This window comes from Amblyomma americanum, chromosome 5 (genome assembly GCF_052857255.1).
Source record: "Amblyomma americanum isolate KBUSLIRL-KWMA chromosome 5, ASM5285725v1, whole genome shotgun sequence".
NCBI classification, from domain to species: domain Eukaryota; kingdom Metazoa; phylum Arthropoda; class Arachnida; order Ixodida; family Ixodidae; genus Amblyomma; species Amblyomma americanum.
Window position 1 is genome coordinate 152,771,176 of NC_135501.1, and position 70,542 is coordinate 152,841,717.

The 70,542-nt window shown below is 49.9% G+C and overlaps 5 protein-coding genes across 5 annotated transcripts in view; 4 read left to right on the forward strand and 1 right to left on the reverse strand.

Moving 5' to 3' along the window:
• Positions 1-838: 838 nt before the first annotated feature.
• LOC144134273 (endothelin-converting enzyme 1-like) lies at positions 839-2,689 on the forward strand. Its single transcript, XM_077667223.1, has one exon. The coding sequence runs from the start codon at positions 839-841 to the stop codon at positions 2,687-2,689; it is 1,851 nt and encodes a 616-aa protein (XP_077523349.1).
• A 1,820-nt stretch (positions 2,690-4,509) lies between these two features.
• Positions 4,510-10,010, forward strand: LOC144134274 (uncharacterized). The gene is made up of 4 exons (XM_077667224.1): positions 4,510-6,091; positions 6,497-6,764; positions 8,162-8,409; positions 9,969-10,010. The coding sequence occupies exons 1-4, from the start codon at positions 4,691-4,693 to the stop codon at positions 10,008-10,010; spliced, it is 1,959 nt and encodes a 652-aa protein (XP_077523350.1). The 5' UTR covers positions 4,510-4,690.
• A 2,569-nt stretch (positions 10,011-12,579) lies between these two features.
• LOC144134275 (uncharacterized) lies at positions 12,580-35,298 on the forward strand. Its single transcript, XM_077667225.1, has 5 exons — positions 12,580-12,661; positions 13,832-13,933; positions 14,959-15,083; positions 34,445-35,103; positions 35,193-35,298. Exons 2-5 carry the CDS (start codon positions 13,867-13,869, stop codon positions 35,296-35,298), a joined length of 957 nt encoding a protein of 318 aa, XP_077523351.1. The 5' UTR covers positions 12,580-12,661; positions 13,832-13,866.
• A 4,541-nt stretch (positions 35,299-39,839) lies between these two features.
• LOC144134277 (endothelin-converting enzyme homolog) lies at positions 39,840-58,891 on the forward strand. The gene is made up of 9 exons (XM_077667226.1): positions 39,840-39,846; positions 39,973-40,204; positions 41,286-41,427; positions 43,765-43,914; positions 46,112-46,372; positions 48,352-48,636; positions 51,182-51,469; positions 57,743-58,051; positions 58,673-58,891. Exons 1-9 carry the CDS (start codon positions 39,840-39,842, stop codon positions 58,889-58,891), a joined length of 1,893 nt encoding a protein of 630 aa, XP_077523352.1.
• A 5,855-nt stretch (positions 58,892-64,746) lies between these two features.
• LOC144135155 (endothelin-converting enzyme 2-like) overlaps positions 64,747-70,542 on the reverse strand; it is a 9,445-nt gene continuing 3,649 nt past the window's right edge. The window contains exon 2 of the mRNA XM_077667895.1: positions 64,747-67,333. Within this exon, the coding sequence (XP_077524021.1) occupies positions 65,246-67,204 (1,959 nt within the window). The 5' untranslated portion in view covers positions 67,205-67,333 and the 3' untranslated portion in view covers positions 64,747-65,245. The remainder of the gene's footprint in view (positions 67,334-70,542) is intronic.

The following is a 70,542-nucleotide window of genomic DNA, read 5'->3' on the forward strand; positions in this document are numbered from 1 at the left end:
AGGGTGTGACCCTTAAAGGGACCCTTGTTCTGATGGTCTTCTGAAGAGGTGGTCTTTGCAACCGCCCGTTCTTAGTGGGCGGTTGCTAATAAAAGGCTCGATTGAATTCCCCGCCAGCCTCTCTTTCTTTTGCCTACGGAATTGAGAAGAGTGAGCCAGCCCAAATTAGTCATGAGTCGAAATGAGCAAATCCAGTTGAATCGTGAGTCGAAATGAGTCTCTCCAGATAAGTCATGAGTCAAAAGGACTGTGCCAACCCCGATAAGCCGTGAGTAAGAATGAGAGAATGAACCTAAATAAGTCCACATGAGATGCGAGTCGAAATCAGTGAGCCAAGACGGGCCGCGATCTGAAGTGAGTTGTAACGAATAGCTGACCCCGGATAAGTCGTGAGTCGGAGTAGGTCCAAATTAGTTGTGAACCCTAATCAGTGAGTTCATGAGTGGTAGTAAGCCCTGGCTTGCGTGAGTATGAGTGAGTCCATAGATTTACCAATGCTGCGCAAGGAATTCTGAGTGAGCTAACGTGATCCTGCCAAGGTATACCACGACAACAGCCATGTATGTCGCCTCATCCACTGGACAAAATTAGGCCAGATGCATAGGCACTATAGCATTGCTTAAAGCTGACCACAAACTAAAAAGACGATGGCTTGTGGTGACCGCTGCCCGCACTATTGCTTGCATTCTCCGACCAGTTATGGCCGCATGTCTTGACGCAGGCTTCGCAAGACTCCAGTCCACGACCTCCTGCCAAAAAAAGGGACGTGACAAGGCACATCGTTTTCGGATCCCTTGCAGCGCTCCTTGGAGGGGCAGCCATCTTATTCCTCATAAAGATGGCGCTGCGTGGCGACATTTACTTTAGCGACGGGATCGTCTGCGACTCCGAGGACTGCCTGAAGCACGCCTACGACGTGGCCAGCCGCCTGAACCCGCGCTTTAAGCCCTGCGACGACTTCGCTGCCTACGTGTGCTCTGCGTGGAGGACCAAGGACGAGGCCTCGGTGAGCGTGCTGATGGATGTCGAATACGCTTACTCGAGGGATCTGCTGCAGAGGTCATCACAAGAACCGCTCGTGCCAGAAGCCGCGAGCGCCCTGAAGATGATAAACCGCTGCGTGGACCGTTCGCAGGAGGACTCGACGGACAGCCTGCACGCGTTGCGCCAGTTATTTGACTCGAACGAGGCCAAGGCGAGAGATCCCCTCGACAAACTCGTCGGCCTCGCTGTCAACTGGCACTTGCCGATTCTGTTCAACGTGGCGTTGCTGCCAGAGACGGATGCCGGGGAGCGCTTCATTTATATATTCCCCTCAGACTTGTTGGAAGTGGTGCTCGCCCTCCAGAAGGCGGTCGTCGCACATGGCCTTTACGATCTGGCCTGGCAAAACATGCCTTCAGTCACCGGGGTGCACTTCACTTACACCAAGGAAGAGATTCGTGACGCAGTTATGAGCGTGTTGCCTGACTGCCTGGATTCCACCGACGCCAGTCACGAAGACCCGGTGGTCCTATCCGTCAATGATTTGCCGCGGCTATCGTCATCTGAGGGCTGGTTGCCGTCCTTCCGCAAGGCGTTCGATGTAACTCCGGCCATGAACGAGACCGACCGGGTTGTCGTAACTCACCAAAGCCTCCTGGACGCCCTCGTTCGAGCTTTTGACTTAAGGAAAGCAGTTCTCAGTGAAGCACTTCTTTGGCTCATCAGCCAGTACGCTTGCTTCCTCGCTTGCACGGATCTTATTAAGGCTCTGCCGGGTTTCAAGGTGGCTCCGGTCGCGCACGCATTGTTGTGCGCCTTAGAGGTCGAGGCCACCCACGGCGTCCTGCTGAGAGCCGACGCGAACAAGCGACTCAAAGACGAGGAGCGCGCCAACGTTGTGGGCCAGTTTGACGACATCAAGAGGCTGGTGGTCGCGAAGATTGATTCCACGACAGTTTTGAGTCGTGATGCGAAGCTTAGTGCTGCCGAGCACATCAGAAGTGTCAGGCTTAGTTTCGGAGCAGAAGACGTCCTTCTGGACACTAAGGAACTGTCCGAACTGCTCGAGGCCCTCCCCGAAATCAGGACTGTGTTCTTCCGAACCTGGCTCGCTACTCGGGAGTCACTTAAATCCTGGAACGCAACCCTGCGCTACCAGCTTCCCGCGGTCATGCGGAGGACCCTGGCGAACACCTTAGTCTACTACGACCCGCTGACCCACTCGTTGGTCGTGTCGCCAGCGTCGCTCGTGCCACCGCTCTTCTACAAGGGTGGCACCAAGGTCATGGCGCTCGGGGGCCTTGGCTTCCTCATGGCCGCCCAGCTCGTTCGTTCGCTGGCCTACGGTGTGAGTGTGTGGTCGGGGTCTACGACACTCGACTTTCACCGCGAGATTCAAAAGAAAAGGCGCTGCGGCACCGTAGAGGAGCGACGCTGGTTTCCTGCGGCGGTGGCCATGGAGGTTCTTGCCGGCAGCCTCCACGGTGTCGGCCGTGTGATCCCCATCAAGGGCATGGAGCACTTCTCGAAGTATCAGGTCTTCTACCTCACTGCTTGTCACGTGACCTGCCGGCGCGACGGAAGTGATGTGCACTCTGAAGAGTGCAACGCTGCCGTTATTAACGCGGTATCGTTTGCCGATGCTTTCCGGTGCCAGGCCGGCTCTGAGATGAACTCGCCGAGAGAGAAGTGCGTACTGCTTTGACGTGCCACCTTCCCCCTCAGAGAATGATAATACGCTCTACCTTGGTGCTGGCAAAATGATTTTTTTGTGATAGGAAGATTTTTTAAAGGCGAAAGCCTTACTAGTCCCATTATGAGAAAACCCCGCGGTGTATGTTAGTGTGTACTACAGAAAATCCCAGCCATGGCTGAAGGCGACGTCATCAAGCAATCGTAGGGCGCACGCAGCAAGCCGCCGAGCACCGCCTGTGTATACATGTATACTTGTTCGTTCGTCTATAAAGACTCTCCACTGGCTGACCTCAATGTGGCGCCAGTTTTCCCGACTACATTCGTACAGAAATTGTGAGCGACTGTTTGTCGTACACTGTTCCGGTTGGCGTCATGCGATTTCTCGTTGCTTACATCTTACATGTGCTAGTGAAATTTCAGGCTAGCTTGGCAGTAATTCGAACTGTCGACACATTCACCTTAAATTGCATGCCTTGCCGGGCTACCTCTTCCCTTAAGTCACGGCTGAGGTGTCCATTGACATGCGAGACAGTAGCAGCACCATTTCCTTTCGTCAAAAACAAGGTTTCGTATTGAAATTGTGAAGAAACTGTTCGTCGTACACCGTTACCGGTGGTATCATACAAAATTTCGCTGCACATAGCATACGTCTCAGTCAGCTTGGAGGCTAGCTCAGACCTTGTACCTCGGACCTTTGTGGGTTCAGCGTTCGTGGCAACAACGTTCGGAGGCACGTCTTCGCGCTCACGACACACTAGTGATCTCGCCTTCACAGCGCGTAAGCATTTTAAGTGTCCTCTGAATTTTTTTTTAGCTAGAACAAAGGCTGGTTCTTAAAGATGTTGATGTGGTTACTTTTGCAGATGTTGGTGAAATTTTATTTCCTGTAGATCAAACTTGAAGTTGGCGCCATAACGGGGGACATGTGCTTCTAGAGCTCTTTCTGACAAAAATTAAAGTGTAATTTTTGTCATTCCACAATTTTAATTTCTGTGATAGTTTGCCGCTGTGTATACATTTCCTCTCTTCACTCCAACCAGCATCGTTCAGTGATGTGCCTTTGGCTTCCGTTGTACATAGCTTTGAACGGCTTGCACGTGACGTCACGTCAGCGAGATCGCTGCTACGGCGGCCATATTTTCGAACTGTTTGGCTACCCCGCGTGCTTTGAAACAAGGATAAACATTGGTGCTTTGTGCTGGGGCCGGCTCTTTCGCTCTTTTTGCGTAGAATTGCCTTTTCTGCCGTGTGCAGAGACTTTAAGCGAAAGCTGCAAACCAATTTATCGTATCAGTGCGTCTTGAGTGCGAGGAAAAGGTTTGGCATGCGTAATGCGTGCTTGCCGAAATGTCTTTGTGCTTTAAATAGCGCGTAACTGCCAGAGGTTAATTTCTTGCACGAGTAGTGGATCATCCAGGGTTCAAATTCCCAAGTATGCGTAGCTTTGTACCCACAGAGTGGGCATTCCACCCAGATGCGGCTAGCATGTCAAGGGTTTTATTTTTCGACGGGAGGCAAGAACAGTAAACATTCAGCGATAGTTGGTATTAAACCAGGCTATACCGCTCTACTCAAGTCTGTCACCGGCGAGTTCTCTGGCTTCTTGAGCTAACTGGTGTGATAATAGTACAGCCTTGTCACCCGCGCACTGTACTGTTTTTTCATGCTTAATAATAATAATTGGTTTTTGGGGAAAGGAAATGGCACAGTATCTGTCTCATACACCGTTGGACACCTGAACCGCGCTGTAAGGAAGGGATAAAGGAGGGAGTGAAAGAAGAAAGGAAGAAAGGTTACGGGAAGACGAATAAAAATGGAAGAATGTTGTGGTATACTGATAGCGCATGTTTTAAACTGCATTTTCATGTATCGCTTATCAGCCACGCAAGCAGTCGTCGGCAGATCACATGTTCATCGGCCTATAAAAAGGCACTGTCTCAATAAACGTTTGTTCAGTTCCAGCCTGGCGTCCGTCTGATACACAACAGTTGGCGACGAGGCAGCGACGGCGATGGCCGTCGGCAGGATCGGCGAGTATCGTCTCGGCACGAACGCGTCATGGGACGAATACGTCGAGCGCCTGGAAATGTTCTGCGAAGCGAACCAGATAACGAAAGAAGAGCAGAAAAGAGCAGTCCTGTTGAGCAGCTGCGGCGAAGAAGTGTACGGGCTCATCGTAACTTTGGTGAAGCCAGAAAGACCGACAGCAGCAACCTACGAAGAAATCAAGACTGCCGTTCGCAAGCACCTGCATCCAAAGCCTTCGGAGCTGTATGCAAGGTTTTTGTTCTACAGGCGAAACCAGGCTGCCGAGGAATCGGTTGCGGACTACGTCACGGCGCTTCGGAAGCTAGCCGAAGACTGCGGTTTTGGCAGCGCCCAACTCCCGTTGGACGTCATGATGCGGGATCGTTTCGTATGCGGACTCCGGAACGAAGGGGTTCAACAGCGACTTCTCGCAGAACACAGCCTTACGTTTAAGGTTGCGTATGACTTGGCCACAACTGCAGAAGCAACCGCTAAGCAACAGCGAGACATACGCAAACACGGTCGATACGAGACGGACTGCCAGGAAATGGTACAAGCAACCCGTGCGAAGCAAGACACCCCAGCGGAGGGGTCCAGCTGTTACCGGTGCAACGGTAAGCACGCTCCACATTTGTGCCGTTTTAGAAAGGCGACATGCTTCAACTGCAAAAGGGTTGGACATATAGCTAAGGCTTGTCGGTCGAAAGACGACAGTAGAACTGCTCGGAAGACAGCGTATGAGCAAAAGAAGAAAGGAGATAAGAGCAAGGGCGTGTACGAAATGAGTGCGTTGTTTTCCCTGTGCGAAGTGAATGAGCAAGAACAGAAGTTCATGGTTCAAGTAACGATTGAAGGGCAAGAAGTTCCGATGGAGGTTGATTCTGGCGCATCGTGCTCAATTGTGAGTGAAGATACGTTCAGGGTTGTTGAAAGGAATCACGGTAAAATACCACTGCAAGATTCTGGAACAACTATCGTAACCTGGTCAAAGGAGGCATTACCCGTGCTGGGTCAAGCAAGTGTCTTGGTGGAATTCAAAGGCAGGAAGGCAAAGCTACCTTTGCTCGTAGTACAGAAGCAAGGCAACAGCCTGATTGGGAGAAACTGGTTTAACCCGTTAGGTATTGGCTTGCGGGGTATACAGCAAGTAAACGTGGAGGACGTGCCTTCGCGATTTCCCGAGGTGTTTCGCAGAGACCTTCCTGGCTTCAACGGACCGCCAGTTCACATCGAACTGAAAGATGACGCCCAACCGGTGTTCCTCAAAAGTCGACCAGTTCCATTGGCCCTCAAGGACGACGTGGCCAACGAAGTGGACCGCTTGGTGCAACAAGGTGTATGGGAGCTCGTCAGCTACTCCAACTGGGCAACACCACTGGTAGTGGTAAGAAAAAAAGATGGAACTTTACGTCTTTGCGGCGACTATCGCAGTACCGTAAACAAAGCTATTAAGAGCAGTGGATACCCCTTGCCCACTACAGCGGAAATGCTCACAGCTCTAAGTTCAAGCAAGTTTTTTACCAAGTTGGATCTAGCCCAAGCTTATCAGCAGCTTACGCTAGACGACGAGACGGCTGAGGTGCTCACAGTTAACACGATAAAGGGACTGTACAAGGTTAAGCGGCTGCCGTTTGGCATTTCGGTCGCACCTTGGGTTTTTCAACGAGTCATCGACACGCTGTTAGCGGGCGTTCCCGGAGTGAAAGCTTATCTGGATGACATATTAATTTCTGGATGTAACGCCGAAGAGCACGCCGAGAGATTAGAGACTGTGCTATCGCGTCTGCAGAAGGCACAGCTACGAGTAAACAAGGACAAGTGTGAATTTAACCAGACGAGCATCGAATTCTTGGGACACAGGATTGATGACTCAGGAGTACATCCCAGCCGAAGCAAGACGGACGCCATCCAGCAAGCGCCTGCGCCCGCAAGCAAAAAGGAGCTGCAAGCCTTTTTGGGATTGCTGAATTTCTACAGCAGTTTCCTCAAGGGCAGGACGGAAGCGGCCGAACCGCTTTATCGACTGCTAGACCGTGACCACGAATGGAAGTGGACAGGTGAGCATCAGCGGGCTTTTGAGAGACTGAAAAATTTACTCAGCTCAGACGCCGTACTTGTGCCCTACGATTGCAAGCGTCCTTTAATTTTGTGCTGCGACGCATCGCCTGTGGGGGTGGGGGCAGTGCTAGCCCATCGTGCGGATGACGGGAAGGAGCAGCCCATAGCTTATGCTTCTCGCACTCTTGGCGTCAGTGAACGCAACTATGCTCAGATTGATAGAGAGGGTTTGGCTTAGGTCTTTGGCGTAAAAAAGTTCCACCAGTACCTAGCTGGGCGAGAATTTACAGTGATAACAGACCACAAGCCGTTACTCGGCCTGTTTAACACGGACAAGCGAGTGCCCGAAGTTGTGTCGCCCAGAATGCTGCGTTGGATTTTACTGTTGTCTGCGTATAACTACCACCTTGAGTACAGACGAGGCCAAGACAACTCCAACGCCGATGCACTCAGTCGTCTACCAGCCCCGGGAGACGAGGACGAGCCAAGACCGCCTGGGGACGTGCTCTTGTTGGAAGCGGTCGACTGCGCACCGCTGCAAGCGGCGGACATTGCTGCGCTGATCAAAAAGGACTCGGTTCTATCCCGGGTAAAGGAATGGCTACTCAGTGGCTGGCCGTCAACACAAGTGGACAGCAAGTTTGCTCTTTATGAGGTGAGACGGTCGGAGTTGTCATTGCATCGTGATTGCATACTGTGGGGGAATCGCGTCATAATTCCAACCGCAGCAAGAGAGAATGTGCTGCAACTCCTGCATGCAAATCATCCAGGGATGAGTGCCATGAAAGCATCAGCTAGAGGGCTCATGTGGTGGCCGAAGATGGACCACGAAATTGAGGAGTTTGTTCGGCACTGTCATCCGTGCCAGAATAACCGGCAAAGTGATGCCAAGGCTCCAGTGCATTTTTGGATCAAGCCAGATCAGCCTTGGAGTCGACTGCACATTGATTTCGCTGGCCCAGTCAAAGGAGACGTTTTCTTAGTCGTGGTAGACGCGTACAGCAATTGGGCTGAAGTCGAAATCATGCCATCCATGAAAGCTACGGCTGTCGTCAACAGCTTAAGGAAGATGTTTGCGACACATGGTGTACCGGACGTTATCGTTTCAGATAACGGCACAACTTTCACTAGCACAGAGTTGCAAATGTTTTTGAAGTGTAATGGCGTGCGTGCAATTTTCACTGCACCTTATCATCCAGCCAGCAATGGTAGGGCGGAGAGGATGGTAAGAGAAGTTAAAGAAGCATTGAAGAAGCAGAGTTAATGTTCGGACGAAGACTGAGGTCAGCGTTAGACAGACTCCATCCGGACCGGCAACACGCGCCTGAGTTACAACGACCGGAGACTAAGAGGTTTCGTGTCGGTGACGCGGTCTACGCTAAAAGCTTTTGCCCAGGTCCAAGGTGGAAGGCTGCCAGTGTTGTGGCAGTCAGAGGTCCGGTGTCGTACGTGGTACAGCTAAACAACGGCGAGCGTCCTCACAGGCACCGCAACCAGTTGAGGAGCGCCTGGACGCGGCTCGTAGTTGACCCAGTCACAAGTGAGGACTACCACGTCAGGCTTCCTCCTACAGCCAGGCAGCCACAGCCGCTGTCTGCTAGCCCAGAAGCAACCCCTGGGGCGAGTCCAGGCCAAGCCACCCAAGTACCGGTCGAGCCGCGAAGATCAACGCGTGTTCGACGGCCTGTCCTGCGTTATGGCATTAATGGCTAGCTAGTCCGTTTTGGATTGTGCAAATCTTAGGAGAAAGGAGTGTGGTATACTGATAGCGCATGTTTTAAACTGCATTTTCATGTATCGCTTATCAGCCACGCAAGCAGTCGTCGGCAGATCACATGTTCATCGGCCTATAAAAAGGCACTGTCTCAATAAACGTTTGTTCAGTTCCAGCGTCCGTCTGATACACAACAAATGTGGAAATACGGAAGATGGCAGAAGAGGCGTAACATAAGGCGGCAAGAAGAGAGCAAAGTTGATTAGGGAATACACGAGAGTAGGAAAATAATTAGGAAATGAAGAGCGGTACGTAGGACAAATAATTGTGATCCCGCATCCCGCGCGGGTCCACACGGGACGGAGAGGCAGAGACATCGCTACACTTTGTTGGAACAAAGCGGATTTATTCAAGTCGTATTACATTTTAACGCGACAGCATTAAGGGCCCTGTGTCGTAGAAAAGCTGGTGTCGGCGGCGTTGGCCGTGAGCGAAAAGTCGTCCTCCTCCTCCTCCTCCTCCTCACACCTCCTCCTCCTCGCAATGTACGCCACTGCCCCAACTGATAGCGCGCGACGGCAGCGCCTCCCGCTCGTCTCGTTCGGGCGCAGTGGGGCCGTGCGGGCACGCAGGAATCACGCGCTGAGCGGCGAACAACGCAGCGCACATCCAAAGCGCATTCACCACGAAGCTTGCGGCTTGCTGCCAGTTCGTTCGGCGCGGAAACTATGCTGGCGCTCGTGGCATCGGGTTTGTCGAGAACGATGTGCCGACGAACTACGACTGAAACTTGAGTCCCGCGCGTTTCGGCAAGGCGCCTGGCAGCGCTTCCACGTGGTTTGCCGCTCCGCGCGTCCGTTTCGCCGTACGTAGCAGAGCGATTTGTCTGACGGGCAAGGCGTCCCGCCGAACGGGCGATGCATGGTGTTCCGTGGACTCCCTGGCAGTGCTGCAACACGCTGTCGCGCCCCACTCTTAAAGGCGAAGCTTAAGCGTCCTCCAATTTTAAGTACATGACGCAGAGGCTGGGGTGCCCAAGCTTGCATGCCGCTGCGTGGGCGTTGGAAGGTGCGTTCAAGGTCTTTTCACATGGTCTGTTTATATCTGACGATGCCAGCTATTAGCGCCTTGATTTTATGAATTAAAGCTCGTCGCTGTCGTTAAGTTCCTCGCCGGCGTTAAGACGGCTGGCGTAACGGTTTACAAATGTGTTTTTCTGTTGCTGTATTCGCTGCATCAACTCTTTCGTGCACATTCTTTTTTATCTCTAGAGTCTCAGAACAAACACATCGCGCATGCTGCAAATTGATTCTAGTCTGTGCAGGATTAAAGCTCGCTGCTGTCTTTAGGTTTTTCGCCGTCGCCGAGTACCATGTACGGCTGACAGCGGTTTTAATGGCACGCATGTGTTTTTTGCGTTGCAGTATCACCTTTCGCGCATACTAATTTTGCTTTTACAGTCTTTCGTATTCTTTTTTATGTTTTGCAGGGCCGTTTGGACGAGCACGTTCGAGGAGCATTATCCTCTTGAGGACAAGAACAACAGCATTAATAATAAAAGAATTAGGCGTACCACAAGGTTCTATTCTGGGTCCCCTCTTATTTTTAATTTATATTAATACCTTACAAAAGTGCCTCGGTTCCTCCAACTGCATATTATATGCTGACGACACCACAATTTATAACTCAGATGCAAGCGTTACTAATCACGTATCAAAAATTAATCATGACCTCGACAACCTTCTATCTTGGTGCAATCAACACAGTTTGACCACCAATTCCAGTAAAACGAAGTTTGTTGTTTTCAGCTCGCCTCAGTGCCAGTCGTTTTCCATTCCTCCTGTCTCAATTGGTCAACATCTCATAGAGGCGAGCGATTTCGCATTATTTCTGGGAGTGCATTTGGACAGTAATCTTAAGTTTCATAAACACATAACCAATATAAAGAAGAAAATGGCATACGGTTTGATAATCGTTATTAAAGCCCGTCCATACTTTTCTAACAGCACATTAATATCCTTATATTACGCATTTATACACCCACACATCAGTTAAACTTTATAGTATGCTGGGGAACCACATATGCTACTCATCTTAAATCATTGCAGATTGCAGATTAAATCATTGCAAATCATTGCGTCGGAGGACCCACTCCCAGCGTTGTCGTCTCAGGGTTCCTCGTCCCCCCCCCCCCCCCCTGAGCAGCTTTCCTCGTTTTTTCCCCGTCCATTCGGGCAATCCTTCTTTCCCGGCTGGAGCGTCTCTCTCGCTCTCCTCTCAGCACCGGCGCCTGCGGCATTCCCCGTCTTCCCTCGCATTTTCCTAACGGCTTGGGTCTTTCCACAATGAAAACGGCGCGAAATACGGGGACACGAGGGAAACGAACACGACAGGACCAGCGCTTTGTTTCTCTTTTGGCCCCGTATTTCGCGCCATTTTCTTTGCGAATCGTGAACCGACTAGCCATAACCAGTGTCCTCCTTGAGTCTTTTCTCCTCCGGCTGGCGCCGCTGTCAGTCTTGCGGTGTGTGCTTGACCAGTTAAATGCCTATTGGCGTAGGAATAAAGATAGCGGCCATGCTGTTATCATTCAGACTAATAATGAGCCTTGGCCCCCGACACCCGACGATTCATGGTGCCATGCAGTTTATCGTTCGAGCGCCTCGGCGACCCACAAAGCCAAGAAGTCGCCCGAGATAGCGGCTCTCCGGAGATGCGCATGCAGCGCTCTGTCACGTAATCTTGAGAACAGATAACCGATGATCGTCCCTTACTAGGGTAACGGAGTGGATTTCTGTAGGAAGTAACGGTGGGCGGTAAAAAGTGAGGCGGGCTCTTGAGATCAGGAAGTTTGCGGGGCTAAGGTGACAGCATTAAGTTAGAGAGGCTGCTGTTCTGGAGTGAACGTAGGTGTACTGCCGCTGCTGATGATAATGATGATTACCCATGCCTTCCACCTTTGCATTGAATTGATGGGGTCAGCAATGGGCCTTCATTGCGGAATATGTGCTATTTTTCATAACGTCCTACAACTGGCCTGCAATAAACATGATTCGCTCATTATTCTTTGGTCGCTTAACTTAGAGGACCATGTGCGAAATTAAGGTAGCTGAGAGTAGGGCGCACAGCTAGTGCTCAGTGCCACTGTGAACGACATAACGTGAGAGGAAAAGATCTTTCTACACTGGTTTTCTGCACGTTTTATTACCTGATGAATTTGTGATACAGTGGCATTAGGAGGGCCATTAGGGCGGAAACTGTCCTGCGTCTGCGCCTGCTTGAACCTTCCGACCATGGCAGATGGACAGAGGGAAATTCTCCTCTCCACATCAAGGGGAGAAAAGGAAGAGGCAGGACTAGCAATGACTCAGCAACAATGAAAATGACTGTGAATAACTCAACAGAAATTAATGAAAGCAGCGATTGCGAATTGAAATGCATAAGGGGAATAGAAACAGAATTGGAATAGAATCGGAATAAATACAATCTTAATTAGAATAGGTTGGTGAGTGAAGACAATAAAATCGGGTTTGGAACCGAACAAAACTGGAATAGATTGCCGGGAAAAAAATGTTCTAACGCATTTCTTCCGAATCAATGCAGTTCCCTAAAATTTTCATACCCAACAATTCTGGGCAACAGAATTTCTGCGGGGGAAGCAATTTATGAACGCGAGTTTTTTATGTAATGGAAGATTTAACTATAACAATCAATATGTCCGCCTACCACCCGATGGCAGCCTTGATTACTTTTTTTTTTGCTGACAGCGTTTTTGCTATCGTTAGAAGCGTTCCCCTTTGGTTCTGCATGGTAGTCTTAACTGCTCGAGGCGATCTATGGAAACAAGTTAAAAGAAAGATTTTGTTACACATCAGAAGAAGGGACCATTACCTTTAGTATTTCGATAACGGTATCTTACAATTTTTCGATATTCAAAGTTTTTGTTGGAGAATGTTGGACATGTGAATGGTCCACAGCTCCGAAACAGGAACGTGGCCGCTCGCGAGGGCGCGAGAGCATGAACGAAATCAGAAGAAGAGGAATCCAGCGAGCTGGTACGCCGCGATTCTCGCGTCCTGCTTCCCAGAGAAGAATTGACTCACATCTGGTCAAGACAGTCTCCTGGCCGCAATCGCCCTCGGGAGGAACGTTCAGCCATTCCCTCCTAGAAGCGGCATTGACGTGAGCATGTCGATTCTACATAGTCAGTCAACCTTTGCATTCGCGCACCTAGTTTGCTCCTGTAGACAGTTCTGGGGTCCATTTCCTTCTCAGAGATATGCGCCTATTTGATTAAGTGTTCACAAATGTGGGATGAATGAGGAGGGCGCAGGCAAGAAGGAATAGGCGTCAGGAGTGTCCTCTTTGAAACGGGGGATAGTGAGTGCCGCCATGCTCTGTATAAAGAAGGGACTTCACGGCGCGGTCTGATGTACGTTTCTGACATTAGTCGCTGTCTGCCAGGCTTGATACAGCTTTTGAGACGTGAGGAAAATGTTGATCCATGGCGAATGACCGTGCACGATAAGGTGTTTTGAGCCTAAGGCCAATCGCAAATGCCGACAGCGTGCTGCCCAGTATGCAGTTCGTGCGCTTAGACATATGAATGTTTGCGCCTGTCGATGGCGGTTACACGATTGTGGACGCGCCGTGCGCAGAATCCCGATGCGCGGTTGGTATAAATCGCCCAATGAGCGTACCAACCCGACCGCGGCGGCTGCGTTTGGATGTAGGCGAAACTCTAAAAGGCGCCCGTGTGCTATGCGATGTGAGTGCACGTTAAAGACCCCAGGTAGTTGAAATTATTCCTGCGGCACCTCTTTCTTCCTTTCTTCTTTCACTCCCTCATTCGTCCCTTCCCTTATGGCGCGGTTCAGGTGTCCGCCGATATGTGAGACAGATACTGTGCCATTTCCTTTCCGCAGCAAATTTTCCATTTCCACTAATAGCTGACACTATAGATTGCCACCGCAGCCCATACTCAAGCTGTGGCCGAGCGGTAGTAATGTTTTCACTGGCCTAGTGCTGGGCTTTAATTGTGTGAAATGCTTTGGAAAATTAGTGTTTGGCTTTACCTCGTGCATGTAAATACAATTTAGCTATGGTGTTCTGTGGCCAAGCAGCCTTTGTGCCATTGATCTCAAATCATCATCATCATCGTATTTACTGGCCAGAAGGTAGAGTGCAAATATTCTGGTTGAGATATCCTACAACGACGACTCCGTTGGTACTGGAGAGAATCCGATGTAAAAATGGTTCTTTGAAATGTAAATAACCGCAGTCACTGGCCGGAACCTTATGAAAGAAAAATGATGTATTTGGTAATCTATGATTGCTGCTCTCACCTCACAGAGCTCAACGCCTGCTAGCAAGTCCCCAGGAACGGCATGGCGAGCCCAGATAAGCCAGCCGGGGCCAAACATCCACACAAAGACAAGCCGTCGCCGCACAAAGGTGAGGAGAGTCTCGCGCTGTCAATCAATTTTGCACGCTATAACCATCGTGGTATTGTATCTTTGCGGGACGAGCCCCATTGATTGGAAGTAAAGGTTTTCTCTGAGCGGTTTCATCACACTATGCAAGGAAAACACCTTCGGTTTGAAGCCGGTGTACAGGAAGGGATTTCACTTCTTTCGGATCTGTCACGCAACATCCCCATCCTTCGCAACGGACTCTCATTTTGCACTGATACTGTCGTCTGGTGGCTACTTGTGTCGCAGTTCTTGCTCCTTTCTTGCTCTCAACGCGCCTTCACCGATTTACTTCGCAGAAACAAGTCTCGTCGTTTTAACGCTATGCCACGCTGTGCGGTCTACAGACTGCTAAGGAAGGCTACGACGAATGAACATTGCGATGTTCATAGCTTCAACGTACGTGGCACATTTATAAGGAATAGAAATTCAGGGCTTGCAGCTCACCGCTACCTTTTTACGGAAATGCACATTTAATTTCAATTAACAGCGTATTGATTTCTTGTAGAGACTGCAACCGTTCAAGCTCATAACCGTTGAACTTAGAATATGCGGCATACACGTTGTCTTACTACATTTTACCACAATAAATAATTTTATAACTTTTTAGTAATGTTTTCTTACGCAGATTATTGAGCTGGGTCAATTGAATTTAAATTGAAGCGTCGTTGACAGTTTGGTATGTAAGTTCAGCACAAATAATTATTTAGGAATCCATTGGTTCTTATTAGGCTCTATTGTGAGTAATCTCTGCTTTCCCCCCTTCGTCACTTCACGCAGTTATTCTTGTAGCTGTTTCAGTAAAGGCAGAATGATGGAGCTTCTACACTACTACCAAGCAGTTTGATAACCAGCAACGGGCTCTACTGGAGCCAATCGGTTATGTGCAGCCTTCGGTTATAAATTAAGAGCGGTTAGGTTACGTGGCCTTAGAGATCAGGCGCGCGTAGGATTTGTAACTACACTGCTACATAGCCGCTGACAATGTCGCTTGCTCAAATTTCACAGGTACTGCGAAGAAGGCTGAACCAGGCAGCCAGAAGAGCGCGAAGCCCAGCCTCAGCGAAGCCCACAGCAAGAGCGTCGGTGCTTTCTACACTCCGCCACTAACAGCTGACAAGCCCCATGCTCAAGTACGCTTGCGGAGCTAGCGTTCGCCAGCGTAATTCGCTTTTATTTTTCAGCTAACGTCATCTGTAAGCACCGATTTTTTTTTCGCACCGACGGTACCGAATGCGTGTTGCCGAAATAGGATCTCTATGCCTCAGTACATTGTGCAGTTAGTTAACCTGAAAAAATTGTTGCCACAACGGCTAGCCCGAAAGTACTTAAACCTTACGTTAAAATTGGGACTGAAGTTGACGCCTGAAAACGGTCAACCGCTGCGGCAAGTTTACATTGGATATTAGTGCTAAATTATTACGGCCATAGCCGTAGCCAAGCCATAACATTTATTTTTTTGGAAGATACTGTCAGTGCCTAAATGGAACTGTCAGAGGTGTGGGTTGATGTACAAGTTGAATACACCAGGTAGACAATCAGAACACAAAATAAGAAAAGGCTCCTATACAAAATCAAAGGCACAATAACGAAGAAGAGAGTAAATTTTGGCTAGTAGATGGCGAAGCTATCGCGGGAATCTGCACGAACTTTTCCAGAGAAGGCTGTGAAGTGACCAGCTCACCTAGACAGTTCCGTTCGCGTATAGGTCGCGGGAAAAAAGAAGTAGCGTACATTGTTGGCATAAGTGTGCTCTTCAAGTGCATATTCGTGCTTATGGCGTGTTCCACTGGAATGTTTGAAATTGGCGTACGTAGTAGTGTTAGTGTTAAATGCTCTATGAATTACCAAGTACAAAAACTTCAGCCTGTGCAATGTTGCGCGGCTTTCTGCCGTAGCTAGGCCTGCGCGGATAAGCAGATCTGTGGGGGAATCAGTGCGCTGGTATTTATTATAGATAAAACGGACCGCTTTTCGTTGCGCTGACTCGAGCATAACTGTGTCATTTTGTGCGTAAGGAAACCAAACGATGTTCGCGTATTCCAAGTTTGGTCGGATAAGAGTTTTGTACGAGCTTAGCTTCGGAAGTAGAAAAACGTAGGACCCGTTTAAGAAAGAGAAGTCTGGTCATTGCTTTTTTTGTTATATTATGCACGTGTGCCTTTGGTCCAAGGTCTTGAGATATAACAACGCCTAGGTATTTCTTTTCCGGTACGCTTCCCAGAATGACATTACCAATGTAATAAGGGAAGTTAAGCTTTGATTTCTTTTTTGTCACTGACATCGCGACCATTTTTTCTAGGTCAATGGCCAGCGGCGCGACGTTGTTAAGGGCCGCGTTAAACATTGCTTGATCTTCTAGTTTGTTTATTTGCTGGTAGAGCACGCAATAATCTGCTTACATAGATATGTTTACATCCACGTGGCTTGCTAAGTCGTTACTGAACAAAAGAAATAGAAAAGAAGCTAGTACTGTTCCCTGCGGTACTCCGGAGACAACCGTTAGACACAACAACGCCTAGGTATTTCTTTTTCGGCACGCTTTCCGTAATCATCACATTGCACGAATTGTCGGCGTTCCGACAGGAGGTTGGCTATCCATTTGAGAACGGGTCCCTCACCGAGAATATGGTTTATGGGGGTTAAACGTCCCGAAGCGACTCAGGCTATGAGAGACGCCATAGTGAAGGACACATGAAATATCGACCACCTGGAGTTCTTTTAACGTGCACTGACATCGAACAGTAGACGGGCCTCTAGAATTTCGCCTCCATAGAAATTCGATCGCCGTGGCCGGGATCGAACCCGCGTCTTTCGGGCCAGTAGCCGAGCGCCGTAACCACTCCACCACCGCGGCGGCTGTCACCGAGATTATGGATAAGCCTAAAAAGCAATTTGACGAGTGACACACGGTGGAAGGCCTTAGAATAGTCGAGGAAAATTATGTCTGTTTGATTTTGGTCATTAGTTGCCTGAGCTAAGTCGTGCAAGAGTTCTACCAGTTGGGTGACATTAGGCGAACCTGCTCTAAAGCCGTGCTGATTGGGATGTATAATCTCTTTGGCACCAGCATGCTCTTGGAGATATTTTAATATTATGTGTTTTAGAATTTTAGAACAAGTACGTGTCAAAGAGATTGGTCTATAATTAGATGGTAGTGTGATGACCCCCATAATGCGCAGGTCCACACGGGACGGAGAGGCAAAGAGACACCGTATGGCTCAGTTTAAACAAACAGATATATTCAATAATTATACATGATTAAGATTCAGAGGCTGGGGCGTCCGAGCTTACGTGCCGACGACTTCATGGGGGCGATGGAGTGGCTCCGGAGTTGGGCTCGAGCGGTTGCTGGCAGAAGCTGCACGCCGTCGGGCTTCGGCGCTGAAGGCCCTCTTGGCGAACGATGTCGTCCTGAGCGTTTTTCTTCCGTACTGCTTGTCCATTTTTATATCCTCTTCTCCACACTCCCTAGGGTGAGGACGCCCACGCCGGAGGGGAAAGAGGGGGGGCTAGGGCTTTCACTTGGGCGCACACACATACCACCGCACTTATCGTCTCGCTCCCCTCACGTGTTGAGTCCGAGGGAAAGAAGGTTGTCTTCGCGGTAGCGCATAGCGTCGGCTGTGGTACGGCGCGCTCTGGCCCGCTGACAGTTCCCGCGGGTCACCGGCCTCCATTCTTCATCCATCAACTGACACTCGCTCCTCAAGGTAAGGCGCGCTCTGGATCGCTGACAGTTCCCTTGTCCTGGAATGTGCTCGGGAGGGCCGCCCCTGGAACCGCCACGCCAATTGGGGAGGATAAAGCCTGTTTCCCCGCGGCGGCGGCGGCGGGTCCGGTTGGGTCCGGTTGGGCTTAAACCCCTTCGTTCTGGTCGTCACTCAAAGAGCATGGCTGGGTAATTGATGATGCTGCTGTCATCTGGGTCTCTGTCTACGCCGCGCCGTCGAACGCGGAACCTCGTAGCACACACAAGGAATGTCACACTCGCTCACCCTCCAGAAGAATGTTCTCCGAACATTTGAGTCCCTGCAGCTCCCCTTGTCTTTCTGAATCGCCTCGCACAGTGCGTCCGACAAAACACTTTTCGCTGCACTCAACACCACTGCACAACACCATATGCCTCCGCTGTCATAACTGGCGTCTCCAGGGGCAGCACTGATCTTCTTTTACAGATAAACATAAAACTCAGCACCCAAGCCTCTCCTTTCTAGTCCAAACTGGACGAAATAAATTTACCACAGTTACAAAGGAGCTCCCACTTCTAGCACGATCACGGCACAGACAAAAATATAGATAACGAAAGGAAGTAGGGCAGGTTCTGCATGCGCTCCGCATGCTCTCCTGTGAAGGTGTTACTTAATGACAGAAAGGTTTAACTACTAACTCCGATAACTTAACACATGCGCATATAGCAATGTTATGAGCTGCGGCATTACACAATTCTGACCAGTTCACAACTCCGCTCTGTTTACACCATTAGTCCGACTTAGCTTTCCGATTTCGCAGCGGATATCGGCCTTCATGAGTCATACTAAGTAAGTCTGTGACCCTTTGTCTGCTTTGGGACTCGCGAGGGCTCGTGGCAGGAGCCTCTCCTGGCGTTATCTGCGCGGCAACCTCGCGCGCTTCTTCTTCTAGCAATGCATGAAGTAAATCCGGTGGCATTCCGGCCGTCACCTCTGGCGCCTGCCGAACAAATGCAGGAGAGGGCGTTTCTTGCGAACTATCTGCGCGCTCCGCTTCACTTCTGTCCCCATCAAAATCCGCGCTTTCCCTTTCCTCATTTCGTGAATACTGAACCGGTGCCGACTTGAGGCGATTTGCGTGTATCCTTATCAAGCGCCGGTTCACGTCTCGGACTCTGAAGTTTACCGGAGAAAGCTTCTCGACAACCTCGCACGGTCCTCTCCACTTCGTCTGGAACTTACGAGCTAGCCCAATCTGCCTTTGGCAGTTTTCAATGCACACGCTGTCCCCCACATTAAACGGCGCGTCTCTAGCACTGCGATCGTGCACCTCCTTCCTGCGCTTCGCCGCTTTCTTTAAGGCCTCCTTTGCGATGTCCCTGGCCACTTGCAAGCGCGATTCTAGCTCCACCTTATAGTCGTCCAGTGAAGCGTATGGGACACGACGGGGGCCCTCTGGCACTTCACTAGGCTGGTCCGGGTCTCGGCCGTAGAGAAGAAAGAATGGCGATTCGCCCGTGCTCTCGTGTGCTGCGGAATTGTAGGCAAACATTGCATACGGGAGCCACAAGTCCCAGTCCCGCTGGTCGCGCGAAACAAAATGCGACAGGAACCCGGCCACGGTTTGGTTCAGTCGCTCCACCGCGCCGTTGCAAGCCGGATGGTACGGTTTTGTCTGCTTCTTAGCGATCTTAAGCAGCTCGCAAACTCTCCTCATTAGCTGCGACACGAAGTTCGTTCCCCGATCTGTCAAGAGTTGCCTCGGGGGTCCATGTCGGAGCACGATCTGTTCGACAAATGCTCTTGCAACCGTGTCTGCCTTCTGATCTGGGAGTGCTACCGCTTCCGCGTATTTTGAAAGGTGATCGACAAATACTAAAATGTACTTGTTTCCGGAAGTGGTCGTGGGCAATGGGCCCATTATGTCCATACCTGTCCGCTCGAAGGGAGCCGAAACCTCAGGGAACGGCTGAATTGGAGCTGGTCTTCGTCCCTTGGGTGTTTTTCTTTCGAGACAGGAATGACACTTCGCACAGTAGTCTCTAACATCCTGTCGCATGCCACTCCAAAAGTACAAACGCTCCACACGCCTGCGTGTCTTCGCTACGCCAAAATGACCGGCGCATGGCGCATCGTGAAACGCGCGAAGAACCCTTTCTGTCCACGACCGAGGTATGACGACTCTCTCCCAAGCGGTTTTCTCTGGTCTCCCTTTCCTGGTTGGCCTCGTGCGCCGACACAGGGTGCCGTCTTTGCCAATGAAATAACCTAGCTGTTCGGGGTGAGACGGTGCGCCCTCTAAGCTTTCGATTATTCGCTTCAGGTCAGGATCTTTGCACTGCTCTGTGCGTAATTCGGCGGGGTCGACTACGGGGACAAACTCATCTATAGCTGCCACGGCAGCTGTGTGGCTGAGTGCATCAGCATTCAGATGCGTCTTTCCTGACTTGTGCTCAACTTCAAAGCAGTATTCCTGCAGGTGTAGATTCCATCTAGCGAGTCGCGAGCTAGGGTCCCTGACACTCATCACCCATTTCAGAGGATGGCAGTCTGTGACTAGCTTGAATTTGCGGCCGTAAAGGTAGCATCTGAAGTGCTTTACTGCCCAGACAACGGCGAGGCACTCCCTTTCAGTAGCTCCGTACTTTTGCTCTGTGGGGCTCAGCTGTCGGCTAGCAAAAGCAACGGGATGTTCTTTGCCCTCGATAACCTGAGATAGCACGGCACCAACTGCGAACTTTGACGCATCTGTGGCCATAACGAAGGGCAAATTAAAATCCGGGTGGCGCAACAGCGGTGCACTCATTAGCTTCCTTTTCAGGGCCCCAAAAGCATTCTCCGCGTTTTCGTCCCAGCGAAAGGCGACATTTTTGGCTGTTAAGGCGGTGAGCGGCTTAGCGAGCCTGGAGAACTCCTCTATGTGCCTTCGGTAGTAACCGATCAGGCCGAGAAACTGCCGGACCTGGCGGACGCTAGTCGGGGATGGAAAATCTGAGACACACCTTAGTTTCTCAGGGTCCGGTCGCACGCCGTCAGCTGAAACAACGTGCCCGAGGTATTTCACCTCGTGTTTGAGGAATTGGCACTTAGAGGGCTTCAGCTTGAGACCCGCTCCTCTTAGTCGCACCAAAACCTGCTCAATATCGCGCAAATGGTTCTTAAAACTGTCACTCTATATGATAATGTCATCCATATACACGAAGCACAGCCTCCCCAGAAGACCTGCCAGGATAACATCAGCGGTTCTCTGCCAGACAGCAGGGCTGTTGGCCAGACCCATCGGCATTCTTTTCCATTCATAGTGCCCTGAGGGCGTGTTGAATGCCGTTTTCTCGGCATCTGCCGGATCCATTGCTATCTGCCAGAATCCCGCCGCCATGTCCACTACCGTGAAGTACCTGGCAGAGCCCAGCTGAGAAAGCGTCTTCTGTATATTGGGGATGGGGTATGGATCGATGCGAGTTACGGCATTTAGTTTGCGGTAGTCCACTACCAATCGATACGAGCCATCTGGCTTTTCCACCAATAGTGCTGGTGCTCCCCAGGGTGACTTTGGGTGTTCGACAATGCCGCGATCAATCAGGTCCTGCACCTGCCGCTCCATCTCCTCACGTTGGGAGTAAGGAATCCTGTACGCACGCTGGTAAACGGGCCATGATGTGCCGGTTTCTATCCTGTGCTTTATAACGCCACAGCAGCCCAAATCCAGGTTGGACGCGGCGAATACCTCCGAGTAGTCGTTCAGCAAACCAGCCAGAGCCTCCCTCTCCCTGGATTTTACGTGAGAAAGATCGAACGACACCTTTGGAGCAGCCGAAGGACTAGCATGCTCTACAGTTGCGAGTACCGTATCGGTGGGCTCACGTTTCTCTATCGCAGAGGTGAAGAAAGCCAATGTTTTGTTCTTGGGAAGGCTCAGTGGCTGCTGGCTACAGTTAACCACCCGTAGGGGCACTCTGTGGGCATCATTAACTGTCACGAGGCACGCGGCTGCCTTCAGGCCATTGCTGAGAGAGTCGACCGGCTCAAGCACTCCCACGGCGCCGCTCTCTACATCTGAAGGCACAAACGCGTACAAAATGTGCTCCGACCAAGGAAGGACGACCGCCTCCTCGACCAGCCTGACGGCAACCCGCGAATATACCTTCTCCAATGATCCCACTGTTTGACGGGTGTCAATATCAGTAATGCGAATCTCAGCCCCTCTCCTGTTCAAAAACGGAACTTTTGAGCCGCCCGCATTCACCTCTTCCTCAGAGAATGAGACTACTACCTTCCCTTTTCTCAAAAAATCCTGCCCTAATATACCTGACACTCCGTTTGGCAGAGACACCGTGTCCGGGCATACGTAGCAGGGGTGCTCCAATGCAATTCCGCCGAGAGAGAAGTGTAACCGGTAGAGTCCACTTATGCCAAGAGGATCCCCCGTTATGCCTACAAATTTGGTTGCCATACCACCAGACGCTTCCAACACCTCGCGGTCCCCCTTCCTTCGAAGCGTGTTAAAACTGCTCTCCTTAAGCAATGTCACCTTTGACCCCGTATCTATCAACAATTCCATGCGACAACCATTTAACTTGCAACGCACAACAGGGCATGCCTCGTCGGCCACACAAATTACCACCACCTCATCATCCACTGCTCCCTCCCCACGCTCCTCAGGCTGGGGAGGACTATCTAGTTTTTTGTCTCGGTATCTGGAGCCCCGCTGTAGGCTTGCTTAGGGCGTGTCTCGCCTGCTTCTCTTTGTGGCTCCCCACGGCGCACGTTTTGGCAGAACCTGGCGATGTGTCCGCGACCCTGGCAAGCGAAGCATACGATTTCTTCAAAATCTCGCATACCGCGCCTGTAGCTTTGTGGCGGTCTCCGGTTTCCAGCGAATGGGCGCTGTTGAGCGCGCGCTTCAACCTGGCATTCTACCTGCTGAGATAGCAGCTGTTCTAAGCGATCTAACCGCTCTGTCAAGAGAGCAACCTAAGGGTTGAGCACCGCTCTCTCTATGACGCGTACTCTCGCTGCGGCTGTCGTTAACGCCTCATTTCGTTCCTCATCCAATGCGGCCTCCACGGCTTGGTCGAAATTGCTCGGCTTGCGCGAGAGCACGAACCGGCGCACGGGGTCTTGCAGACCAGCCACGAACAAAGCGGTCATTTCCTCTTTAAGTATATCCTCCGCGTATTTCTTCTTTAGCTGGTCTCCTTCCTCCTCCCTGCTTAACGTATCGCGCGCTAAGCGCTGAAGCCGCGACGCAAACGTTCGCACGTCCTCCCCTACCATCTGTCCGGCGTCACGGAACCTCTGTACCCGCACGTGACGTGGTTCAGTGTCGAAATGCTCAAACGCGAGCTTCTTAAATTCCGCAAATGATTTTGTGGATTTTACTTTTTCGTCTCGCCATGCAAAATCATGAGCAGCTCCTGCCATCTTACACCTCGCCATTCCCAGCATTTGAGCATCAGACCATCCCCCCATTTTCCCAATCTCTTCTAGCATGGAAAAGAAATCGCAGATTGGAACCCCTGTCTTATCTCCCGTAAACGTCGGAATGACGCTTCCTAATGCCAGCATGCTTGCTCCGAGCGACGGCTGTGGAGTGGGAGCTCCCTCAGATACAGACATTTTTTTTTTCTCAAGCCCTCCGGTGCCTCAAGCCTCTCAAATGGGGGTAAGAGTCCCACAATCAGTCCCGTGATTCCCTTTTGATTACAATTTTGAAGTCATGAATGTCGCAGCATTCAGAGGACATTTGCTTTGAGACCCCACTTCTGACACCAGTGTGATGACCCCCATAATGCGCAGGTCCACACGGGACGGAGAGGCAAAGAGACACCGTATGGCTCAGTTTAAACAAACAGATATATTCAATAATTATACATGATTAAGATTCAGAGGCTGGGGCGTCCGAGCTTACGTGCCGACGACTTCATGGGGGCGATGGAGTGGCTCCGGAGTTGGGCTCGAGCGGTTGCTGGCAGAAGCTGCACGCCGTCGGGCTTCGGCGCTGAAGGCCCTCTTGGCGAACGATGTCGTCCTGAGCGTTTTTCTTCCGTACTGCTTGTCCATTTTTATATCCTCTTCTCCACACTCCCTAGGGTGAGGACGCCCACGCCGGAGGGGAAAGAGGGGGGGCTAGGGCTTTCACTTGGGCGCACACACATACCACCGCACTTATCGTCTCGCTCCCCTCACGTGTTGAGTCCGAGGGAAAGAAGGTTGTCTTCGCGGTAGCGCATAGCGTCGGCTGTGGTACGGCGCGCTCTGGCCCGCTGACAGTTCCCGCGGGTCACCGGCCTCCATTCTTCATCCATCAACTGACACTCGCTCCTCAAGGTAAGGCGCGCTCTGGATCGCTGACAGTTCCCTTGTCCTGGAATGTGCTCGGGAGGGCCGCCCCTGGAACCGCCACGCCAATTGGGGAGGATAAAGCCTGTTTCCCTGCGGCGGCGGCGGCGGGTCCGGTTGGGTCCGGTTGGGCTTAAACCCCTTCGTTCTGGTCGTCACTCAAAGAGCATGGCTGGGTAATTGATGATGCTGCTGTCATCTGGGTCTCCGTCTACGCCGCGCCGTCGAACGCGGAACCTCGTAGCACACACAAGGAATGTCACAGTAGTGATGCGTCTCCTGACTTATATATAGGAAGAACGTTAGCTATTTTTCATTCAGCAGGGAGACAACTATCATGAATTGATTTAGGAAATATAAGGAAACGGTGTTCACGGTCTGGTTCCGCATAGCGCCTCAAAAAGCAGCTTGGTATGCCGCCAGGACCGCAGCTCATTTTTACATTTAAGTTCAAAAACAGGCAAAGGATGCCAGGCACGGTTATAGTCGGGACACCTGACAAGTGCACCGACCCACCGCTGCGGCGTTTAAGGGTCCCGAGAACACCATTTTCTGCAAAGAAAACGGACTGGAAACAGTTGTTAAAGGAGTCAGCATGTTTTTTTCCTTCTACGTCCGAACTTATAGAAGTGCTCGATTTGTTGCTAATATAGTTCCAGAATTTATGAGGTGATTCATTAATAAAGTTACTGAGTGTAGTGCAGGAAAAGTTTTATAGCCTCTTACACTTTCTTTTTAACTACTTTGGTTAGAGCACATATATTAGCACGTAATTCTGCATTTTCATGGTACCTGTTTTTTTTAAAATCATTTTGTCTTGCGTTTCATTTGAATTATTACTGGGGTGATCCACGGATTGTGTTTTCTTATCGTATGAACATAGGTTGTGATCCAATACATGACATGAACTTTAAACAGTAGCCATAAATCATCAACAGTTGTTTTGCGTGTTCCGTATAACTCATAAAAATCGTTGAGTTCATGCACAAGGCAGGTCATCACAGCTGCGTCATTTGCTCTGTTGAATGCCCGCACATATTTTGTTGGCACACGCAAACGGACTACGCCTGGCAGACATAGCGTGCATACTGCCATCTGATGATCAGAAATTCCCTCTGATGCTTCCAGAGTGCAACTGTCTTTTGCTACATGGTGGCTAACGAAGACAAGGTCTAACGTGGAATTAGATGCTCCCTGCACACGTGTAGGCTCCTCCACCATTCGTACAAGATCAAGCGTGAGCAAAATATTAATAATAGCGCTACATGTTGCATCGACTGCATGCATGGAATTCCAGTTGATAGTTGGCCAGTTTAGGTCACCCGCTAATATGATCTTGGAACCGTACATGTGTCTATGCACGTAATCATAAAAAGCATCTAGATATGCGGTGTCAGCGTTTGGGGACGTGTAGACCACACCCACTACACCGTAGTGTCCGTTATGACCTAACAAATTAAAAGGGTACTAGGGGGTTCCTAACTAAGGCTGGTACGGGTTTTGCTCACGTCGAGCATAAACACGAAGGATAAGTGCACAGCCGTGGGAGTTTTCACTGCTCTGCCGCGTGCGACCGTCGTAGAGAACAGTGCTTGGGCTTGGCTTAACCAACTACGGTTGATGGGTGAAAAGAACGTGTCATTTGCTGCTTATTCGGCTCATACGGTTGAAAAAGTATCGGTGAGAGCTTAAAGGAAGTTTTGCCTTAAAAAGCGAAGCCACACATGGCCAGCTTAGCATTTGCTTCTCTTACTAGGTCACTGCAACATGGCTCACAATGTAGCTACGCTGCTATGAGCTGCAGGTGACCGCCAAAAGATGTCGATAAGTACCATTACTGCTATTTACCATCATCATCCTTACTACGTCCACTGCAGGGCAAATGATTCTCTCATATCTCTCCAATGAAACCTGTCCTATGCTAGCTGCGGCCACCCTATGCCTGCAGACTTCTTAACCTCATTCGCCCACACAAAGTTCTTCCACGCCCTGCTACGCTTGCTTTCTCTCGGAATCCACTCCATTACCCTCAAAGACCAGCGGTTATCTTGCCTTCGCATTGCATACCCTGCCCAGTCCATTTCATCCTTTCAATTTCGACTAGGATGTCTAGGATGTAGGAGGGTGGGAATAACCCGCGTTTTTTACCTCACCCACTCTGCCCGCTTCCAGTTTCTTAACGTTGCACCTATTTCCATGGCTCGCTGTGCTGCCCTTAACTTAAGCGGAACCCTTTTCGTTAGCCTCCACATTTATGCCCCTTATAGGTGAGTACCGTTAAGATACAGCTGTTGTACGCGTTTTTTCTTGAGGGATATGGGTAAACTGCCATTCATGATCTGAGAGAACCAGCCAAATGCGCTCCAGCCCAATCTTATTCTCTAGGTTTCTCACTCTCGTGGCCCGGATCAGCGGTCACTACATGTACTAATTACAAATTCTTTTACTACTTCCAGCGCCTCGCTGCCTATCGTAAATTTCTAATCCCTCCCGAGTCTCTTGAACATTACTTCGGGTTTTTTCGTATTAATTTCTACACTTACCGTTCTCCTTTGCCTGTCTAGGCCATTGATCATGCTTTGCAATTAGTCGCCTGAGTTATGTAGCAAAGCAATGTCATCGGCGAATCGCAGATTACTGTGGTAATTACCATAAACTTTTATCCCCATTTGTTCCCAAAGCAAGTCTTTGAGTAGCTTCTAAAGAACGACGAATAGTGCTCGAGAGTGTCTCCCTGCCTAGCATTCTTCTTTACTGAGATTGTATTGCTTTATGGAGGACGATGGTGGCTGTGCAGGCACTATACATGTCTTCTAGTGTTTTTGCATAAGGTACTTCTACACCCTGATTCCGCAATGCCTGCATGACTGCTGAAGTTTCGTCTGAATCAGATGCTTTCTCGCAATCTGTGAAAACCACATATAGGGGTTGGTTCTATTCCGCACATTTCTCTATCACCTGATCGATAGCGTAATTTTCTGACCCTCCTTATTGATAACTTCCTCAGCGGCCAGATGGTAGATGTTTTCAATTATGACTTACTATGGTTTATGGAAATATAACGTCCCAAAGCGACTCAGGCTATATGGGACGCCGTAGTGAAGGGCTCCGGAAGTTTCGAGCACCTGGGGTTCTTTAACGTGCACTGACATCGTACAGTACATCGGCCTCTAGAATTTCGCCTCCATCGAAAATCGATCCAGCGGCCGGGATCGAACCCGCGTCTTTCGGGTCAGCAGCTGAGCGCCATAACCACTGAACCACCGCGGGGGCAGTAATGACTTACTAAAATGCCTAGGCCTTTTAGTGTGCAGAAACTCCCGCTAACGCTGTGTCTGAAAAACAGTTCTGAAATCTATACAGAATGTAGAGAATGCGTTATCTTGTTCAGACCTTACTCTGACCACTCGTATGCGGCATCGTCTCAAAACAGAAATCAATCCAGACGTTTCGCAGCGAAATCTTTAGGAGGAACGTTCTGTGGGCTACGCTACGTTGCCTTGGCTGTCGGCCTAGCGCGTGATATGTCTTAGCAGAACTCCACGACCTCTACCCTTCGGTGGTCAGGAAAATGGCTACCTGCGGTAGGTTGCAAGCACAGGGGCCATGCATGACCCTAAACAGATCCCATTATTCTGTACATATTCACGACCCTTAAAAGAAACAGTGGTGGAACACAGATAAAGCTCTAGGAGTGGTAAGAATCATCAGATATGCCGGCACTGTTTTGGAAAGGTTATGATTTTATGGGTGTTTAACGTCCCAAAGCGATTCAGGCTATGAGGGACGCCATAGTGAAGTACTACGAAAATTTCGACCACCTGGGGTTCTTTAACGCGCACTGACATCGAACAGTGCACGGGCCTCTAGAATTTCGCCTCCATCGAAATTCGACTACCGGTCCGCTCATTTCTATTCACAGTATAACAGCTGCCAAATCTATTTCTGTGGAATAGAATAAAATGTGTCAATAATATCTGCAGAAAACATGTCCTGCTGAGTTTTTTCATGCAAACATTCAATAATTTCAAGATTATTCTCGACTGCAAACGGATCGTCTACAACTAGTCTGCGAAGTTCTTTAAGCAGGAACCGGCTGGGTAGGTTCTGCAAGGCACCCCGATCTCTATGTACTTAAATGGAACACTTTCTTTGTGGGTTTTGGCTATGAAAAAAAACCCTGCAAGCTACTACATTTGCTATTCCGAATACTACTGGCTAACTTCGTCTAACCGAGGTTTTTTCATAACGCAATGGCGAACGGCTTTTTACTTTTGCCGGTTTTAATTCTGTCTTCTCAAAATTCTTGCGGATGGCATCCGAAGATTTCTTGCTGAACGTTCCCCGACAGCATGGCCACAAAGCCCCATTCCTTTTCCGCCTGTACAAGTCGCAGGTTGCTGTCCTTAAAGAAGTGCACGATTTTTCTTGTTGGCGTCCTGATGACCCTCTGGAAGGCACAGTCTTGATGAGACAGTCGAATCTCTCCAGAAGACACGTTTCCTTATCCTCCTGGTCGGCCTTGTTGGAAATTCTCCTAACCAACGACAGGAGCTCACGTCCTTTAACTTCGGGCTCAACGCTGCATTTTGGTCTTTTCCTGAGCACGCTTGCAATGTCCCCCGGAATGTGGATGTCGCCGAGAACCTGAAGAGCTGAACTGTGATCTCTGATTTCTTTTTTTCCCTTGGCTACCACTGCAAGAGTTTCCTTCCAGAAAATTGTGTAGACTGGGCGGCTAGCTTCATCAGAAATTGAAGCTTCATGACTGCGATGTGCTCAGTGTGCCGGGAAAAGCACAGCAGGCGGAGCCAATCCTTGAACAAACGAACCTGTCTCCAAAGTGCTGACCTCAGATTCCGGCACACTCTCTTCACTCACCCAGTCTCCACAATTTTTGTGGAAGCAAACTCTCGCAGTGCTAGCCAAGGGAAGCAAAGTAATCAGAGATGAGAGTTAACTCTTCAGGCTTTCGGATACATCCACATTCCGGAGGACATGGCGTCGGCGCATGTCTTCGGCGCAGGTTGTAGCGTCGGCGCCGGTGCTCTGTCGGTCTAATTCGCAGGCAGACCATGGGCTCTGCTGCTTTCGGAGGCCGTATACGTAGGCGGCGACGTCAAAGTTTTCTTTCGTAATGTTGGGCAGCATGGCGTCTAGCGTGGTCGTGGTCTCCCTGCAATGTACGAGCCTAAAAGGCGTCATCTGGGTGGTCTCTTGCACTGCGCCATTGTAGGCGAAGACGACGTAAATCAGGATGACGTCCCAAGTCTCGTGTGCGGCATCGACATACATGGTAATCGTGTCTGCTATGGTCTTTTTCAGGCGCTCAGTAAGGACGTTGGTCTGGGGTTAGTACGCATTTGTCCTCCGTTGGCTTGTTCGACTATAGCGCAGAATGGCTTGCGTCAATTCCGCCGTGAACACTGTTCATCTGTACGTGATGAGCGCATCGGGGGCGATGTGTGCATAAAGATGCATTCCACGAAAAATTTGGCGACTTCTGCTGCTGTTTCCGGCCAGGGCTTTTGACTCTGCGTAGCAGGTAAGGTAGTCGGTGACTACGATGATCCACTTGTTTCCAGATGTCGACTTCGAGAAAGGACCAGGCAGATCTATGCCGACCTGCTGGAAGGGCCCTGGCGGGGATTCAATGGGGATCAGGAATACTGCTGGTCGGGTGGAGAGCGCTGATAATCTCGGCATTTTTTCAGATAACGTTTGACATCAGCAGATAGTGGTGGCCTGTAAAACTTGTCTTGAATGCGGCGGAGGGTGCAAAAAAACACGAGATACCAAGCTTACAGGTACTTAAAAGGTACGACAACAAGGGAAGAGGTTTTGTTCGGTGGGGACGTTTTCTTCACGAGGACATCATCCTGTAAGCAGAACGAGGACAGTGCCCGCTTTGGCGAGGCTGGGGGTGATGAAGCGCTGCCTTCTAATTACTCTTTGATGTGTTAGAGGTCGGAATCCGAATGTTGCTGCTGTGCAAAAGAGCTGGAGCTGATAGGTCCAAGAAAGGCGTCGTCATCGTCGTCCTGCGGCGGTTCCTCTACAGGGGCTCGTGACAGACAATCGGCATCAGAGTGCTTGCGTCTAGACTTGTAAACGACGGTGAGGTCAAACTCTTGGAGTCGCAAGCTCTATCGAGCCAGGCGGCCAGACGCGTCCTTCAAGCTGGCTAACCAGCATAGCATGAGATGGTCAGCCATAACTATGAAAGGCCTGCCGCTCAAGTGCGGGTGGAATATTGACGGGGCCCGCACTATCGCAAGGCACTCCTCCGTTAATGATTAGTTGGCGGCAGTCTTTCACAAAGAGCGTCTTGCGTACGCCATTACTCTCTCGCGGCTTTGCTGCTTGTGGATTATTACAGCGCCTTGCCCCACGCTGCTTGCGTCCGTATGAATTTCTGTTTCGGCGTTTTCGTCGAAGTGTTCAAGCACGGGTGGCGACTGTAAGCAACGCTCAAGTTCCTGGAATACTTCACGTTGCGGAGCTCCCCTCTTGAATGGCACATCCGACTCCGTCAGCAGCGTCAAGGTCCGGCGATACGCGAGAAGTTCTTTAGGAATCTTCGGAAAAATGCACACAGGCCCCGGAATCTGCGGACAGCTTTCTTTTCAGTCGGCTGTGGAAACTGTGCGACAGCAGCGGTCTTGCGTGGATCCGGGTGTACTCCGTCGTTAGTTACTATGCGGCTCAGAAACAGCAGGTTGTCATAGGCAAAATGGCGCTTCTCTGGTTTCAGTGTGAGTCCTGATTACTTCACTGTTTCTAGCACGGCCCGGGGACTCTTTAGATGATCGTCAAAGCTTGATAAAAAGACTATCACGTCATCTAAGTATACGAGACAAGAGTTGCCACTTGAGGCCCGCCAGTACTGTGTCCATTACATGCTGGAACATTGCTGGCGCAGAACCAAGTCCAAATGACATTGCTCTGAACTCCTAAAGTCCATCGGGCGTGATGAGGGCAGTCTTATGATGGTCCCTTTCATTGACCTCGATTTAGCAATACCTGCTCTTTAAGTCAATGAACGAGAAGTATTTGGTGCCGCAGAGACGGCCTAAGGTATCGTAGATGCGGGGTAGCGGGTAGACATCTTTTTTCGTTCCGTTGTTCAGTCGCCAGTAGTGGACGCAGAACAGAAAATGTCCGCCCTTTTTCGTCACGAGCACGACTGGGGCTTCTCAGGGGCTCTTCAATGGCTGGATGACGTCGTCGCGAAGCATTTATTCCACTTAGTTCCGTATGGCTTGCCGTTCTTGGGGCGACATACGGTAGGGGCTTTCACGGAGAGGTCGGAGGGGCTGGTTGGTTATAAGGCTATGTTCGGCAATCGGAATTTGTCGGACCTTCGGCGATGACGAGAAGCACTCGCTGTAGCCTCGAAGCAGACTGCGGATCTGGTCTTGTCTGTTCCGGGTCAGGGGTGGGTTTAAGTGTAAGACGGGTTTGTGGTCTTCCTTATGTAAATGTTCTGGGATTTGATCGGAGAGGGCGAAGGCGTCGCGAACGTAGGATAGTTTGTTTCAGAAAGCAATCGTCGTTCCTTTGTTGATTTGCCGGTATTCGCTCAAATTCGTCAGCGGCACTTCAGCTTGGCCATTGTGGAAAGGGCGATGCCTCTTGCGATGCCGATTCCTCGTTATAGAAGCAACGCCGTGTTCCCCTCGATGTTCTCGGCTTCCGTGGCACCTACGCTGATGATGATACTTGAGCGTGGTGGGAAGCCCACTTGTTCAGCCAGGACACTCAGGCCAACGTGATGCTTCAGGGCTGTCATAGAAGGGACGGCCTTGTTCGTCTAGAGCACGATCAGCTTGGATCGCAGGTTGATATCTACTGCTGCTCATTAAAGAAGAAATCCATGCCCAAGATCACTTCGCGGGAACATTGCTGCAGCACTACGGAGGTCGCAGATTAGGTATGTCCGTTGACGGTCACTCACGCAGCGCATCGTCCCGATGGCGTAATAAGGTGACCTCCTGCGGTGCGGCTTTGTGGGCTGTCGCAAGCGATCGTGATTCTACTCCGCTGCGCGATGAATATTCCATTCAACACTGAATAATCCACTTCTGTGGGTGTGTGGGTGAATCGAGTAGGTGAATTATGGGTAAGGCGTGTTGTCGTGGTTTTTCTGGGTGGCGGCATCATTCTGAAGTCCGATCGCATCGCGGTCGAACGCGTGTTTGTGCGTGGCATCGGCGTAGCGGGTACGACGTCTTCACGCGGCGTCGTCGGTTGAGGATCTTCTTAGTTTCTCTGGTGAGCAGCCTGACCTCCAGAGGTTGCTTTTTTCAATTTGCCCTGTGGGCCCGGGATACCTTTCGCGAAGAGCTGCTGTGTAGCTGCGGCCCGGCCACGCAAAACGTGGTGTGGATGGTGATGGTGAGCGGGACAGATGGCTCGACAACACGTACTCCTCTCGGCGTGCACTCGTCGATCTCCCGTGATTGTCGTAGGGCATCAATTGAGACGCCACGCACTCCAGAGATCAGCTTTTTTTGGCTCATGTTGCAACACACGTGGGCGGCCGGGCGACTGGGACCTCTGGGGCGACTCATATAAGGTGGCGTACCGCGGTGGCGAAAGTCATGGCCTGGCGTTCCGTGGCCGTCGGGCTCGGGGTGCCAATTAAGTGCCTGCTGCATTTATTCCCGTACTAAATCCATGAGAGTCGATGCTTGAGGCTGCGGGGAAGATGGCAGCTGTCGTCGCAGTTCCTCGGGGATGATTTCGCGGATGAGTTCCCGCAAATTCTCGCTGCTGGTGGTCGTCTTGTCCGGGTGGCTGTTGGAGAAGTGTAGCTGACTGTCGTACTGGCGAGCTTTGGCATCTAGGGTCCTCTGTTTGGTGGCTGCTTCCGTGGTGAATCCAGCGACGGTGTTCGGTGGACTGTGGACCAGACCGGCGAATAGAGGTTCCTTGATACCTCTCATTAAAAAGTACACTTTCTTCTCTTCGCTCATGGTGTGACCGGCGCGTCAAAAAAGACGTCGTTTTTTCAACATATGCAGTCACGGTCCCATTTAGATGTTGAAATCTTGACTGCAGTAAAACCTCCGCTCTTTCCGGACGACGTACGATACTGAATGTTAGCCGCTGCGGTGGCTGAGTGGTTATGGTGCTGGCTGCCGGCCCGAAAGACGCGGGTTCGATCCCGGCCGCGGCGGTCGAATTTCGATGGAGGCGAAATTCTAGAGACCCGTGGGCCGTGCGATGTCAGTGCGCGTAAAAGAACCCCAGGTGGTCGAAATTTCCGGAGCCCTTCACTACGGCGTCCCTCATGTCGCTTTGGGACGTTAAACCCCCATAAACCAAACCAAACCGACACTGAATGCGTCCTCAAACAATTTCTTCTAGGTCTCCCAAGTGGTGATGTAAAGCTCGTGGTTTTGAAATCATGGTCTGGCAGGGGCATTAAATGCTTGACGTTGTCGTCCCAGGCATTCAGTGCTGTTACACGGTCGGACGCGCCCAGCCAATCTTCGGCATATTCGTGTGGTTGTTCATGGAGTGTCATTGGCTCAAGAGGCTCGCGAAGCACGACAAATATTGACGTCACCAGATGTCACGCAGTGGTGAGGCAGTTCGGCGATCAGGAAGACAGCTAAAGGTACTTCGAAATAAAAGTGTTGTTGGGGCTGACTCGTGCCCATAAATAGCTGAATGACTCAGTGGCGGCGTATCAAGAAGCGTGCACGGCGTAGCAAGAAGCGTGGACGGCGGTCGTCGAGCAGAATTCCCACCGCTCTCGGCCTGCTCAATTTAAAGCTGGCAACGAACTGTCGAGATACGGTAAGCAATGTAAAGACAGCAGTCTGGACCAGCGTAGAATCGCCCCCGCCTGGGTGCGATCAATCGACAAAAATCTGGTCGCGTCTTGCGTCACAAATAAATCGGTAAAGCCGCGTGACGGCAGCTTTGAAGAATAAACAAACAGCCATTACAAACCTTTGCGTCAATATTAGGCGTCAAATATACGAAGGTGTCAAATCAAGGCAGGTGCCTAGTTTCGTTTTGACGGAAGCGTCATAAAGTTGACGGCTGAAACAGGTCAGCCACTTTTCTTCTTGTGGCTTTTCTTTTTTGGCAGTCACACTTTAGTCAGCGCACTCCAAGACCTAGTGCCATTAGGCATGCGCGAAGGCTGACGAAAAAGATGTTTCTCTCCGGGCTGTGCCGGAACCATACGTGCTTTTCGACAAATTTCATTTTGGTGCCACAGTGTCGTTACTTAAGCATGGTGTATCACCGCTGAGATCTGCGGCAAAATAGACCGCCGTGTCTATACCACCTGAAGGTCCGAACCAAGCTCTAAGTTTGCAGAGACTCTCTGTGCAACAAAACTTATTCATTGCAAAAGTTACCTTCGTGCTAATTCACGTTTTTAAATATGCGAACATCTCGCGTAAACGATCTTTACAAACTTCCGACGCATTGCAACGCAGGATCAACAAGGCTACGCTGCGGGTGGTGGTAGCAGCACTAGCCCCAGAGGACCAAAGGCGCGGCGTCCGAGTTCAAAGGCTGGCGCCAAGGGTCCAACTGGTGAAATTCGGAGCCCGATGTCAGGCATCGTTAGTCCATTGTCTGCAGCCGCGAGTCCAGAGAGCGGTGCGGCTAAGTCAAAGGCACGCGCCTCAAAACCGGAAGGCCCCATCCATAGTCCTGATGCCGTAATCGCGAGTCCCAGAGCCGGCATTGCGGGGTCTACAGCAAACCATCCAAAAACGAAATCCGGCGTCCTGAGTCCGAAACCTGAAGACTCGAGTCATGGGGCAGGAATCGCGAGTCCCGGAGCCGGCATTGTGAGGTCTACATCAAACCAACCAAAAACGAAATCCGGTGTCCTGAGTCCGAAACCTGAAGACTCGAGTCATGGGGCAGGAATCGCGAGTCCCAGAGCCGGCATTGTGAGGTCTACATCAAACCAACCAAAAACGAAATCCGGCGTCCTTAGTCCGAAACCTAATGACTCGAGTCATGAGGCCGTAATCGTGAGCCCAGGGACCGATATCGGGAGAGCCGGCGCCGCAAGATCTAAAACAAACCTGCCGAAGACGACATTCGGTGCGATGAATCCAAAACCTGACGACTCCAGTGCTGAGTTCGGAATCACGAGTCCAAAGAGCGGAGTCGCAAGTCCAAGGACCGGCGCCTTGAGTCCGAGACATGGTGCCGCAAGTCTGCGCGCAGGGGTTACTGGTCCAGGCGCCGATGCCACGAGCCCAAAAACCGGCGTCACCTGCTCCAGGTCTGGAGCCTTGAGTCCAAAGGCTGGCATCAGGAGTCCCAGATCTGACGCAGCGAGTACGAAGAGCGTTGACCTCGGTGCTGCGAACCCCACCAAGACTACAACCACGGGCGCAGACTTTTCCAAGTCCGAGAAGGGCATCGATCACTTGACAATCGAGTCTCTATCCAAGTCATCGGTTGCTGCGGGCGACGAAGCCAAAGGCGGTCAGAATGAAGAGAGTATGCAGCCGCCCAAGGTCCTCAAGCAGCGTCGCCTTGCTTTCGGCGGCAGGCGCAAGTCGGTCAGCGCTGCGGCCATGCTCAAGATAGTCTGCAAGTCACTCAAGACTCAATGTGAGTCGCCGCGCGCAAAATATTCAGGCTGCGCGTGCGTTAGGAACTCTTGTAGCACTGGTGCACTTATTTCTGGCAGGAAGACATCTCGTTAGCGATGAGCAGGACCTTAGTGAGCTGCACCGCATGTAAATACACTTGACGTCATCGGACATAGGCTGTCAAAGCGGCCGGTGGCGGCGATAGCTGTATTTACTTTTTTACTCTATACGGGTTGAAAAAAAAAACTCGGTTTTGAGACCTTTTTTTTTCATTAGCACGCAGTTTTCTGCCGATATACACCAACTCCACGCTCCTTAGAAAACACTCGAAAATTAACAGCAGCTGGATTTTCCACTTGTATCTGCACGGCCTTAATCGTACTGAATGAATCCTGGCACTAAATTTTAGGCAGTTTCACGCTTCAAAAATTGTGGCACGCTTGGATTCCTCTTGAATTGGTCATCTGGAGAGGCGATGATTAGATCATGTGGTGGCTACGACGTTCAAAAGTTACGACTGCGGCGCAGAGCTTGGGTCACTGTCCGGCGAGGACTATTCCAGAATGAGCCCATCAGTTCTCTGTAGAGTATGCTGCTTGTAGACGGCGATAATGCTAGAGCTGGCTCAAAGGATGTATGCAATAAACCCATCAGACCACAGTGATCGACCCACAGAGGTAACGCACATTCTGCAATGGGCGTAAATAAGTGAAAAAGGGGCAATTTTTTATAAGAAGTGCGAGCACGAGAATAAAGAGATTACGGCGTTATTTAAGACAGAGGAGCACGTTGAAATTCATCGGCTATACATAGCGCAAAAGGTTCGGATAGCGTAGTAGCTGTCTAGCCATGAAGGTCGCAAGGCCTTCAGGGAGAAACATCCTTATGGGCCCCTCTTGGAAAAAGCATTTTATAGCAATAGCCTTGCGAGCTACATGGCGCCGAAATTGCGTGGTCACTTATAAAAATCACCAATTTGCTGCAGGGAGCTGATGCCACCAGACCAGAAACGACGCCACGTCCGTTAAGGGCATTAATAGCGGCTAATACTGTCGCAATGTCAACAAATAACGGAATTAGGTGTCGCTTTGAATTTTTGGACACGGGGGAGGAAGTGGGGTCCTATTTGTTAACGTAATTTCTTAAACGCTCCTCTTAGAGAAAAGGGAGGTCAATGCGCTTTTTCCCGTAGAAAATTTCCTGCCGGGTGGAAGCCTCAGCCTATCGGACGGAGCCCGAGAATAAATTTTTACCCGGAAAAATAATTGGATGGAGTTTAAGTCATTCTCTGCTTACAATAACGTGTCTGCCGCTACTGGTCGGTCTGTGTTTGTGCGCTGTGGCTAGGACTGCGGACACGTCGTCGTTACCCACGCGTAGCAGTGCACAGCATGCATTATCGCTGCTGAGCCAATGCGGACAGTTAAAGCCGGTCGCAAGAGCAGCAACATGCAGCGCAGTCCCGAACTAATTTTGAAACAGAGTTTCCAAACATGCAGGCGGTCATTACTATACGCCTGGTTTAATAGCGCGCGTGACACCCCAGCTATACTCCTTTGCGCAAGAAAGCACACAAGCAGAACTCGTCGCTGGTCATTGGTACTTTCAGTGGAGCGGAAACTACGAGCGCGATCCGCCACATTTCGTCATCGTCATCATAATCAGCCTGAGTACACCCATCGCAGGTTAAAGGCGTCTCCCATGTGTCTGCAATTAACCCTGTCCTGTTGCAGCTACGGCCATCGTATCTTCGCAAACATCTTAATCTCACCCGGCCACCTAACCTTCTGCCGCCTCCTGCTACGCCTTCTTTCTCATAGAATCCACTCCGTTACCTTTAAGAACCAGCGGTTATCTGGCTTTCGCATTACATGCCCTGCCCAAACCCATTTCTCCTTCTTGATTTCTACTAGGATGTCATTAACTCGAAATGAAGAGGAGAGAATCACAAGTGTTCTATTCCCAAAGGGTCACAAGCGGACGACAGAGGCCTATAATCTGTACCCTCGTGCTCGTAGCTTCAACGCAAGAATCAGTGACATGGATTACACAGTGCCTCTGAATCGCTTACATGTTGCGTTTTGTCCCCCCCATCGAAGCTGGCGGCGAAGGCAACACCGGGGAGAGCTCGATGAGCAGTAAGGACCAGATGTCCCTGGTCATGGTGGCCACGGTGGCTGGGTTCCTGTTCGCTTTCGTGATCACAGTCACCTTCTTCTACCTTATCAGCAGAGCCGGCGTCCCGGAAGGTGTCTCCTGCGTGACCGAAGGTGACCCTGAGCTTTGCTTTTTTTCCAGCGCTTGCCACGTTGTCAGCGTCATTAAGGATAGTACTATTTTGTTTTGGATTGTGGTACGAAAAAAGTAACCATTGAGCAACGGGAATTCGCGGACGATTTTTTCAGCGATACCTTTATGTCGTCGCCATACCCGTCGTATTTCGTAGCTAAGAACTCTAAGGATCCTGTCCGACGCCATGACGCCCCTGTGGGCTCGGCATCGAGGGAATTTCAGAATGTGCCTATTGTGACCGCGTGGTCCAGAAGGGCTTTGAATGCGCTCTTGTTGAGGGTGTGCTAATGATACCGCATTGCCTGACGGGTTTATTGTTTACTAATCACTGGACAGATGTGCCGAAGAAAGGCGTGAAAAAAGGCAGATAGCGTGTTCTATATTAATTTCGACCGCCTGAGGTTATTGAATGTGCACTGACATCGCACAGCGTATGGACGTTACTGCGTTTCGCCTCGATTAAGATGTAGCCCCCATGGCCGGGATTTGGTCCCGTAACACCATGTCCAGTGCTGAACTCCACGACTTTACTCAGCCTCTTCAGCGGATTCCCCACAAGTCTCGCCAACAGAAAATTTTCGGCTAGCATTTGGGTGGTTGTGTATTCGCCTGCGGGACGCTGCGATGCCGATGGTGATGCCATTTTACTTGAATGCCCTTCATAAAGTTGTGCCTGTAAAATCTTTATGACGCTAGAGGCGAGCAGTGCCTGACGTCTTGGTAGGTCGTCATTAGGAAACTGTAGCCCAACAATACGACGCCGTTGAAGCGAAAGAAGCCAATGCAAGAAATTCTGTTCTCTTTTCCGCAGAGCCTGTCATCCCCTCTTTGTGCAATAGTTTCTTCAAAACTTTTCAAAGCTTCATGCCTCACTGGTAAACACGGGAATTGTTGCTTGCTGTGATGCGGACAGCTGAAGCTGAACAGCTCCATAGAAATTCTTCGTGATTCGTCGGTAGCCTGTCACCCGGATATTGCTGATTTGCTGGAATGCAGACCTCAACGACTATTCGGAAAACAAGGCCAACGACGTCGCAGACATCAGGAATTGGCACAACTAGCGTAGGAAAAAATTCTCTCTCTTCAACCTCTCCCAAAGCGATGAAGCAAAGGGGATAACTGCACAGCACGCCACCCCCCAGCTCCGAATGTGCAGTTGCTACGAGGGTCCTCTGTACCATATGGCAGCAGGCTGCACATCCCAGTTATCACCTGATGTCAGGCTCCTGTATGTCCTACGTGGGAGTGAGGAAACCCTTCTAATACCTAAGCAGGCCCCTTGTGTTGAGCAATTGGTGAATGCCGAATTCGGCCTGCCCTTGTTGAACCCTTCACCGGTGCCATATCGGTAATGCAAGGGCCAGCTGTCGTTGACCCCATACGGGCTGCCTCTGCCGATCCAAAATAGGATTACTGGGGACGACTGTAAGGCTGTTCACATTGGGCCTATGCTGGCCCAAGTCACAGAACCCCTAAGGCCCCACATGGGCTGCCTGCATCAGAGCGACAGGAGACCTCGCCTCATTGCTCCCTTTCTGATACCTGAAATTCTCGGAGCACCGATTCCCTACACCAAATGTCCCTTTGCTACTTGAACTCATCCCTGAAAGTGTTTACCATCCGATAAGCGCAGCAGTTTCTAGTTTTACTACCACACAAGCACCAATCGCAACGCCGCGTACTCAGGCAGAGAAGTGCCTTACACAACTGTGCTTATAATAAAGGGAAATATTGTGATAGACGCTCGAAATGTTGTGGGCAACTGGGACGGTATCGCATTTCTTAACGACTATATACGGAGAGGATTTTTTATGGGGAAGGTGTTTCTACGTCCACTGAACGTCCATAGAAACATCCCAAGGTTATCTTCGTTGTCAAATACTTCTTCCCGCAAATCCTTGCTTCTTCTTTCAAGGTCACTTGATAACTTGGGTACCCTACCCTTTCCCTATGCCAGCATGTCCAGTGTACGCTTGCAAGAATGGGAGGTGACTCTGTTGCCTAGTTTGGCTAGGGTGTTAGCTGTCGCATGGCTAAACTTTGGAGGGCGGGCGTAAAAACTGTTACCGCGAACTGCTGACGCATAACGGAGTGGGCGAAAATCTGGTTTGCAGAGTGCCTCAAGGCCCGGGAGTACCTGGACGGGCTCCTGGACGAGTCCAAGGACCCGTGCGTCGACTTTTATGGTTACGTGTGCGGCTCGTGGCATCAAAAGGGGATGAGTTTCCACGCCGAATCAGTGGTCAACCAGGTGTTCCGGCTGAACGTCACGCTGTTCCACAAGCGGGAAGAGTTCCGCAAGGACGAGACACGTCAGGGCATGCATATCCTGGGGCCCGTCTACAGGCAAGTCTCGCCCGTTTCATCACTCCACATGAAACGTCGAGTGCTCACCCAGGCCGTGGGTTAAAAAGAGGGGAGAGGGGGGGGGGCTGGGAAAGCGCGTACTGTACTATAATAACCACGTGAGAGAGAGAAGGGTGGCTTATTTCACTCAAAAGCCGACGTGGTGAGTCAGTGGTTATGGTGGTGGGCTGCTGACCCGAAAGACACGGGTTCAATCGCTGCCGCGGTGGTCGTAATTCTGTGGAGGCTGAATGGAGGAGGCCCTTGTAGCGTGCGATGTCAGCGCACATTAAAGAACCTCAGGCAGTCTAAATTGTCTAGAGCCCTCGTCAACGGTATCCCTGCTAGCACAAATCGTTTTACTATGTTAAACGCTATAAACAATACCAAACCAGCATTTCAATCACAGCATTTATAATAAAGATTTAGCAATAACGTATTAACGAATTTACAACGTTTCCCGTCTGCTGCGTATATTGCGAAATTCAGTGGAGCGAACGTGACCATGTCGTTGTTTTCTCTTTATCCTATTGCTGCGGATCAGTGCGCGACAAGAAAATGGACTTTTGATAAATGGGGAGAGTGCGCTCTGGTAATGATGTGGAAGTGCTGATGCTTTAGTACATGTTATCTTTAGTACATGATGCTTTAGTACTGTTACTCCCGTTATCAGAAAAAAAAACTCATTTATGAAAGCCACCCAGCCGGGCTCCACGTAACACATGGCGAGTGACATGGCAATCAAAACTGTATTTAGAGCATCTGCACGGTGTTCCGGTTGATTTGCCCTTGCGAGAGGGATCCCTAGTCCTGAGTTCCTGTTGCCTTGGCTGCGAGCTTTACGAAGATACGAATTTGCTCAGGACGAAGATACGACTAGTGTAGGTTTATGGGCATTCGTCTTGACCAGGTTAGTGCTTATTTAAATGCTCCCGATTTGGCCCCAGGCTGCTTCCTAGACTTCAAGGCCAGCTGCTCTTGGGAAACCGGCCGTTCGTCGTCACCTTGAATAAAATGTTGCATCCATTCGCTATAGCCTCCTTGAGGTGGCCACCAATATCCGTTTCGCCTGTGCGTGCAGATCGTGTTACCGGTACATGAGCACTCCTGGGACGCTCAAAGAAGCCCTGCACGAGGCGCAGACGGTGCTGCTCATTCAACAACTGATGCATGCTGCTAGCTACTATGACGTGGTGCGCTACCTGGTGCGGCAGTCCCTGCAGGTATGTGTTATACTCTTGTCACTACGTCGCCCCTGAGATGGGCAAATGTTCTAGGAGTTTTACTGCCATGATGCGTGAGGAACTTTGCTGGAGTAAACGGCGGCCGGCGATGTAAATGCAATTTTACAGCGATAGCTATTAATGACACTTTTTCCTGCCAGGCCGGTCGCTTACCGTTTACTCTTTCCCGTTTACCGTTTCTTACCATTTTTTTACCGTTTCCGTTACCGTTTACCGTTTACCATTTACCGTTTCTTTTCTTCTGAGTCATATTGGCTAAGCCTGCACTTGCGCTTGCATCAATAACTGCAATGGAAAAGTGAATGTAATTGTGTGGTAATAATACTTGCGATTTAACTTAAACCGCTCGAAAGCACGAAGACACGACTAGTTTAAGGGCGTGGAAGCTTTACTAAACTAACGCAATTCGGGACGGCGGTGGCGGAAGCGGCGTTTTTCTTTGAGAACAAGAGAACGCGACCAGTTCAAATTGCGCTGATTTAGACCTCTCTTTCATTGAGAGTCATTTTACTGATTTTTTTATTGAGTTCAGTAATCTGAAGTACAGTCTCCGCAGTCTTTCGCTCCTGCGTTCCTGATATTGTTCTTGTGTCGCAGAAGTCTTCCTGAATCATTAATCCGATGTCTCTTTTGGACTTCTTCAAAACGAGATGGTGGGTCGTCACTGCATTGAAGAAAGCAGCGACGATAAAATGTTCTTTTTCTGTTCTTTGCTCGTAATGCTGGGCTGAACATTATTAAATATGAATCACGAGTGTTCGACAATCATCAATTATGCCAGATGTTTCACCTAAGATGTTTCGTAATTTTAAAGAATCGGCTTCCTAGATAGAAGAAACCTTTTTTTGTATAGCTTTGCAAGCGGTGCAGAATATAGCCAAGACAGGCTAACTAGTACGCTGGTTCACTAATACTGAGTAGTTGACTTGTGATTAGTGTTAGTCTCGCTATTTATTGAGAGGCGTGTAGCCTGCCGTAATTAACAATCATATAAATTTTTAAAATCTCGAAAGCGGAGTTAGCCTCGACCCTGTTGGCCAACAAATTTTGGCTACGTCGCGCCAAAATATATGCGCTTTCGAGAAGCTTGCAGGCAAATCAGCCACTCCAGTGCACGGAAATCGTCAAAATAGACAAAATTCGTTGGGCCACAGCGCGGATGGTAACGAAGTTTTCTAAATTCTAAAAAGTGGTATTCATATTACTTACTGGGGGCGGCACGCTTCTCGGTAAATAAGTAGGCTAAAAGTTACAGTTAAAATGTTAACTACTTGACATTAGTTAACGAGGCTACTAGTTAGAATGTCTTAGCTGTAATTTGACGTGTAGACGCGCTACACAACTGTTAATGTTGGGCCGAAAAGAGTGTTACTCTAACTCAAAATGCCTATCTTTAAAAATGGCTGAACATTTCAGATGAAACACCTATTTGTTCCTTCATAGTTTCGGTTTGATCAGCTGAATGGTGGCTATGACATTATAAGTGGATTTGAGGTGGCACGAGCATAAATATTGGGTCATATGTGTTTGGACAGGCTGGCGTGAAAGTTGCGGCGAATTAAAACAACGCAGGAGCGAGTAAATTTCTGCTTTTGTATGCTTCACACAACACCAAACCCACTTGTGACGTGAAGGCTACCGTTCGGCTCATGAAACTAAATTGAGATCAGGTAAACTTCATATATATTCTGAGTTATCAATAAGGCGTAGGTGAATTCACGTGCTGATCCATATTTGCTAATGTTATACGCCCGATGAAAAGAAAAAAAAACGCAGACCATAACAAATACGTCTTCCCTACCTCTTTAAGGCGACGGGCTGAAAAATATTGGTCTCATTTATTGGTCTCACTTCTAAGTTAGACCACCTCAACCGCACTGTAACGGAAAAGGATGAAAAAAAGAGAGTTAAAGGTGGAAAAGAGAGAGACGCCATAGAGGTTGGCTGCGGATAAATTTCAAATTTCAAAAGTGCTAGTTACCTTTGCTAAAATCTTCTTGTTTTGCAGTTTTCCTTTTCTTTTTTTTGTTCCCGCTTAATCTGATGCTGACTGTACATACTTTGTGAATAGCCAATGAATTTTATCCTGCATCATGCTGTGCAACCTGTTGGAAGCGAGAGGGACTTCGTTCTAACCCCTCCGAAAATAAGAACTCGATGGATGCTGCAAAGAGCCCAACTACGCTACTTAGAAGCGAATCCTTTGGGCCCTAAACTTAACACAAGGGTTATACTCGGCAGCCATCCCTCCCTCCTCCATCATCATACTCCTGCTTTCTACAGCGCTCCCCCTCTTTTTCGTCTCATACATCGCAGCTCGGAGTCTACACGCTGTTCCACGTCAGGTTCATCCACGAAACCGGTCGTCCCATGCTCTTTATGCACGAAGGCTACACACTGGAGGGGAAACTTGGCCAATCCTTTGACAGCGCAGACGCCCGCCATAACTTCGGGAACGTCCTAAAGGTATGCCCTGTTTCCAGTCAATGGGTGAGGAAGCCGATGCATATCGTTTATGAGCTTTCCCGTACCTGGGCTATTGCTATTCATTTGACGTCAGCAGATGCGCGGTAGAGACGGGGGCATAGCTTATGCCGTTCCTGCTGCAACCGCTGGAAAATTGGCCTGGAGAACTATGCACGCCCACTACAGTGCGCTTTGGACGATCTGCAAGAAATTCGTCACTTTTAACTTTCTACCCTGGTGGAGAAAGGACAGTAAAAAATTCACTGGCGATTAATGCGACTGATGCGTAGGGTATGCGTGATCATGTGGGTTCAGATTTCATGAGTTCTTTGTGTTGAACTCAATTCGCTTACACCAATGACATTTGGTGTTCTTTGTTGCCCGGCTACTGTGGTTCGTGGTTCAAATCTCTCGCCACTCCGTGTGACTGTCACCATGCTGCTTTTGGAAGCGAATTAATGTTGATGAAGACGACAATAGCGCTATAGGCTGGCAGCATAGCATGCGGACCGGAAGGCTGGACCTATGGCCGAGTGGTCAAATGCGGCGGCCAGAGAAGCTGATCTTGTTCGCGCTGCCACGGGTTCGAATCCTGCTCGAGGCATTAAGTATACTAATTTATCTGGTTCCTCGAAGGTTAGCCTCTGGCAGATGTCCACCGGAGGGATTTCTTTCGCATTAGCGCTCTAGTCCTAGCGCATTAAAAAGAGCATAACTATTCATTAACATCGACCCCAACGCGGACATACGCATATAGAAGAACGCAGCTTTCACAGAAACTTCGTACTTCACGAAAAATTCGTCCTCGTCTGGGGTTCGGACCCGCGACCAACGCCTGTCCGGGGCAGTCGCTGAGTCAAAAGAGCTAACCAGGACTGCTAGCAGGTAGCACGGGGAGGGCGAATTGATCAATATGTATAATTGGGAACAGACTTAGTTCTATGCTTTAGGGGAATTTCACAAAGGTGGGCTAGATTTGAAGTAAACAGTTGCTCATTACTCATATTAGTGTTTTTATTTACTAATGTAATTGCTCTTATAAGAAATATGCGGCACCTTGGGAGATTCTCCTAAAATACTGGACAGAGAGAATAGCCTTACAAATGATAGCACGCCCAAAGCTTTAACGCAGACATGGTGATGAAAGAATACCAAAAAACAGCATGTTCTTGGCGGTGTGCGTAAGCACAGAGAGAAAAAAAAGGACCCGAAACTACGCTCTTAGCTAGAAATGGCTAAAATGGGCTAAATGCGTAACTTAGTGTTTGAGACTGAAAATACGACATGTACTGTTGAAATTAAAGTCTAAATAAGTAAATGCTGCGGCTGCCAGCCGCTGCGGCTTATTGGCAAAGACTTTCGGCTGCTGAGTTCAAGGACGTGGGTTCGAGTACCGGTTTCGCTGGCCGCATTATGCAAAAACGTCCGTCCGCTGTGGGACTTCAGCGCAAGGTAAAGAACCCCAGGTGATCGTAATTAATCGGTAGTCCGGCGTCTAAGACGTTTTCATGGTGAATGTGCCGCTTTTGGATGTTAATATCCTCATACCGTACCACACCATATCATACCGTAGCATACCGCCGCACCATACCATACCATACCATACTATAGCATACCATACCATACCATACCATATCATACCATACCATATTATAACATGCCATGCCATGCCATACTCTAACGTAGTGGTGACGGCAGTCTGGCAGGCAGGAAGACAGCGAAATGGGCTTCTGAAAGAAATGCTTTATAGGGCTGACTCGCGCCCACGAAGAACGGAGGGACTCGACGGCGGCGAAAGCAACAAGCGTGCTCGGCGGCGGTCGAACAGGACCCCTGCCGCTCTCAGCCAAAACGATAAAGCCGCGTGGCGGCGCCTTTGAGCGTGAACGAACAGTACAAAGATTCGTCGCAATACCATACCATACCATACCATACCATACCATACCATACCATACCATACCATACCATACCATACCATACCATACCATACCATACCATACCATACTATACTTTGAGGGACGCATGGTTCCAGGAACGCAAACCCATGTAACATTTGCAGTCCTCTCTGGCTAGATAAATGATACACCGGCTTCAAAATCTGCTGTTCGAAGTTGACGATCGCCGCGCACACCCGTGCAAAGGCAATGCTGAATCCTTAATGTTGTGTTGTTTTCTTGTTTCATTTTTCTCCGCACAGCTTTGGTTGGAGCGCGACAACGTGTCAGGTGCCTTGCAACTGCTTGTGGATATGGACGCCGCTGTCAAGAAGTTCTTCCGTGGAAAGGAACCCGAGGAAAAGCAGCAAACGTTCCAGGCAACGGTGCACGACATGGTGGTTAACGTCACGTCCAAACAGTGGGTGGCCGCCGTGAGTGACTCGCACCGTCAAACGCTCACCCTTGTGCCCACCGACGAGATCATAGTCAGGGGCGACGATATCTTCAAGCCGGCAATGCAGGTGAGTGATCCCAGTTAGGCGATCTTCATGCCGGTCATGCAGGGGACCGACGTTCAGCTGGGCGAAAATTGTCCAGACTGATCAGTCATGAAAAGTTACGAATGGCACTAAATGCTTCTTACGTGCTTTCAATGTGTTTTTACTTTGTTTTTACTTTATATTTTTTTATTATTTATTTATTTTTATTTTTATCTTCTTTTCTAATGATACTGCTCATTAGCATACAGTCGCAAGGTAAAGCATGTACAGTCGTTCACAAACCTGTCTAGAGCGCTCGAATTCGGTGCCATCCGCGCTCCGCTGCGCGCAGAGTGACGTCTAGCGGCAGAGCCTGATTCGAGAAGTAACGCGGTATGGTTGCCTATGAGTTGCGGGCTCGCCTCACAAGCTTTAAGTCCTGGGTTGAATTTTCCGTACCTTCCGAAGAAATTTTCTTTTCCTTTGACGCCACGGTGATGTCATCTGGGATTTTTGGAACCACTTTTGCTGTCAACGACGACAAGGCCGTGTTTCGTTGCTGATGAGCCATACAATGCTTTCGCATTAAAAAAAGTTCACCTTATGTTTACCAATCTGGTAACGCGAAGCTCAGGTAACGTAGAGCGAAAGCCGATGCCAGTAGGAGCTATTGTAGCTCTGGCTAGTAAGCACGCACTGCCGCGTATTCGTGCATCTATATTAATCTGCACGGGGCAAAATGATTTCACGCACGACGTCATTACGTAGGAACCAATCACTGGTTGACACTCTGGCCAATAGGCGCTGCGCGTTGCCATGCCGTGGTGCTTGACCGCACTTTATTGTGACTAATCAGCATGGCTTCTTGCAACTGCCGGGTCACGTCAACGACAGCGAAACCATGTAAATGAGAAACGTGGCCTTAGTATAGCTAGCACTGTAAAAAAATATTGTGGTATAACCCGCGCTACGCCTAGATTACCCCACAGCAGGAAAGCGTGCGTTCGATGTTGCGATCTCATCGGTACAAAATCAACAACACAAGGAAGGTTCTGACTAAAGAAACCTTTGTGCACTTTTTTCGTTACATCATTAGTCAGCACCCACATGTCAGCAGCGATGAAGTTGCAAATACCGCATGCCGACTTAGAATTCTCGCCTGTTCTCGGTATCTCGGCGCAAGCATTTGATTTGCAGCGAAACATGTTAGGCAGCGTTTAACCACGGTTATACCAAGAAGTGGGGCGGTAGCATTTTGGCAATGACCCAGGACAAATTCGGAGGTCACCACCTTGTCAGGCAGCGCTCAGTTATGTTTGGACATCAATTTCGGTCCAAACTTGGCAAGGTCAAATTTGGGGGGTGGTTCGGGCCAATTTGGAGGTCGTCATCACGCCGGGCTATTTTTATAAAAGACCTGAGCCAAATGGAGGTCACCGATCAAAAATATTAGTTGTTGGATAGGAAATAGAGGCGTGGCCTGTTAACACTTCCAAGCTGCGGTCTTTGCGCCTTAAATGCGAAAATCGCCCGCTCTAGTATTCTTCCCTGATGTAATATCTTCCAGTTTTGCGGTGAGATTTTCAATCGTGTTCGTATTTCATTTGACACTCATTGTTAGGGCAAGTTTGGTGAGTGTGCTTAAAATTTAGAATCCTCCCTTTCAAAGGTTAGAATCACAGGAGAAATGTGAGGCTACACTTCGCAACTCACAGCCGGCCCAGTAGTGCCCGGTTATCAAGAGCGGCCCGAGGGCCCGTCGCCGTTCTCTCCCTGTCGCTTTCCCACCCTCACCTGATACACTGAAGTGGCTCAGATAAAGGCCTTACTAACCAACCATTTGACGTTGATTGTAAAGGACGCAACACATACTTTGCAACCCTACGCCAACACAGCCGCTACCCACCTCCACATTCACACCCGATCACAGCGCTACTCAGAGCTACTAAGCACTCCTACTCTCATGGGAATTTCGCAGTGTCTTTACGCTGTGCATTCACCGTGTCTTTACATGCTCGCAGCTTGTGATGAAGCGCGGCCTGAAGGTCGCTACCTTCTACCTGGCCACGGTCTTCGAGGCGGACGTGGTGTACATATTGTCCAGCCGCGAGAGGATCGCTCAGAGCGAGGTCCACAAGGGGATGTACTGCCTCAGCTTCGCCCACAAGACGCTGGCTCTCACATGGGCTTACCTGGCCGCGCGACACCTCTCCCCGGCCGGCAGCACGGGCGTCATCTACAACATGCTTTCGTTCATGAAGGAAATGGCTGCGGAGGAAGGGAGTGAGGTCCTCGGCTGGATGATGGTAAGGCCAGATGTAGCAAAGTGGAATCACTGGCTTTCAGTCGCATCCATTCGCACACGCCGCAATGGGGCAGTAGTTATAACGTTCGGCTGCTCATCCCTAGGACGGGGGATCGAATGATGAGCGCACCGACCGCGTTTCATTTAGGGCAAGGTGCAAAGGCCCCTCATAAACTGTGCGATATCAGTGCACACTGAAAGAATAAACTGGTTTTGAGGAAATATAAGGCGCAGTTACTGCCTCACTTCTGGGTGGGCGCCTCAGCTGCATTGTGAGAGAAAGCAGATACAGGAGGTATTGAAAGAACAGAGAAAGAGGTTCCATAGTGGAGTTTTCCGGGAATAATTTCGACCACATGGGTATCTAAGGTGCACTGTGCGATGCCAGTGCACGTTGAAATCTCCAAGTGCTCGAAGTTATTCCAGAGCCCCCCAATCGGCATACTCTGCTCTTTCCACCGTAACCCTTCTCTTCCTTACACGGTAACCACACTGCATATGGCTCCGCTGGTAGCCAGCCTCTCAACATGCCTACCTTTTGCAAGGTAGCCAAACTCCCGACGTTTTGCATGACAACCAGCCAGCGGTTAATTTCAATTTTTCTTCTACTACTACTACTACTACGACTACTACAACAACTACTACTAGTGCTACTACTGCTACTACTACTACTGCTACTAATGCTACTACTTCTATCACTACTGGAGGCGAAGTTTTATTAGGCACATGTAATGTGCGCCGTCAGTGCACGTTAAAGAACCAAAGGTCGTCGAAATTTCCGGAGCCCTTCACTAAGGCGTCCCTACCACTACCACTACTACTACTACTACTGCCACAACAACAACTACTACTACTGCTACTACTGCTGCTACTGCTACTACTACTACTACTACTACTACTACTACTACTACTACTACAACTACTGCTGCTACTGCTGCCACTATTAGCTCTGGTAAGTGCTAGTGCTGCTATTGCTACAACAAATACAATAACGACAACAACAGCAACACAGAAGATAAGGGGCAGAAGAGAACATACATAGTGAGAGGAGACACCAATATAACAAATAAGACGAAAGGATAGAGAATAGCAACTATGCCCAAATATTTCTGGTCAAAGCGGCACGACTGCGACATATCAGCACACGGGCGCCCTTTGCGCCACACACCAACTAAAGGCTGCCGCTATGGCCATCATTTTATCTCGCGTCCTTAGGCCCAGCAGCCGAACGCAGTAACCACTCGAGCCACGCTTTTTAGTGCGCGAGCATTAGAGGGTACATGTCGCGGAAAAAGCCGCGAAAAAGAGTGAATTACATACATACATACATATATTTTATTTTTCCAGAAATCGGAAAGGTCTCCTGAGCTAAAAGCTATGAGCTTGACTAGGCCCAGGAGACCCATTACATGGCAGTAGCGTGTTTACAAAAAGAGATAAATAAACCTTCACCCAAAAAGTTCACAAATGAAACTGATCTATACTATTTCCATAGCATACACAGCATTTAGCATATATGATGCATGCCATAAAAAAGGGATCTCATACAAAGCAAAACAACAACAAAAGAGTGTTAACATCAATGTGCAATTCAATATGAAATGTCGCTAACAACAAAAATAGCAGTAGAAATCATATATTAGCAAAATAGGAATGCAGCTGCTTGACACTGTATTCATTAATGGAATAGTATTTGTTGAGCGCAACAGGAAGGTTATGGACCAAGGACTGATGTTTATAGAAAGTGCGAAAGCGCTGGATTGCCCATGTCTAGCTAAAGCCCTTGGTGTGAAGCCCTGCCCACCGGACTGCACACCATGGCAGGTGGCAGTTACATTTTTTATTTATTTATATATTTATTTATTTATTTATTTGAGATACCCTCATGGCTCACAGGCCATTATTGGTCGCATTATTGGTTATTAGTGATTGGTCTCTCGGGAAGAGCAAACTGGTTGCACAAGCACCACCGGTGGCAGCACCTGCCATCGCAAGGCAGTGGCGCATCGCTTAACCGCTCTGCCACTCTGCCAGGAGTGGTATGAGGGCTCCCAGGGCTCTATGAATGTATATTAGAGAACCGGCGATGTCAAGGCGCTAGAAGAAGATGACGAGAACGAAGTCGAAAAGAACTAAAAATAGAAAATTAAAAATTCGGTGTGTGGTCAATGAGCGTAGTATGTAACGGCGACCGCTCAAGGCGACATTGAGTTTTTTTCTGTATCTTTCTCTGATCCTGTTTTATATACGTATATACGTATATACGTATATCTGTTTCAATATGTTTTCTAGTTTTCCTTCAATCCTTAATTATGTGCTCGCTGTTTACATTATTCAGTCCTGAGGAAGGCCAGTATAAATTTTTAGGCATGGTCGTACGCAACACCAGGAACGACGCAGGGCGTATATGAAGCGCGCTTCGTCTATGTCCATGTTCAGTCCTTTCATGCCTTCCCGTGTGAGCCGAAGGAGACGGTGATCAGTTTCATGCGTTATGCGAAATTTCTATTGAAAGACGATGTGGTCGCCTATTCCGCTGCGTACAGGATGCCACGCGGTCACAAGCGGCCGAAACGATCTCCAAGACGGCACTGGACGTAATAGCGGGCGAGGGTTTCAACGTGTCCCGCGTCGACTACACGGGCCCGGAGCCACCGCTGGACGAGTCAGCCTCTTTCCTCGAGGTCCTCGCCACGGCGCTGCGTCACCACCACAACGTCATGGCCGCGAACCCACCCACGCGCATGGAGCTGCACGTCTCGGATCTCGAGTTCGGAAACACCCTTTCTTATATCCCCGCCAGGAGGAGCGTACTCGTGCCCACGGTATATCAGGTGTGTATGTCTGCGTCTGTGTGTCCTCCCCATTAGAATGCCGAAAACACAATACAGTCTAACCACTTCATAACGAAACGGTTTAAAATAAATAATTTATATTGCCACAGTACCGGGCAATCCAGTGGTGCCATACCGCGGCCGAACTGTTTTAGATGGGACTTGCCATGCCTTGCGCACTCGCGGGGCTAGAGGTTTTCGTCTTTTTCCTCTCTCGAGCTCCCTCCTTTCTTGCACTCCCAGCACGTCTAATTAAACGTGGTTTGTGTGCTTCGACCATTTTTCGATGACATATTTGGTGGAGGTGCTGGGTGACGGTCCATGTACGCTGACCTCGAGGATACTCTTGACGTCAGTTCTCAACGCGTGGCTACAACACCAGTCCACAAGGCGAGCCGCTGCCTGCGAGGCCTACAGCCAGAGTTCGGCCAACTCGCAAGACCAGCAAGGGCCATGACGTCTGCTACGGCTAGCCAGACAAGTCAGCATTCCGGGAATGCCCCGCCGTTCGTCCTTCACACGCCTCGGTCGCCCCCATCATTCCACGGTGAGAGGTTCGAAAACGTCGGAGACTGGTTGGCCAGCTTTGACCGAGTGGCGGGTTTCAATGAGTGGGACGGCGAGCGCAAGCTGCGCAGCGTCTACTTCGCGCTGCAGGACTCGGCCAAAACGTGGTTTGAGAACCACAGAGCTTCCTTTACCACCTGGGAGGCTTTTCGTCGAGAGCTGCTAGCGACATTTACCAGCAGCGAAAGAAAAGAGAAGGCTGAAATCGCCCTGCGCTCAAGATCACAGCAGCCGAATGAAAGCGTCGCGATGTTAATAGAGGAAATGACGCGACTGTTCAATTGGGCCGACCCTGCTATGCCCGAAGCACAGAAGGTACGCCACTTAATGCGTGGCGTAAAAGAGCAGCTATTTGCCGGACTGGTCCGTGACCCGCCACGAACAGTGTCCGACTTCACCAAGGATGCAATGGGTATCGAGCGCTCTCTGCAGGAACGGGGCGCCCACTACGGACGTCAGGCTACTGTAGCAGCCGCTTCCCAGTACACGCCTACGTCGCTGCCCGCCGATGAGCTTCGGGAGCTTGTAAGAAACCTTGTGCGCGAGGAACTGGCGAAACTTCGCTTTGAAGCTCCACAGGTCAGCGTCGCTGCCGTAATGGACGTGGTCCGCGAAGAAATCCGACGAGTTGTGCAGCCACCCCCAGCTCCTTACCCGGCGCCCTCCGTTATGACGTACAGCGAGGCGCTACGGAGTCCCGGACCAGCGAAGCTTTTCCCCTGTCGCTCCTGTGCCATACCTGCAGGAGCCAGTCTCAACTGTACCATCCGTGCCGCAGGAGTTCAGGCCACCCGTGAGCAAAGCGCACGTTTGGCGTACGTCAAACAATCGGCTGCTCTGTTACCACAGCGGGGAGCCCGGCCACATCCTCCGCCACTGCTCCTACCGCAGAATGGGTTCAAGGGGTTTTTCACCTGACGCACCTCGACCATGCTACGGTGAAATACCACGAGATATCAAACAGTACTTGGCTGATAACGTGCAATCTTCGACCTCACAGCGGCTCCAGTCCCGATCGCCATCCCCAAGGCGGTTCTCTTCGCCCGGCCGCCTGTCATCCTCTGGCCAGCTCAGAGGCACGTCCCCACGTCGGCAAAACTGAAGACGGCGTCCTCCGGGGGTAGGGCTGCCGCTCCACGACCGAGTCAAGAGTCTCCACCCGACGATTCGCCGCGACGCTCCAACCGACGACGACCTGACCCAACGACCTCGACGACGCGCTGCGACCGACTGGCCTCCACCGAAATTCCGGTATCCGCCGACAGCCACGACGTTACCGCACTCGTGGATACCGGCGCCGATTTTTCGGTAATGAGCAGATGGTTAGCCACGGTCTTGAGGAACGTTCTGACCCCTTGGTCTGGGCCGCAGATCCGGACAGCTGGTGGCCACGTGGTAACTGCGATCGGTGTCTGCACTTCGCGCATCCAGATCCGCGGTGTTACTTTCCCTGGTTGCTTTGCTGTGTTACCCGAGTGCTCCAAAGACCTCATACTCGGTTTGGATTTCCTTCAAGAGTACGGTGCCGTTATCAACCTCCAGGAGATAATAGTGTCGTTTTCCACCCAAGGCCCTGTCGACGACGATACCGAGCCACGCAGGGCTAAGTTATGCGTCTGTGACGACCACGTATTGATCCCGTCCAGAGCCAGCATGTGTGTTACCGTCGAGTGTGATAATAGCCCCAGCACTCGTGGCATCGCTGAAATCAACATCTCACTGCTCCTGGGTCGGCAAGTCTGTGTAGCTCGCGGAATTATTGAATTGAACAGTGGGCGAACCGAACTTTTAGTGACCAATTTTGGCTCTGAACCCCAGTGTTTGCCTGGCAAAACAGCTATAGCGTATTTCGAAGAACTTAACGAACTCGCAGGACCGCACGCGCTGCCAGAAATCCTGGTATCAGTGGAAGCACCGACCACTCCCATAAAAACCGACTTGAACCCGAACCTCCCGTCTAATCAGAAACGCTGCCTCGAGAGCATTATCGAATCTTTCCGCGACTGTTTTGCCTCGACCTCCAAGGTCGGGCAGACTCCGCTCATAAAGCACCGCATTATTGTTGACGCAAACCAGCGACCGTTATGCCAGCCGCCTTATCGTATCACTTCGAAGGAACGGGATGCCATTCGCCGACAAGTTCAAGATATGCTCCAAGACGACGTGATACAACCGTCGACGAGCCCGTGGGCATTGCCTGTTGTTCTAGTGGCGAAGAAAGATGGAACCCTACGGTTCTGTGTTGATTACAGGCGTCTAAATAAAGTCACCAAAAAAGACGTTAATCCTCTGCCACGCATTGATGACTCCCTGGACCGGTTACGCCACGCCACTTCTCGTCACTAGATTTACGCAGTGGCTATTGGCATATCGAGGTGGACGAACGCGACCGGGAAAAGACCGCCTTTATTACACCGGACGGTCTGTACGAATTCCGGGTGCTTCCTTTCGTCCTGCGCTCGGCTCCTGCTACCTTTCAGCGGATGATGGACACCGTGCTTGCCGATCTAAAATGGAAGTCCTGCCTAGTGTACCTAGATGACGTAGTCATCTTCTCCGCCACGTACGAAGAGCACCTGAGGCGCCTGCGCGCTGTGTTCGCAGCAATTCGTTCGGCCGGTCTTTCCCTCAAGCCCGAAAAGTGTCACTTCGCCTTCCAGGAGTTGAAGTATCTCGGCCACATCGTGACCACTAAGGGAGTCAGCCCTGACCCCGATAAGACAGCCGCCGTCGCTGCTTTTCCCGTGCCAACCGATAAGCGCAGTGTGCGCCGCTTTTTGCGTCTCTGCGCCTATTTTTGGCGTTTTGTGTCGAACTTCTCCTAGATCACTGAGCTCCTCACCCGCCTCACGAAATATGCCGAACCGTTCCTCTGGGGCCAGGAGCAACAACAGGCCTTCGAAGACCTCCGCACTCGTCTCCCGAATACGCCCATCCTTGGCCACTTCGATGAGTCGGCCGACACTGAACTGCACACCGACGCCAGCAACATCGGCCTCGGTGCGGTCCTTGTGCAGTGGCAGGATGGTATCGAACGTGCCATCGCGTACGCAAGCCGCACCTTGTCACGCTCGGAGGCGAACTATTCCAGTACTGAAAAAGAATGCCTAGCAATTCTGTGGGCAGTGACCAAATTTCGCCCGTATTTATACGGCCGCCCTTTTAGAGTCGTCAGTGATCACCATTCGCTTTGTTGGCTGGCGAACCTCAAAGATCCCTCGGAACGGCTTGCACGCTGGAGCCGTCGCCTTCAAGAGTTCGATGTCACCGTCGTTTGTAAGTCCGGCAGGAAGCACAGTGATGCCGACTGTATGTCTCGTGCTCCTATCGAGGATAACTGAGCTGATCCCGACGAAGATTCTATTTTTCTCGGCGCCATCTCCACATCCGTCCTCACTCAACACTAAACGGACGACAGTGAACTAATGCCTCTCATTCAGTGTCTTGAAGGAAGCGCTGCGTCGCCCCCGCGAATCTTCGCACGTGGACTGTCATCATTCTGTTTGCGCGATGGCGTTCTGTTTAAGAAAAACTACAACCCGACGGAAGCTGCCTATCTGCTTGTCGTACATGTGGCCTTGCGCGACGAAGTTCTGCAGGCGTGCCATGATGACCCATCTTCTGGTCACCTGGGTTTTTCCCGCACTTTGGCGCGGATACGCCAAAAGTACTACTGGCCCAGGGTTGCTGCAATTGTCCAGCGTTATGCCAGAACTTGCCGCGAGTGCCAAGGTCGCAAGACGCCGCCGACTAAGCCAGCCAGACTACTGCAGCCTATTGATCCGCCGCAAGTCCCCTTCCATCAAGTCGGCATGGACTTGGCCCATTTCCGGAGTCCTCGCTGGGTAACCGCTACATTGTGGTCGCCACCGACTACCTCAGCCGGTACTGCAAAACTAAAGCTCTCCCTCGTGGTACCGCTGACGAAATTGCGAACTTTTTCGTTCAAAATATTGTGCTTCGTCACGGCGCACCCATCATCGTTGTAACTGACAGGGGAACGGCGTTCACCTCGGCCCTTACGCAGGAGGTTATGCACCTTAGCGGCACAAGTCACCGCAAAACAACAGCTTACCACCCTCAAACGAACGGACTAGCCGAACGGCTCACAAGACGATCGCCGACATGATTTCCGTGTATGTCGACGCAGACCACCGCAACTGAGACGCCATACTCACGTAACATTTGCCTATAACACTGCTCTACAAGAAACGACACGCTTCACTCCAATTAGTTTAGTGCATGGTTGCGAAGCCACAACCATGCTGGAGGCCATGTTGCTTCCGACTAGTAGTACCTCATCTGTTATGGGTGCTGCCTAATTCGTTCGTCACGCCGAGGCCGCCCGACAACTCGCCCGACAGCGAATCCAGCACCAGCAAGCCCTCGACGCTCGCCGCTGTAACCTCCGCCACAGAGCTGTTAGTTACCATCCCGGCGAACAAGTCAGGGTTTGGAGCCCAATCCGCATGCGTGGGCGCTCCGAAAAGCTTCTGCGCCGATATTTTGGCCCCTACGAGGTACTCCGCCAAGTCAGTGAGGTGAACTATGAAGTTCTCCCCCAGGGAACAGTTCGTTCCTCTAGACGGCCGACCCCTGAAGTCATCCATGTCGCACAGATGAAGCCTTACCACGCCCGCTAGCGCTTCAGGCGTGTCTACACCAGCCGCCGGAACATTCGCCGTCCCTTTCGTTCCTGCTTCTCATTGTTGTGGCACTGAGTCGTTGCCCTTCAGAGAGGGGGAGTAATGCCACAGTACCAAGCAATTCAGTGGCGCCATACCACGGCCGAACTGTTTTAGATGGGACTTGCCATGCCTTGCGCACTCGAGGGGCTAGAGGTTTTCGTCCTCTTCCTCGCTCGAGCTCCCTCCTGTCTTGCACTCCCAGCACGTCTAATTAAACCTGGTTTGAGTGCTTCGACCGTTTGTCGGTGACGATATAACGAAGGAGTGGCGATTCCCCCTGTAGGGCTCGGTTAGCACAGGCTGTAATGACCTACGGCTACAACGAAGTAATTACAGGGCCCCTTGAACTTCGTTGAACTCTATGTAAAAACTGAGATATACTCCTTTTGTCCCGAAACCTCGCTATCCGGACTTTCCAGTCTTTCAAAGCTAACAATGGTAGGTACAGTCTTGAAGTCAGCGGGGCTGAACTCCTATAAACCTGGTTGTGAGAAGCGGATACCGCTTATCGCCCTAACTGAGGCTGAGGCTATCGTATTCTGACATTCCACACGACGGTACCTGACGTGTGCACTCGATGAAAGAAAGACGAGCCGTGACAATATTTTTATCTGAAGAAACGGGAATGCACGGAATGCGGCTGTTCCCCAACCATAAATTATTCCAATAAGAAATTTGCCTGCAATTCGTTATCTTCGAAAGCTTTGAATGATCACCTACGTCATGTGGAAAAACGGCGGTGCCGCGCCAGGGTAGAGGTGAAAAAATACTTATGGTTGGTGTTGTGCTCAAAGCTTGTGACTGAGGGTGTGCCACCAGAGTTAAACGAAACGTCAACACAAAGTCACCAGAATTTCAGATGCTACAGAGGTCGTGCAGGCGAGGTCTATGAACATTTGAAAAGAGCGATCTTCCCGCCTAAGAAGTAAATAAGTGTGCTAGTATTGTCTCCCTCATCTAGGATCTTTTTGTTGCTTTTCGCTATTCATTTGAGGGCGATTTTGCATAAACTGTGCAGAACGACCCGTACCTGTACACTTTCCGGGTGCCGGATTACTTCAACTACGGCACCCTGGGCGCACTGATCGCGGTCAAGCTGGCCGATATCGTGGGAGTCGGAGTCAAGGACCCTAGTCAGACCAGCTGGGACAAAGACACGCTGGCCAACCACGCCAAGATAATTAGTTGTCTGACAGAGCGACGCACAAACGTGGGCTTCGGGGACCTCGACCCTGCCACGGCTGGCGCACAGCAGACGCTCATGGTGACACTCTCCCTGGGCGTCCGGATGGCCTACTTTGCCTTCACAGATGCCTTCCGAAAGAAGGTGTGTCTCAGGCCCCGCAGGGCGCTGAAGAGGCTGCGAAGTCATGGCATCTTGCTGTGCACGTCTTTGGTGCCTTTAGTGACTCTATGGTCAACTTTTCCCAAGAAGAGGAGGGCTTGTAGCAGTGAGCTTCAGCTATCAAGACGCGATAAGAGCAGCCAAGGGATGGATGGAAGGATAGGGATGGAAACAGTGAGAGGGTAAGATAGATTCTTCCACTGAATGCCTTTCCGGCATATACAGACGGAAAGCATGAAATCAGGGTTAAAATGGCATGTCATGATGAGGGACGGCAAAATTGGGTAAGGCAACGCAAAATAAATGAGAGCAGTCATGACCTTAAAAAAAGTTTGGCAAAGCTTAACAGGGCAAGCAGATGTGCCGGACCCCTCTGTAATTTGTGAATGATCGATAATTCACGGGTATGGTTAATAAGGAAAGGGAAAGGCCTTGACGGCCGAATAAGAAACGATGTGCTAGTTCGACCAGCGCACGACATGTTCTTCGGCCATCGTAATGTTTTAACATATTCGTAACATATGATTGACGGAGAGATAGTTTCTAATATTTTATTGGTCCGTTGTCTGTTTTTGTGAATCATATTCGTGCGCTTGTGTGCAGGCTGGCACGACCAAGGTGTTCAACGACTTCCTGCCCGAGGCACAGCATGTGTTCTTTTCCCGTTTCTGCCTGGTTTGGTGCAACGCCGCTGAAAGCCCCGGCATTCTTACTCCGCGCGAAAAGTGCATGCTGCCACTGTACAACATGGAGGAGTTCGCCGAGCGCTACAGCTGCAAAGGCCGCGCCAACTTTACCACCGCGGCGATCTGCCAGACCTGACCTTCCGGACAGCCTGGTCACTGCGAGCACACGGCACTGCGCGATAATATGCTAAACTGCGTGACATTATTTATGTACCGGGCTACCCTAGACACCACTAATTGACTATTACAATTGAGAATTATAGCCGCTAGATATTAGAAGCAATATTCACTGTATAGATGTTACACTCCACTGCAGTACGTATATTGTTGTCTACACTGCACTCGACACTTGAACTACACTAAGCTGCAGTGCATAAGAGCACTCTCAATTACTTGATTTTACACTGCACTTGGTCCATGCACAACAGTACACTACTTCATACTGTTTACATGTACATTGGACTAAACTGCATTATGTACTGCCAACGCGCTATGCTAAGCGACACAAGGTTAAACCATGAGACATTTGTTTTCACCAGATTGCAATAGACTTCGCTGCTTGAGGACTGGTAGTCACTAGTGGTAGTAGTCATGAGTAACTACTAAGAAGGATTATTAGATACTAGAATGCTTCCAGTTAGAGCATGGTATCGACAATAGTTGATGTCTACGCAGTACTTGACACCGGCATGGCACGAGAGACGATATTGTTGGTGTTTGTATTGCCCTCAACTAATCTCACTATAGTGTCATGTGGTTCCAAACAATTATTGAGCCTGTATTCAGATTTTATAGTTTACGGTATAGACATGACGCCTTACTTATCTTTATAAGTGTGGTGTGCCCTGTCTGTTTCGGCTTATTCCGATTCCTATGCAATCCATTTATGTCTTGGCGTCACGATTGGTGTAATTGGTTGATGTATAGGGCGTTGATGTATTGGAGGATGTATAGGGCTCTTATGTATCCTTGTTTTGGGCCAAGTCCGATGCCTTCGTTTGCTGCCAGGATCGATGTCATCATATGTTCTATGTCTTTGTAATCGATTTTATGTTGTATGTACTGGTTTTTGATCTGCTCGCTATCTGCTTCTTTTGCAATGTACTTGTCATTTTTATCAATATGTTTGTACCTCACTCCTGCCTAAGGCCTGTAACACAGGCCGGCAGTATTTGCTAAATAAATAAATAAATAAATAAATAAATATGCAGTATTGTGTTTCGGATGAAAAACGCAAAGGCATGCTAATGTTGAATGTGATGCTATTTGTGCTATGTGAATTTCACGAGATGCCATTATTGTTTCTAACCACCGGATATATTAAAGCATGCCTTCAGTTTTATCCGTATGACTGCTATTCAAACGTGAACACCGCGTTTTGCCGTGGAAGAGCTGCTCATTAACAAAATTTCGTATCCAACTTCAGACACGAGTACAGCGCAAGAACCATGTAAACATTTGAAGACACAAAAACGCAATACGTGTCAACCAAGCGTGTGTGTGTTTCTAATGTGAAAGCGGTCCTTGCTGTGCAGTTATGTCGGAAGTATCAACAAAACTTGCCCGAAAGTTGATTTTATAGAAACCGTGAAGTTGGGTATTGTTGAACACAACGCAGTGCATGTGCTTCGGCAAAGTTACTGTGGTTCTGCTTAGTCAAACATTTTCCGGTTACATACCCTAATACCCGCTGCGCTAACACTATTCCATTCGTGAAAATAGGGAAATTTTGCTGCCCAAACGGTGTGATTACGAAATTGGAACGTTAATTATCTACATAAGGACAGCGCACGAAACAATTTTGATGCGCTTCAAGCAAACGTATAAGTATTTTCATTAGCTGCAAGTAATTAGCTGCAACTAGCTGAGCCCGCTCAGTATAACGTAAGACTGGAAGCACAACACTCTCGCTGAACGGGAGACTTTGTGAAACATTTAATAAGATTAAACAGCACGAAAGACGTACACGGAAAGCAGAGGAAACACAGGACAAGCGCTGACTCGCAACAAGGTTTAATCATAGGAACCAAGACAATAAAAGTAAAACGCGGCCAACAATCAAGCAAGAAAACAGCCAAATGCACGTGTTGCTGCGTGGTGTCAAGGTATAGAACCTTCCTGCTGCAAGAATGCAGACAGCTTGCTGAAACACAACTTTTTTTTCTTCATGTGAAATGGCAGTGGCAAGTCTCCAGCAGGGGATTAAGGAACCTTAGCTCTCAGATTTGTTATGGTTAGGAAATAGAACACGTATTCGTCCATCAGTAGAGCTTGAGAAATAATGTTTTCCCGAAAAAAAGTAGGCATCGCTCTGTTTTTCTTTTTGTGTAGTTAGTGTAACACTTATTTACAGTTTTTCAGGGTTTTGTGATAGAGCTAACGCCTAACACATCTCGACAAAATATTTTGTGCTCTGACTACAAGCACCGTCTTCTTGAATTAGGCATTCATGCTGCCCATTCTTTTTTGGGTTGCTTTCGAGCTGCATTGTGCAAGCTATGAGCGCGTTTTTTGTCTCTTGGACTTTGCGCCGTGTTTTTAGACGCAGTTGTTGGCGCAAGGCTGGGTGCGAAAAGGCACTTCTTAAATGACCACAAATACTGACATGTTTGTGTCGTGCGATTTGACACTACGAAACGTGTTTTTGGTATTTCTGCTGTCACCAATAAAGTAATGCCTTGCAGCTGTTTTCTTCTGGACTTTTGTACAGGTGCCTCGTGTATTTTCTTGTAAAAGTACTATGAAGTTCGTCTCCCTCCTTAGAAACTAAGCGAAAATACGTGATCGGCAAATACACTTTCACAGCAGCGCTTCTTAGAATTTACGAAAAGGCTCTTAAACGTAAAATCGAACGGGAAAGCTGGTTTTACATCTTTTTAAGGGCAAACAGCGCGAAAGACATCGACGGAAGCAGAGGAAAAAATTGGCGGTTGTTTAGCTTTGGTTAAACCTGGAGTGACGCGATAGCTACAGCTGGCCGAGTAGAACTTGATCACATGGTTCGCCACGTAGTTGGGCAGCCACGGCGTGGTGGCGCAGCCACAGGGTGGTGGCGCCGCCACCGCGCCGCTACGCTGAAGGCTCGAAATGCTACCGTAATGTAGCTATCGCTACAAAACAGGAGCAGCGCTGATTTTCGCCTTTTCCTCTTATTAGGAGCAGCCGGACGCAGAACTTCGGCCTCATTAGTAGAAGGCTCTTGTGCTTTTTTGGGTTGGCGCTTGAGCCAGGATGGTCCCTTCCCCTGAACGTGGCGATGTCCTCTTTCTTGATGGTAGCTGCGGTCGCACTCTACTCCATAAGAACTCCGTGTCGGAGAATTTCCCCCCTCAGCTCACAAGCAACGCGAAGGTGGTCATTGAAAAATCGACCTTGATGCCACTATTCAGACGACAGAATTTTGCATATACGGCGGGAGTGGTTCTTGGATGGAGGCAGGAACCGGCACATCACCAGAAGATCTGGCGGGCACAGGCTTTGCTTGGACACCACGATGCAACACGAGAGAGAGAGAGAGAGTTTATTGACTTGAAAGGCAGAGAGGTTGGCCTGAAAAATATCTGGCCTGCTACTCTGCACTTGGGAATGGGAGCTTTACACACATATACAGCAAAAAACGCAGCCAGTAGGGCCAGGCGTTCGAAGTGGGGCAGAGGGAAAGTAACAGAGCCCGAAGTAGTATAAATGAAGTTCAACGCTATGGCCAAACGGGGAACACAGGCAGCGCTTGTCTTGTGTTTCCTCTGCTTCTGTCTACGTATTCCGCACTAATTGCCCTTAAAATAGCATTTCCAGTCTTCTTCCTGACTGTCCGCCCTGTGGGGAATACCCTGCTCATTTATTCAAAGTTTCGTTTTCCACAATTGGGCAAATATTCATAACCTCTTACAGCTTTGGCGGTGTCAACTCACAGAACTGAAAATTCGCTCTACAACTCCTAAAATGTGGAAAATTCCTTTTGCGTTAGTGAATCGGTGTATGCATGGTCGCGTTCATCTTTCTAGCATTGTCTATAAACTGCACGTCACAAGGATAAAAAAAACAGGGCAACAGCATGGCTAGCTACATGCTCAGTACGAGCTCTATGCTGACAATTCGCCCCCATGAGCCCATTTATTAACACACACACACACACACACACACACACACACACACACACACACACACACACACACACACACACACACACACACACACACACACACACACACACACACACACACACACACACACACACACACACACACACACACACACACACACACACACACACACACACACACACACACACACACACACACACACACACACACACACACACACACACACACACACACACACACACACACACACACACACACACACACACACACACACACACACACACACACACACACACACACACACACACACACACACACACACACACACACACACACACACACACACACACACACACACACACACACACACACACACACACACACACACACACACACACACACACACACACACACACACACACACACACACACACACACACACACACACACACACACACACACACACACACACACACACACACACACACACACACACACACACACACACACACACACACACACACACACACACACACACACACACACACACACACACACACACACACACACACACACACACACTCTGCGCGGTCGCTTGTTATCAGTTCCTTAAGTTTCAGAAAAAGAAAACGTCACAGCCATTGTTTTGCAACTTCTGAGCCCTGATGTACTACAGTTCGGTCGCTGCATGACTAAATCGACGAGTAAGAACTTCAAGTTTGGTTTGGTTTTATGGGGTTTATCGTGCCAAAGCTGTGAGGGACGACGTAGTGGAGGGCTCCAGATAATTTCTACCACCAGGGGTTCAGTTTTCCCAGCACTCTATTTGCCCTGCAGGTGTAAAATACGTGTGCACCCTTTCGGGAAATATACTAAACAAGAAATTAGAATGAATTATTGTCACTTGTAACCGTCCATTTTGTAAATCGTCTAGGGATTTAGATGGTGACAAAATGCAAAAACACCCCTACACTGTGCGTGCATGCACACGTTAACGAACCCCAGGTGGCCGAATTGCCATTATGGCGTCTTCAATAGCCCATTTGTACAGCGCCGCACCCATCGCGGTGGCACAGTGGTTAGCGAGCTCGGCTACGGATCCGGAGTACCCGGGTTCGAACCCGACCGCTGTGGCAGCGTTTCGATGTAGGCGAAACGCAAAGGCGCCCGTGTGCTGTGCGATGTCAATGCACGTTAAAGATCCCCTGGTGGCCGAACTTATTCCGGAGCCCTCCCCAACGGCACCTCTTTTTCTTTTCTCAGTCCCTCCTTTATTCCTTCCCTTATGGCGTGGCTCAGGTGTCCGCAGAGATGCGAGACAGATACTGTGCCATTTCCCCAAATCCCAATTTTCATTTTACAGCGGCGGAACTCTAAACAAATTTTCATTTGTACATTTAGTTTTCATTTTTCATCTTCAGCACCTCCCCACTCGCCCCCTCCCCTCGTAGGGAGGCAAGTTCTTTTTTACCATAGAGGGATAGTTAACAAGTGCATCACGGAAACTGGGCCACAATATGTCTCAGTGCCCTTTGACTTTTTGATTTTGCGTCGTGGCAGTAGCCGTAGCTGTGAATGATACAGGCCACTCGAAAGTGTTGACGTGATTGTAGAGAACACCGGCACCACCCTGGCTATGTACACTGCACAAGGTGCACTCGGTATAGTGACAAAAAAGGATAACGTTGGACAAGAACTGCATGGAATTACTTCAACGTCAGGGCTATTTTATTCATTCCAAAAATTCTTGTGTGTTCCGTATGCCACGCGTAGGCGGAAGCATGAAAAAAAAAAAAACTCAATGCACAGGTTTGGGTTAGTCACAGTGGCTTGACAAGGGTTATATCTTAAAGATTTACGAGTTGAAAGGTTCGCGTAAGTTGCCACTCCATGCAGCTTACTATGCAGAAACTATGCAAAAGCAGTTGTACACTTGTTTGTCCGTGAAAAGCACCCCATAGACCAGCCGTCAAACCATATAGCAGTGAAAGGCATGTCACCGCGCCCGTCCAAGTCCTACGAGAGCCAGGAAAACTTGGAGGCTCGTCCACTGCGAACATTGCCATGTGTACCTGATGCTCATATGGTGTCGCTAATATCTAGTAGAATATTCGTCGTCCATATCGATCATGAACCAGAACGGCAAAAAAATGCAAAAAATGTACGTGACCGAACAGTCTCACAGCACTGCACGTTTGTCGCAAGGTCTTCATGTGTCTGAAAAAAGAGCAGTTTCTTTCATTGATTATAATGTTACACTTCAGGTAAGTCAAAAACAGAAAAACCTGGACTAATAAAAAAATCATGACCTGAGTAATATCAGGATAATTAAGACACGTAAGAAATTTAACAGGTAAACGGCCTGCAGGTCTATGGTATTCACCAAGCTAACTAAAAAATGAACATTTCTTCACTGGGTTCATGTTGCTGCCTTTGGGACAGCCGTACACCTCAGCGAAAGCGTCTGAGTTGCGCACGACTTTGTTGCAGTCAGCCGATATGGCATTCCGGGCCCCAGGGCTGGCGCACGTCATGTAGCACAGCGTCATGAAAAATACCTTCTTTTCTGGAAGATCAGGCGCTATGTCTATTAACCAGTCAGCATCTCGAAGCGACGCCGTCAGCGCGGCATAGGCAATTTCCACGGCGGGAACCTCCGGAAAGACGCTGCTGTTGCCCTCACCGTGTTGGCATTTTTCTCTGGCGTGGAATTCTTGTAGAGAAAAACTGGACAGGATTGTGTTTTCGTCCGCTGTTCTGTTGGCCGACCATTGGATGCCTTCTCCGTCTATTGCCCTGGCCAGCTGCATGGCCATGATGAAAAGGAGGCCACCGTAGAGCATGCCCTTGGTCCCGTTGCGGTAGAACGCTGGAGGGCTCGCGGTCGCCATTGCTAGCTTCACCACGTTGTAGACGTAGTTGTAGTCGGCGTAGACTGGGAAGTGGTTGCCCAGCAGCATTAACGCCTCGTCATATCCCTGCGTCATATTCACCGTGTTAGCAGCCTTACGTCCGCTCAACCAATAGTGGGCGTACGAGGGTTCTTTCTCCGGAAAGTTGGCGTAGATTTTTTCCAGCGTCTCGTTGTTGAGAAGCGACGTTGGGGGCCAAATCGCCGCTCTCACCGAGGAGAGTTTCTTTCTCGCTCTTATCTTGCTCTCGTTATCTAACCAAGAAGAGTGGTTGATCCTGTCCACAGCAGCTGAGACGAGACTATTGAAGCCGGTGTCGATGGCTTCTCTGTCTCGGGCCGTGAATCGGCTGAAAAAACCGAGGGCGGAGATGAGGACCTTGAACACGACTTCTACATGGTGTGAACAGTATATCGGTAACAATTTATCGGCCGTCTCCAGGCTGCCGTAGTAACGTACAAGGACTGAGTAGTCACCAGCAATAGTAAGATACTGCATTATCAGCCACGATACGTGCATGTTCAACTGTTTCGTGCTGTACGTGTCCAGCAGCTTGGTGACAGTCGCGAGGAATGCGATGTCGGTGACAATAATCTGGTCATCAGCGGTCAACTCCGGCTGGAGTAACAGACCAGCCTGGAAGTCTCGGACCCACTCGGCTGTCGATGCATTCCGAAGGTGGGAACCAATATCTTTGAAGGAGAACAAAGCTGGCTTCTTTCGAGGCGACTTGACCTCTTGGTAGAGCCGGGTGAGGATATATTCTTCCATGATACGAATTCGGTTAATGTGGTTTTCGTCCATTGGAGGTCGGTCGACAAGGTCCGGGTAAAAGAGGAGCAGGAACTGCTGCCAGTACCTGGCGTAAGACTGTGCAACTGACCGATGGTGATTGAGTAGAATGGGAATGTACAAGCCTGGACTCACGAAAACATGTCGTCTGCCAGATGGTCTCGGATGTCTTACGTAAACCGTGATCCAGAACGACATTAGCCACTTGTAACTAAATGCGACGAACATGGTAAGTGGCTGCTGCAATTTCGGCGGTTGCTCCGGCCAGCTTAGACCTTGCGAATGCAGAATGTCTCGAATCAACGCCATTTGGGACGCATTGTACGGAAATTTCTTCAGGCACATATCGTACATTGCCAGCGGCTTTCGTCCTGCGGAGATCTTCAGCGAACCGCTTGCCAGGGTATCCATGAAGTGCTTGTACCACGTAAACCGCAGATCGTCTATGGCCGATCTGGCCAGCTCGATGTGCGTCTTCGCAGGCTCCCACGCCGAACACACGAACGCCGCGTAGTCTTCGCAAGGATCGAGTGTCCGATTGAGGTATTTGGTGAGGAGTGCCGCGTGCCGAGCGCAGTCTTCGGTGAGACAGAGTGCACGGTTGATCGTAGGCTGCCTTAGGATGCCGCTTAAGAGGACCATGAATAAGAGCAAGGAGATGCAGGCGCCAAAGAGCGCGACAGTGATCCAGATTTGGGTCTTGGCTTGGGAGCATTTTCCTCTCTTGAAGAGCTCTGAAGTTTTGGTGCTTTGCAGTTCTGGCGTTCTCACCTGCGGGCATACAATGACCACCAACGTTTAACTGGGGCAAGTAATGGACGATTATCAGCTAAATGAAAAATTACTCACATCAGTCACGACATGAATGCAGCATGGCGAGTGAATACTAATTGCTTTTTATTAGGGAGAAAATGCAGCGAATAAATACTAAAGGTTCCCGTAAGCGCTGCAGACATGTAGTTAGATCGTGACGTTGGCAACTTGAGAACTAACCGATACATCGCATTCCGGTCTCCTAGAATAACCCTTCACCATCGCCAACGCAATAGTCCTCTATGAAGTTAAATTAAAGGCCTGTAAAATTTCAGGTGCCACTGCGCTTTTGCTACTCTCTATAATGAGCAACTCAACAAAGGGCCTTTCATCAACATGTACGCGACTTGCGTGCCCTCTTCTATCCTTATTTTCAGTGCCCATTGCAGAAACACATGAAAAAAATCCCTGTGTGATTACGTGTAGTTCAGCAAGGTAGAACGGCACTTCACTCGGTACTTCATTTTTTTACATATTCAAAGAGCGCGCAAAAAACACCAGGACGCTGAGAAAGAACGACACGGACAAGACGCTATTGTCCGTGTCGTTTTTTTTTCGTGTCCTGGTGTTTTTTGTGCGCTGTTTGACGATGGAAAAAATGCTTTCGTATAGGTAACGCGAAGTTTTGAGCTTTAGCTGTGGTGTGACAAAAATTAATTTTTCGTTCACATGCTCTATTTTTAGCCAGATATCAGTTATAGTGGCTGTTCCCTGCATTTAGCTGTGGTGTGTTTGTCGCAAGCCTGTGCCGTTGTAGGCTGCCCGCCTTCTCACCGGATTGCAGGAAACCTGACATGTGTATATACGTACTGCCCACTGTGCTAACTGCCCACTATGACAGATGGAAGTTCACTTGTGAGTGTCGCGAGAGGTTACTCGTGAAGAACAACCTGGGTCTCACAAGCCCGACCGGTGGCAGCACCTGCCATCGCACGGCAGAGGCGCATCGCTTAACCGTTGTTGCACTGCACCCGGAATGGTACGAGGACTTCCAGGAATCTATGAACGCAAAGTGGAGAATGACAAATTCCGCACGTAAGGGCATTCATCCATGATCGCTTTCCGAACAACTTACGTCCGTGAACAATGCGTGCTAACACTGGAACCGAAGTTGAAACCGAAGTGCTAGCGCACCATATTCGAATATGTATGGCCAGCTACACAATCGGCTGTCATTTTTTCCCCCGCTAGTTGGAACTAAGTCAAGACTTAGACTTGCCCAGGACTTCAGTTTTACACTGCAGCGGGTTTCGAACCTGCCAACTCCCGCAGCCGAGGCTGACGCCCAAATCACTTGGCCACTACACGCTTTCCACCTCTCTTCCTCTTCCCTCCTTTCCCTAAAGGAGAAGGGGAATTTGGTTTTCTCCATTTTTTCATGTGGACATTGGAAGGCGGCAATGGCAGGCGGCAGTGCGGACACCGAAGAATACGGCGCGAAACTGAGGAACGCGGTAATAAGTGCCTACAGTCTAAAGCACACATTTTGATGGATCGCATATGTGGCGATAGCAGGTGCCAGCAACAAGAAGGGAACGCCTGAGGAACTCCTGTATACTACACCCTTAAAAGGACACTGAGGAGAAATTGAAGTTGGCGTGTATCGATAGAATACCAGCTCCTGATAACAAAAACGCCGCTCTTACTGAAAACAAAGCTCTTGTAAGGTAGAAAATAGCAAGAACCAAAATACAGGTATCGCCACCACAGGCCAATCTCGCAAGTACAAGCGTGGTGACGCCATAGGACAAGAGATGCCACCTTGGAGGAATTTTCCATCCTACTTGGTTTCGCGAATCTCTGAGGCTGACAAAGGTAGGTTGCGCAGATCAATATTGAAGTAAGTTTTGTTTTAAAACCAATAGTGCACTTTTATCACACAAGGAAGGCAGTCAAAAGACAACCTGAATGTTGGAAGCAAAGAAAACCGATGCTTGGCGGCGCCACAGGCGGCCAGGAGAGTTTCGATTTTTTATGGCGCTTCGCGTATATGAGCTTTGCGTGCCCCGTGGTTTTGTTTTTGACGCGCTTCGATTTACAGGCGCCGAACAGCAGAGGAACTCCAAGTGCCGCTTCAAGTGCTAGTTAATTTTTGAAGGAGCCTGTTAAGGCTTGTCAGATGATCGCCACGGTCGATGAAAAGCTATGATGGCGCGATGGTCGGTGGTCGTACAAGGCAGCACCTGTGTATTCGCACGCTTGCCCGGCGAAACATTCCCGGCTGTACCAGTCAACTTCAAACTAGTTAACGGAAATCGTTTATTAGGGACGGGAGACAAGGTACAAGGGAGTTCAGAAAAATTGCTGATGGCCTAGCTCTGTTAGGACAGGATATACCTAGTCAAAGCGCGGAGATTTCTGCATCAGAAGAGTGCATTCACTAGATGTGGCTTAGCGCTAGCGTTTCCGCTTCAAACGCCGAAGGCCCTGGTTCGATTCCGAACCGAACCTCGGCACCGGATTTCTTTTCTTTTATTCAGTGAGTGGGCGGAGGGTTTCAGTGGCTCCCATGGATGCCGCCGCTGAATACGCTGGTTAGCGGTTAAGCGCAGGCTCTGTTAAGGCGCGCTTATGCTGCGGCGCTGCATGGCGAAGTCACGTCGGTCAAAGCGAGACCCTCTATACTCCAACTGCGCTTGACCGCCGACGCGTTCGGCGGCTTCGGCGCACTCTGACCGCACTGGCGGGTAGATTGGAGCATGTATCTATTTCGCGCCGAGTGCGCCAGCCGCCGCCGGCCCGGCCAGACTGATTTGGCTCCGCGGCGAGGTGCGCCCTATATTCAATAGCTGCGGCAGTTGGGCGGAGCTGTTCTTTTCGAGCTCGGCTATTTTAATCCATTCACAGTACATATCTGAAGGTACATGCAAGTTTGCGAGAGAGCCAGATCCAGTGGACCCGTTGGATATAGCGGAAACCGTTGAAGCGTCGTGCGCCGGCTTTGGTTTCAAGCCGCCGACTTTAAACGCGACCGCCCTCGAGCACCCATTTGTTTTTTGTGGCAAAAAATAAATAACTAACATGGTCTTTGCAACCGTGGGAGACCTCGACGCCGCCTGCTGCGCCGTGTAACCGCGCCGTTCAAGGAATCACAATCCGTTGGCCCCAAAGCCCCGGCCAGTCTCCGATGGGCGCAAGGCGCCGACCTTGTCCTGGCCCCTTGCGAC

Excerpts from the sequence above, each read along its gene's own strand:
- LOC144134273 (XM_077667223.1), top strand. The coding sequence starts at position 839 with ATGGCGCTGCGTGGCGACATTTACTTTAGCGACGGGATCGTCTGCGAC.
- LOC144134274 (XM_077667224.1), top strand. The coding sequence starts at position 4,691 with ATGGCCGTCGGCAGGATCGGCGAGTATCGTCTCGGCACGAACGCGTCA. Across the intron at positions 6,765-8,161 it reads CCACGAATGGAAGTGGACAG|GTCCAAGGTGGAAGGCTGCC; the intron begins GTGAGCATCAGC and ends GCTTTTGCCCAG. Across the intron at positions 8,410-9,968 it reads GTCCAGGCCAAGCCACCCAA|GGCCGTTTGGACGAGCACGT; the intron begins GTACCGGTCGAG and ends TATGTTTTGCAG.
- LOC144134275 (XM_077667225.1), top strand. The coding sequence starts at position 13,867 with ATGGCGAGCCCAGATAAGCCAGCCGGGGCCAAACATCCACACAAAGAC. Across the intron at positions 13,934-14,958 it reads CAAGCCGTCGCCGCACAAAG|GTACTGCGAAGAAGGCTGAA; the intron begins GTGAGGAGAGTC and ends CAAATTTCACAG. Across the intron at positions 15,084-34,444 it reads CTGACAAGCCCCATGCTCAA|GATCAACAAGGCTACGCTGC; the intron begins GTACGCTTGCGG and ends ATTGCAACGCAG.
- LOC144134277 (XM_077667226.1), top strand. Across the intron at positions 43,915-46,111 it reads ACTTCGGGAACGTCCTAAAG|CTTTGGTTGGAGCGCGACAA; the intron begins GTATGCCCTGTT and ends TTCTCCGCACAG. Across the intron at positions 46,373-48,351 it reads TCTTCAAGCCGGCAATGCAG|CTTGTGATGAAGCGCGGCCT; the intron begins GTGAGTGATCCC and ends ACATGCTCGCAG.